This window comes from Muscardinus avellanarius, assembly GCF_963383645.1.
Source record: "Muscardinus avellanarius genome assembly, chromosome: 1".
NCBI lineage: Eukaryota > Metazoa > Chordata > Mammalia > Rodentia > Gliridae > Muscardinus > Muscardinus avellanarius.
Window position 1 is genome coordinate 231,962,694 of NC_137786.1, and position 68,336 is coordinate 232,031,029.

At 52.0% G+C, this 68,336-nt stretch overlaps 7 protein-coding genes across 9 annotated transcripts in view; 4 read left to right on the forward strand and 3 right to left on the reverse strand.

Annotated features, from left to right (window-relative positions):
• Positions 1–5,797: 5,797 nt before the first annotated feature.
• On the forward strand, positions 5,798–15,710 carry VPS51 (VPS51 subunit of GARP complex; the record flags this gene model as incomplete). The annotated part of the gene is made up of 10 exons (XM_080695760.1): positions 5,798–6,022; positions 6,452–6,581; positions 12,220–12,366; positions 12,452–12,671; positions 12,774–13,491; positions 13,799–14,014; positions 14,165–14,383; positions 14,681–14,802; positions 14,890–14,977; positions 15,450–15,710. The coding sequence occupies 10 exons, from the start codon at positions 5,798–5,800 to the stop codon at positions 15,708–15,710; spliced, it is 2,346 nt and encodes a 781-aa protein (XP_080551886.1).
• A 185-nt stretch (positions 15,711–15,895) lies between these two features.
• Positions 15,896–24,317, forward strand: TM7SF2 (transmembrane 7 superfamily member 2; the record flags this gene model as incomplete). 2 transcript variants are annotated; one of them, XM_080718679.1, is made up of 10 exons in its annotated part: positions 15,896–16,152; positions 16,495–16,691; positions 16,780–16,834; positions 17,158–17,352; positions 17,428–17,531; positions 23,049–23,168; positions 23,251–23,419; positions 23,621–23,701; positions 23,785–23,907; positions 24,157–24,317. In XM_080718679.1, the coding sequence occupies 10 exons, from the start codon at positions 16,104–16,106 to the stop codon at positions 24,315–24,317; spliced, it is 1,254 nt and encodes a 417-aa protein (XP_080574805.1). The 2 variants fall into 2 exon arrangements, with proteins under 2 accessions (XP_080574805.1, XP_080574804.1); XM_080718678.1 differs by lacking the exon at positions 23,621–23,701 and having other exon boundaries at positions 16,104–16,152.
• Positions 24,318–25,251: 934 nt separating this feature from the next.
• Positions 25,252–26,415, reverse strand: ZNHIT2 (zinc finger HIT-type containing 2; the record flags this gene model as incomplete). The annotated part of the gene is made up of 1 exon (XM_080716841.1): positions 25,252–26,415. The coding sequence occupies exon 1, from the start codon at positions 26,389–26,391 to the stop codon at positions 25,252–25,254; it is 1,140 nt and encodes a 379-aa protein (XP_080572967.1). The 5' UTR covers positions 26,392–26,415.
• A 6,853-nt stretch (positions 26,416–33,268) lies between these two features.
• Positions 33,269–36,217, reverse strand: FAU (FAU ubiquitin like and ribosomal protein S30 fusion). Its single transcript, XM_080719760.1, has 5 exons — positions 36,175–36,217; positions 35,855–35,937; positions 35,620–35,764; positions 33,619–33,674; positions 33,269–33,497 (listed from the first exon to the last, which is right to left on the reverse strand). Exons 2-5 carry the CDS (start codon positions 35,927–35,929, stop codon positions 33,372–33,374), a joined length of 402 nt encoding a protein of 133 aa, XP_080575886.1. The 5' UTR covers positions 35,930–35,937; positions 36,175–36,217; the 3' UTR covers positions 33,269–33,371.
• A 217-nt stretch (positions 36,218–36,434) lies between these two features.
• Positions 36,435–37,635, forward strand: MRPL49 (mitochondrial ribosomal protein L49; the record flags this gene model as incomplete). Its single annotated transcript, XM_080697533.1, has 4 exons — positions 36,435–36,512; positions 36,848–36,998; positions 37,249–37,373; positions 37,489–37,635. The coding sequence occupies 4 exons, from the start codon at positions 36,435–36,437 to the stop codon at positions 37,633–37,635; spliced, it is 501 nt and encodes a 166-aa protein (XP_080553659.1).
• A 2,162-nt stretch (positions 37,636–39,797) lies between these two features.
• Positions 39,798–46,891, reverse strand: SYVN1 (synoviolin 1; the record flags this gene model as incomplete). Of its 2 annotated transcripts, XM_080714490.1 has the most annotated exons (16): positions 39,798–39,904; positions 39,978–40,129; positions 41,058–41,244; positions 41,333–41,491; positions 41,573–41,701; positions 41,967–42,130; positions 42,206–42,322; positions 42,414–42,479; positions 42,555–42,654; positions 42,734–42,860; positions 44,675–44,778; positions 45,176–45,224; positions 45,321–45,473; positions 45,562–45,654; positions 45,864–46,012; positions 46,782–46,891. In XM_080714490.1, the coding sequence occupies 15 exons, from the start codon at positions 45,993–45,995 to the stop codon at positions 39,798–39,800; spliced, it is 1,839 nt and encodes a 612-aa protein (XP_080570616.1). The 2 variants fall into 2 exon arrangements, with proteins under 2 accessions (XP_080570616.1, XP_080570615.1); XM_080714489.1 differs by lacking the exon at positions 46,782–46,891 and having other exon boundaries at positions 41,333–41,488; positions 45,864–45,995.
• A 20,594-nt stretch (positions 46,892–67,485) lies between these two features.
• SPDYC (speedy/RINGO cell cycle regulator family member C) overlaps positions 67,486–68,336 on the forward strand; it is a gene marked incomplete at both ends in the record, with an annotated part of 2,282 nt that continues 1,431 nt past the window's right edge. Inside the window, one exon of the mRNA XM_080692674.1 lies at positions 67,486–67,630. Within this exon, the coding sequence (XP_080548800.1) occupies positions 67,486–67,630 (145 nt within the window). The remainder of the gene's footprint in view (positions 67,631–68,336) is intronic.

Consider the following 68,336-nt stretch of genomic DNA (forward strand, 5'->3'; position numbering starts at 1 on the left):
CTATATGCTTCCTTTAGTCGTTCTAGGAAGGCTGAGGGAGTTTCCTCATTGCCCTGTACTACCTGTTTCACCTGTGCCAAATTAGTGGGGCGTCTTGCCGCCTCCCGGAGACCCGTTAAGAGCAACTGGCGATAAAGACGTAGGTGCCCCCTACCTTCTTCCGTAGTGAAATTCCAATTCGGGCGGGTTAAAGGAAAAGCACCATCTATAACGTTAGGCAGTTGGGTAGGTTGCCCGTTTTCCCCTGGGACATGCTTCCGGGCCTCCAAGAATACCCTTTGTTTTTCTTCGGTGGTTAATAGGACCTGTAAAAGCTGTTGGCAATCATCCCAGGTTGGCTGGTGCGTGACTAAAACAGACTCAATAAGATTAGTTAAGGCTGACGGATCCTTAGAGTAAGGAGGGTTATGCTGTTTCCAGTTATATAAATCTGAGGCCGTAAAAGGCCAATACTGTAATCGGCCGTCCGGCCCCTCTCGTAGGGGGAACGCCTGAGATGTAGATTCCGCCGGGGGTTTGCGCTTCCCCCTTAAGCGCTCCGCCATGGGAGAGGGAGCAGGAGTAGCGGGAGTGCCGTCTCTGGGTGCAGGATCATTTTCTCTAGCTGCTTCATTTTGCTCCGGGGCTGGGGGAGCGGCATAGGGAGGAGGTTCCTCCGTTAAAAGATCTATTAAAGGTGCACTGGGATCTGGGGGATAAACTGGAGGAACAGGTTTAGGCTTTGGAGAGCGGGGAACTAAAGGATAAAGGGAGGAACGGGGGGAAGGTTCGAGGGAAGTGGGGGCTAGAGGGGAAGAAATTTTGAGGGGAAGAAAAGGCTGGACCCACACCGGGGGATCCAATACAAGGCTTTCCCAGGTGATAATATAAGGGACTTGATCCGGGTGTCCCTGTCTTCCCACCTGAAAAATAATTTTTTTAACATTAGTTATGATTTCTAGGTTGAATGTGCCCTCTGCTGGCCATCCCTTTCCGAAGGCAGGCCATTCAGATGAACAGAGGGCGTTCCATTTTTTCTTTTTTATTTCTACTGAGATTGACTCAGCTCGGCACCTTACGTCGGTCCAATGATCTAAGGAAAGACTTAAAGGGGTAATTAAGGTTTGGCCCATGGTTCTAAGAGACAATAAACACAAAATTTGACACACACACACACGCACACAGAACAATTCGTCACAAGACTAACAAACGTTGCGGCCGCAATATGACTTTCAGATGAGGAATAAGGGAGGATTCCAAGTTCCCCCTCTCCTCTACAGATGAGGAATAAGGGAGGAGTTCCCCCTCTCCTCTACAGATTGTTCCAACAATTTGGAACACAGATGTCCTCGGGACGTCTCCCGGGACGCGGGGTTGAGGGTTCTGAGTTCGTCAACTCCCCTCCTTCCCCTCAGATACAGATTGACCTGATCAAGTCTCAAAAACACAACTTAAAGACAACACAAAACATTCAACTTAAAACTTACCTCCCGGTGGTGAGTCGGTGGTCCCTGGGTAGGGGGTCGCCGATCCCGGACGAGCCCCCAAATGAAAGACCCCCGAGTGGTCTTTCCCTTAGGAATGGAGACCCCGGAACCCAGAGATCAGTCCGAGACCACAGGATGCAATAGCATGAGGATTTTATTAAACACAGGTACCTGTGGGCGGCAGAGTCTGCACAGAGACTTGCGCGCCCCTGGTCTTTTTCAGGGGGCTTTTATAGGGGCAGCGGAAGCGGGGTTACAGAAGCAGAAAAGCATTGTTAGCCTAGATACAGAGTTGCTATTGGTCCCGGTAACTAGGGAACAAGACGACCTCGATCATGAGGTTGTTTTGGCCTTTACTTAATAGAAAATTGTATAGGACGTACGGTATCGGTCTGTTCTGCCAGGAGACTGCTAGCGAGCAGTTATGCTCCCATTCTTCCTGTTTGGCAGGCTCACTGACTTTTGAAACCCTCCACACTCTATCTTCCGGGTTCAGATTTAGGTTAATCATGGCTTCGCTTTAGCTAAGCTGAGCTAGGGTCTTTCAATGTAAGCCATGGAGAAGCAATGTTCTTCATACAGGTAAGAGGCGAGAACTCCGTGGCTGTCAACAAGATTAGCCAGAAAAACCACCAGTGGTGGTGTGGCAGGACACCAGGCTCCTGGCTCGAAGGAGGAGAGAATGCGTCATCTACCCGGGCCACCCCACTGCCTCCTGCCTAGCGGTTTGCCCTGAGAGGCAGCTTCTAGAGCTAGATCTAGGCCAAGACCTGAAGTCTTCCACCTCCAAAAAGTGGAGTTAGAACCTACACTTACCAAGCATGCTCGCTGCCCCAAGCTACCATCAACAGTTTCTCAGCCCCCATCCCCACCATGCTGCTCTGTTCTCTTTTTTCCTGACCTGATATGAGACAGTCAAGGAGGGGCTCTTGCAAGAACCTATGCTATGCTGTTTGGACTTCCAACATCCAAAAGAAAACTCTTTTCTTCTATAAAGTAGCCTGCTTCAAGTACTTAATTAAAGTCACCAAAGCTGGGCGTGGTGGCGCACGCTTGTAATACCCGCGCTTGGGAGGCAGAGACAGAAGGATCGCGCAGGTTTGAAGCCAGCCATTACACCTAATGACCTATATAAAAAAATATAAAATAGGTCTGGGAGTGTAGCCCGGAGGTAGAAGGTTTTCCAGGAACCCCAGTACATCATCATCATCATCATCATCATAATGTTACCAAAATTTAATACTTAGCTGGGCATGCTGGCACATACTTGTAATCCCAGTACTTGGGAGATTGAGACAGGAGGATAGCAGGTTTGCAGCCAGCCTCAGCTACTTAATGAGACCCTCCGCAATTTAGTGAGACCCCGTTTCAATAAATAAAGAATAGCTGGGCGTGGTGGCACATGCTTTTATTCCCAGCATTTGGGAGGCTGAGATGGGAGGATTGCAGTTCACAGTCAGCGCCAGCTACTTAGGCCCTCTGCAACTAAGTGAGACCTGTTTAAAAATAAATAAGATATAAGCTGGGCGTGGTGGCACACACTTGTAGTCCCAGCATTCAGGAGGCTGAGACAGGAGGATCGTGGTTCAGGGACAGCCTGAGCTACTTAGTGAGGCCCTCTGCAACTCAGTAAGACCCTGTTTCAAAAAAAAGAATAAAAAATAGGGCAGGGGGTGTAGCTTGGAGGTCAAATGGCCCTGAGTTCCATCCCCAGACCTGAAAAAAAAAAAAAAAAAGAATAAGAAATAGGGCTGGGGGTGTAGTTCGGAGGTAGAATAATTAAAAGGGCTCAGGATATATGGATATATAGATCAGAGGTAGAACAGCCCTTGTTTCAATCTCCAGTAAAACACACACACACACACACACACACACACACACACACACACACACTAAAACAGCTCATAGGACATAAAAATAAGTCGCAGAGCCAGGCGTGGTGGTGCACGCTTGTAATCCCAGCATTCGGGAGGCTGAGACCAGAGGATCACGGTTCGCGGACAGCCTCAGCTACTTAGTGAGGCCCTCTGCAACTCAGTGAGACCCTGTTTCAAAATAAAGAAAAAATTGGGCAGGGAGTGTAGCTCAGAGGTCAAATGCCTCTGAGTTCAATCCCCAGACCCACAAAATAATAAGTGGCAGGCTATATTGGTCAGCAGGATCCCTGGCCAAAAAAAAAAAAAGTTAGATAAATAAGTTTTTCTTTTTTTTTTTTTTTTTTTTTTGCAGTACTGGCGATGGAATCCAGGGGCATTCTACCTCTGAGCTATACCCGCAGTCCTGTTTGGTTTTTCCTTTTTCTTTTTCTTGCTTTCTTTTTTCTTTCAGTACTGGGGATGGAACTCATGGGCATTCTACCTCTGAGCTACACCTCCAGCCTTTTTATTTTTTTTTTTTGGTGGTACTGGGGGTGGAACCCAGGGGCTTTTCTAACTCCCAGACCTATTTTTATACTTTATTTGGAAACAGGGTCTCACTAAGTTGCTGAGAGCCTCACTAAGTAGCTGAGGCTGGCTTTGAACCTGTGCAATCCTCCTGTCTCAGCCTCCCAAGTGCTGGGATTACAAGCGTGCGCCACCACCCCGGCCAATTCTTTATTCTGAAACAGGGTTTCACTAAGTTGCAGAGGGCCTCACTAAGTAACTGAGGATGTCAGCGAACCAAGATCCTCCTGTCTCGGCCTCCCGAATTCTGGGATTACAAGCGTGCACCACCACGCCTGGCTGTATGTATGTATGTATGTATGTATGTATAGTATGTATGTATGTATTGACTTATTTATTGCGGTACTGGAGATGGAACCCAGGTGCATTCTACCTATGAGCTACACCTCCAGCCCGTTTTTTATTCTTTATTTTGAAACAAGTTCTCATTAAATTGTGGAAGACCTCACTAAGTAGCTGAGGCTGTCTGCGAACCGCGGTCCTCCTGTCTCAGCCTCCCGAATGCTGGGATTACAAACATGCGCCACCTTGCCCGGCTCTCATCTCTTTTTGAGCATTTCAACTCTTTAAATGGCTGCACCTTTGTCCAAGGCAGAAACCTGGGATTTTTATCCTCCATTCCCACCCAAGCCTTTTTATTTTTTTTTTTGGTGGTACTGGGGGTGGAACCCAGGGGCTTTTCTAACTCCCAGACCTATTTTTATACTTTATTTGGAAACAGGGTCTCACTAAGTTGCTGAGAGCCTCACTAAGTAGCTGAGGCTGGCTTTGAACCTGTGCAATCCTCCTGTCTCAGCCTCCCAAGTGCTGGGATTACAAGCGTGCGCCACCACCCCGGCCAATTCTTTATTCTGAAACAGGGTTTCACTAAGTTGCAGAGGGCCTCACTAAGTAACTGAGGATGTCAGCGAACCAAGATCCTCCTGTCTCGGCCTCCCGAATTCTGGGATTACAAGCGTGCACCACCACGCCTGGCTGTATGTATGTATGTATGTATGTATGTATGTATAGTATGTATGTATGTATTGACTTATTTATTGCGGTACTGGAGATGGAACCCAGGTGCATTCTACCTATGAGCTACACCTCCAGCCCGTTTTTTATTCTTTATTTTGAAACAAGTTCTCATTAAATTGTGGAAGACCTCACTAAGTAGCTGAGGCTGTCTGCGAACCGCGGTCCTCCTGTCTCAGCCTCCCGAATGCTGGGATTACAAACATGCGCCACCTTGTCCGGCTCTCATCTCTTTTTGAGCATTTCAACTCTTTAAATGGCTGCACCTTTGTCCAAGGCAGAAACCTGGGATTTTTATCCTCCATTCCCACCCAACCCTCAGCCAGCAATTCCCACCAGTCGCTACAAGCGTGCGCCAGCACGCCCACCTCAAGGTACCTCTGAAGACAATTCTGATGCCTGTCAGAGGATGGGGGCTTGAGAAACGCTGCGCTGTACGATCTACCGCACAGGCATTTAATCTTCGCAGCCCCCTGTGAAGTTAGTCTCCCAGTTTTAGGGGAAACAATTTGAGAGTCCGTCCAGTTCATCTAGTTCCATACTTCCTGGAATTCTTGCCTGCGGGGATGCAGGACTGGGGCCCCTGGGGCGCCTTCTTGGGCTCAGCAACCTAAGGCAGAAGTCCTTCTAAGGCAAAGTCCTTCTAAGGCAAAGTCCTTCCATTCGCAAAGGCGGGGGGAACTCAGGGCTCTGCCGGAACCTTCTTCTCGCGGGCGCTCAGGGGGTGGCGGAACTGTTGTCTCGCAGGACTTAGAGCTGCAGGGGACGTTTCACCTGAAGGACTGCCTGGTTTCAACAACAACTTTATGGCTCCCGGAAGTGCTTCTTCTGGTCCCTTTTCCAGCCTCACGCCCGTGGGCTGCATTCGGAGCCATGGCGGCGGCAGCCGCCGGGCCTGGCCCGGGCTCTGGACCCGCGGAGTCCCCGGAAGGACCCGAGGCGGAGGCTCCGGAGCGTCGGCGGAAAGCGCACGGCATGCTGAAGCTTTACTATGGCCTGTCAGAGGGAGAGGCGACCGGGCGCCCAGCGGGGCCGGACCCGCTGGACCCCACTGATCTCAATGGGGCGCACTTCGACCCGGAAGTATATTTGGACAAGGTGTGTGTGGATGGGGGCTCCAGGTCCCCACAGGTGACCCCCCGATCATGCCTCAGACTTCATTGCGGGGGTGAGGGGAGCAGGGGTTCTTTAGCGGGGAACGGCCCTTGGCCAGCCAGTGGGAGCACGGCTGGAGTCTAAGGGAGCGAGGGCAGGCTGGGGTCTGAGGCCTCGCAGTGGACGTTCTTAGAGGCCTGAGGGTGGTGGGCGTGGCCCAGGCTTTGACAGGCACTGAGCTGGCTTTAGGCTGAGCCTAAAGGTTACAAATGCTGACAAACCCGAACAGGGCCTAACCGAGTAACCCCTGAGGCTCCCACTTGTAGGATCCATCGCTGAGATTTGTGGCAGCGGTGGGATCAGGGTTTTCTTGCACAGAAGACCTTGCACAAAGTGCCCCTGACCTGAGCACTAACCGCCCTCCTTCTCTAGCTGCGTAGAGAGTGTCCCCTGGCCCAGCTGATGGACAGTGAGACGGACATGGTGCGGCAGATCCGGGCTCTAGACAGCGACATGCAGACCCTGGTCTATGAAAACTACAACAAGTTCATCTCAGCCACAGGTGATCCCCACTGGGACACACCCCTCACAGTCCTCCATCTCCCACGCCTCGCCTGTGCTGGGAAAACCAGCAGGGATTCAGAGGGAGGAGACTCAGAGATTCAATTCCTGCCCTGCTGTTAATCCACTATCACCCCTTCTTCAAGCCTTTGTGGTCAGACCACTAGGGAGGTAATAGCTGCTCACAGAGGATTGATGTTGTTGGGATTGTTTTGTTTTGTTTTGTTTTGCGGTACTGTGGATGGAACCCAGGGGCATTCTACCGCCAAGCTACACCCCCAGCCCTATTTTTTATTCTTTATTCTGAAATAGGGTCTCACTGAGTTGCAAAGGGCATCACTAAGTAGCTGAGGCTGTCCCAGGAACCTTGATCCTCCTGTCTCAGCCTCCCAAATGCTGAGATTACAAGCGTGCGCCACCACGCCCAGCTCAAAGAATTGTTTTAAGGAACAAAGAGAAGAAGGGATGAAATGGAAAAACATTTTAGCACTAGAGGCTAAACCTAGAGGCAGTTTACCTCCAAGATATACTTTCAGCTGTGTGTGTGTGTGTGTGTGTTGCTGGGATTGAACCCAGGGGCATTCTACCTCTAAGCTACACCCCCAGCCCTATTTTATTTTTATTTTGAAATGGGATCTCTAAGCCGGGCGTGGTGATGCACACTTGTAATCCCCGCGCTTGGGAGGCGGAGACAGGAGGATTGCACAGGTTCAAAAGCCGGCGCTGGCTTAAGAGACCCTGTTTCCAAAAATAAAAATAGGTCTGGGAGTGTAGCCCGGAGGGAGAAGGGCTTCCAGGAACCCCAGTACCACCAAAAAAAAAAGAAGAAGAAGAAGAAGAAGAAATGGGATCTCACTAGGTTTAATAAGAGTCTCACTACTTGCTGAGCCTGTCCTCAAACCTATAATTCTCCTGTCTCAGCCTCCCAAGTATTGGGATTGCAGGCATGCACCACCATACCTGCTCGTTTTTTTGTTTTGAAACAGTCTAGCTAGGCTGCTGAGAATCTCACTAAATTGCTGAGGCTGGTGTTGGTGCTTGTGGGGTGGTATACTAGGGATGAACCCCGAGGCATTCTACCTCTGAGCTATAACCCCAGCCTTGTTTTATTTTTTGTTTTTGGTTTTTGCAGGTCTGGGGATAGAACCCAGGGGCATTCAACCTCCGAGCTACACCCCCCTGCCCTATTTTTTATTCTTTATTTTGAAACCAGGTCTCACTGAGTTGCAGAGGGCCTCACTAAGTAGCTGAGGCTGTCCGCAAACCGTGATTCTCTGGGTCTCAGCCTCCCGAATGCTGGGATTACAAGCGTGCGCCACCACGCCCGGCTATTTTTTTTTTTTTGTTTTGAAACAGGTTCTTATTAGGTTTCTGAAAGTCTTGCTAAGTTGCTGAATTGGACTCAAACCTGTGATCCTTTTGTCTCGGCCTCTCAAGTACTGAGATTATAGGCATGTGCCACCACATCCAGGTATAAAATGCAATTTTAAAATAAATTTCTCTGAAACATGTAAAAGAGATTCTGACACCAAGTAAACTTCAGTAAGGTTTAGTTTCTTTCTCTCTCTTTTTTTTTTTTTTTTTTTTTTTGCGGGTTTGGGGATGGAACCCAGAGGCATTTGACCTCTAAGCTACACCCCCTGCCCAATTTTTTATTCTTTATTTTGAAACAGGGTCTCACTGAATTGCGGAGGGCCTATATAGCTAACAATCCTCCAGTCTTAGCCTCCCGAATGCTGGGGTTACAAGAGTACGCCACCACGCCTGGCTATCTCATTAGTGCTAGTTCTTTTCTTTGACCCAGTCCACCTTGAGGGTGGACTTGTCTGTTCCTTCCTTCCTTTTTTCCCTAATAAAGCAAAGAGAAAAATTATGACATTCATTAAGGTACACAAGGATCATGTAAAGGCCTTTTTCTTTATTCTCTAGTACTAGACAGTGTTCAACCATCATCCACACTACCTTCTGTTTTCAGGAGATGTCTCAAAATTGTCTAATTATTTTGGACCCACAATGTACATAGTCCAGGAGACAGATCCTCAAGGTTTGACTGCAGTCCCTGGAATGTTTTCTGAGCATCTGTGGAGTTTCATCTTTACATCAGCTTCTTTCCCAGTAGCATAATGGTGGCTTTATTAATACATACTCACTTTCTTTTATCTACGTAGAAGCAGGTCAGTCATCTGGGCATGGTGTTCACACTTGTAATCCTAGTACTTGGGAGGCAGAGCCCAAAGGATCACAGGGTTGCAGACAGCCTCAGCTACTTAGTGAGGCTCTCCGCAACTTAGTAAGACAGTTTCTTTTCTTTTCTTTCTTTCTTTTTTTTTTTTTTTTTTTTTTTGGTGGTACTGGGGTTCCTGGAAACCCTTCTACCTCTGGGCTACACTCCCAGACCTATTTTATATTTTTTATTTGGAAACAGGATGTCTTAAGCCAGAGAGGTTGGCTTCAAACCAGCACGATCCTCCTGTCTCCGCCTCCCAAGTACAGGAATTACAAGCGTGCGCCACCACGCCCAGCAGTAAGACCCTGTTTCTAAATAAAGAATTAAAAAAAAGCCAGGCTTGGAAATCAGATGCTCCTGGTTCCATCCCCAGACCCACAAAAAAAATACAGAATAAAAACGAGGGCTAGGCGTGTGGCTTGGAGGTAGCATGTCCCCGGGTTCCATCCCCAGTACTGCAAAAACAAAAAAACAAAAGCAAAAAAAAGAGCTGAGGGTATAGCTTGGAGATAGGATGCCCCTGGGTCCCTCCCCAGTACTACAAAAAAAATTTTTTTTTTTTAAAGAAGCAGGTCAGTCAATGAATAGGTAGTACTCTGTCTGCTAATGCTAGCATCAAAAAGACAAGAAATAGTTGGGTGTGGTGATGAACGCTTATAATCCCAATATTTGGGAGGCTGAGACAGGAGGATCACAAGTTTGAAGCCAGCCTCTGCAACTTAACAAGGTCCTCCACAACTTACTGAGGCCCTGTTTTCAAATAAGGAATAAAATTGGGCTCGGGTATAACTTAGAGGTAGAATGCCCTTGTTTCAATTACCAGTTCTATATACACACATACACTGTACTCACAGAAATGGTATGGTGGCACATACCTATAATTCCAGTACTTGGGAGGCTGAGACAGGAAGATTGAAGATTGGAGGCCAGCCTGGACAATTTAGCAAGGTCCTGTTTCAAAACAAAAATAAAAGTCGGGTGTGGTGGTGCACACTTGTAATCCCAGCATTTGGGAGGCTGAAACAGGAGGATCACAGTTTGCGGACAGCCTTAGCTACTTAGTAAGGCCCTTTGCAACTCAGTGAGACCCTGTTTCAAAATAAACAATAAAAAGCCGGGCGTGGTGGCACACGCTTGGGAGGCTGAGACAGGAGGATTGCGCGGGTTTGAAGCTAGCCTCAGCTGGCTTAAGAGACCCTGTTTCCAAATAAAATATAAAATAGGTCTGGGAGTGTAGCCCGGAGGTAGAAGGCCCCTGTGTTCCACCCCCAGTACCACAAAAAAAAAAAAAAAAAAAGAATAAAAAAATAGGGGCTGGGGTGTAGCTCAGAGGTAGAATGCCCCTGGACTCCATCCCAAGTATTGCCAAAAAAAAAAAAAAAAAGATAGGGCTGTGAATGCAACTCGGAAGTAGAATGTCCCTGGGTTCCATCCCCGGGACCACAAAAAATAAATAAATTGTCTGAGGGTGTAGCTCAGAGGTAGAACACCCGTGGGTTCAGTCCTCAGTACCCTCCCCTTCTACACACACACACACACACACACACACACACACACACACACACACACACACACACACAGCCTATGCAAAGGTCTTGAGAAAGCCCCAGAGCGTTGGGGTTGGAGGACAGCAGGCATTGGGGCTAGCCAGAGGGAACCAGGGCCGAGCCATGCCTGGAGCGGGCAGACCTCAGAGAAGGGCTGCAGTAACAGAGCCGGCTGCAGTGGCCCTGCCTATAACCCAAGTACTTGAGAAGCTGAGACAGGAAGATCACGGGCTCGAGGACAGCCTCAGCAACTCAGCTAAACCCTATTTCAAAATAATAAGGGTTGAGCCAGGCATGGTGGCGCATGCTTGTAATCCCAGCATTTGGCATTTGGGAGGCTGAGACAGGAGGATCAAGCAGGTTCGAGGCCAGCCTCAGCTACTTAGGCCCTTTGCAACTCAGTGAGACCCGGTTTCAAAATAAAGAATAAAAAATAAGGCTGGGGTTGTAGCTCGTAGGTCAAGTGCCCCTGGGTTCCATCCCCAGACCTGCAAAAAAATAAAAGTAAAAATAAAAAAGATTGGGTTGCCGGGTGTGGTGGCACGCACTTGGGAGGCAGAGACAGGAGGATTGCGCAGGTTCAAAGCCAGCCTCGCTGGCTTAAGAGACCCTGTTTCCAAATAAAAAATATAAAATAGGTCTGGGAGTGTAGCCTGGAGGTAGAAGGGTTTCCAGGAACCCCAGTACCACCAAAAAAAAAAAAAAAAAAGGTTGGGTTGTAGCTTAGAGGTAGAATCCCTCTGGGTTCCATCCCCAGCACCAACTCCCCCATGTCTCATGTTCAAAGAATTGCCATTATTTGACCTATCTGGCAGTTTCTTTTTTCCTTTTCTTTTCCTCCTTTCTCCTTCCCTTCCTTCCCCCACCCTCTTCTCTTCCTACTTTTTTTGTTTGTTTGTTTCTTGTTTTTTGGCGGTACTGGGGTTCCTGGAATCCCTTCTACTTCTGGGCTACACTCCCAGACCTATTTTGTATTTTGGAAACAGGGTCTCTTAAGCCCAGGTGGCTGGCTTCGAACCTGCACGATCCTCCTGTCTCGCCTCCCAAGCGCAGGGATTACAAGGGTGCAGGCGCCCGGCTTAAGAAGAGGTCTTTCTAAGCCAGGCGTGATGGCACATGCTTGTAATCCCAGGCTGAGACAGGAGGATCGCAGTTCACGGACAGCCTCAGCTACTTAGTGAGGCCCTTTGCAACTTAGTGAGACCCTGTTTCAAAAATAAAGAATGGAAAATAGGGCAGGGGGTGTCGCTCGGAGGTAGACAGTCGCTGGGTTCCATCCCCAGTACAAAAAAAAAAAAAAAGATTGCTTTCTTATTTGACCTAACTTGGAGGTTGCCTAGTACTAAAAGCCTCTCACCAAGGGGCGCTGTGGAAACAACTATTGGCAATTAGTCTGATCACCTGAGTTGATGGGTAAAAAGTCGGGACAGCCAAAAAGCCTAAGAAAAAGTTGAGGAATTAGATGTTCACAGGGGCTTTGACAGTATGCTCCAGAAAGCAAGTAAAATACAGGAGAACATGTATTTGTGTCCCTGTGCTCGTCACAGAGGATGGATGCCCCAGAGGATGGATGCCCCGGGGAGCTGGCAGACAGGCTCCTGCCTTTGCAGAGTTTATATCCCAGGGGAGCAATTAAAGAACCGTAAAGCCACTTCGGGCGGTGCTGAGTGCCATGAGCTCTCCCTGGTGCGTGTAAATGCCCGCGGTACTAGTGACCCCTCCCATCGTGCTGCGATCAAGCCCGGGGCAACCTCCTCACGCGGATTCGGGGCTGTGTATGTGAGCGTTTGTTTCAAGTCTCAAGCCGAGGACTGCACCTGCTCCGCAACTCATCTTTTCCCTCTCCTGGGCCCTTGCCCTCCCAGACACCATCCGGAAGATGAAGAACGATTTCCGGAAGATGGAGGACGAGATGGACCGCCTGGCCACCAACATGGCGGTGATCACCGACTTCAGCGCGCGCATCAGCGCCACGCTGCAGGACCGCCATGAGCAGATCACCAAGCTGGCAGGTGGGCTCGGTCCAGAGCGGGCTCTGCGGTGGTCGGGCAGCGGGCTGCCTCCCTCCGGGTCTAACACGACCTCCCCGCCCCCCAGGGGTGCACACGCTGCTGCGGAAGCTGCAGTTCCTCTTCGAGCTGCCCTCGCGCCTCACCAAGTGCGTGGAGCTGGGCGCCTACGGGCAGGCGGTGCGCTACCAGGGCCGCGCGCGGGCCGTGCTGCAGCAGTACCAGCACCTGCCCTCCTTCCGCGCCATCCAGGACGACTGCCAGGTCATCACCGCGCGGTTGGCGCAGCAGCTGCGGCAGCGTTTCAGGTGTGTGCGCGGCCCTGGCTCCGGGGCCCCTGCATCCGTCACCCAGCCTCCCGGCTGCCAGGGGTCCCGGCCCTGCCCGTCACTGCCCCTTCCTCCGCACAGGGAGGGCGGCTCGGGTGCCCCGGAGCAGGCCGAGTGCGTGGAGCTGCTGCTGGCCCTGGGCGAGCCGGCGGAGGAGCTGTGCGAGGAGTTCCTGGCGCATGCCCGCGGGCGGCTAGAGGAGGAGCTGAGCAGTCTGGAGAGCGAGCTGGGGCCCTCCCCTCCCGCTCCGGACGTGCTGGAATTCACAGACCGCGGGGGCAGCGGCTTCGTGGGCGGCCTCTGCCAGGTGGCAGCAGCCTACCAGGAGCTGTTTGCTGCCCAGGGCCCTGCAGGTTCTGAGAAGCTGGCGGCCTTCGCCCGGGAGCTGGGCGGCCGCTACTTTGCGCTGGTGGAGCGGCGGCTGGCCCAGGAGCAGGGCGGTGGAGACAACTCGCTGCTGGTGCGGGCGCTGGATCGCTTCCACCGGCGCCTGAGGGCACCCGGGGCCCTGCTGGCCGCGGCGGGGCTCGCCGAGTCCGCCACGGAGATCGTGGAGCGAGTAGCCCGCGAGCGCCTGGGCCACCACCTGCAGAGCCTGCGGGCAGCCTTCCTGGGCTGCCTGACCGATGTGCGGCAGGCGCTGGCCGCCCCGCGCCTGGCTGGGAAGGAGGGCCCCAGCCTGGCCGAGCTGCTGGCCAATGTGGCCAGCTCCATCCTGAGTCACATCAAGGCCTCCCTGGCCGCTGTGCACCTCTTCACCGCCAAGGAGGTGTCCTTCTCCAACAAGCCCTACTTCCGGGTACGGGGGCTCATGGCTTGTCCTCATCCCGCAGGTTGGCCACCGAGGACCCTTTTACCCACAGTTGGGGATCTAGAGACCAGTGGACAGGGCTCACACCGTTTGTGCCCAGGCCTCCGGGGTCTGGTTTCGGGTTCTCCGGAGGGTGGAGGAGGCCGAGAGCATCTTGAGCCAGGCTCAGAGTAGGAGGGTGGCAGGGTCCCAGTGCTGCCACTGGCACCGAAGCTGTCCAGGGGCGGGGGGCAGAGGGCAAGGAGCAGAAGGCTAGAAGAGAGGCCGGCTGTATATGCGCCCCTCCTCTTCGCAGGGCGAGTTCTGCAGCCAGGGAGTCCGAGAGGGTCTCATCGTGGGCTTCATCCGCTCCATGTGCCAAACGGCACAGAGCTTTTGTGACAGCCCAGGGGAGAAGGGGGGGGCCACACCACCTGCCCTGCTCCTGCTGCTCTCCCGCCTCTGCCTGGATTATGAGACAGCCACCATCTCCTACATCCTCACCCTCACCGATGAGCAGTTTCTGGTGCAGGTGAACTGCTGGCTCACGGGACAGAGGGTGGTGGGGCGTGGGAGATGGGCGGCCCCCATCTTGCCTGGTCTGTGCCCAGCCTCTGGCTGGCAGTGGCCTTTGAACTGTCCCCAGTACCCACTGCCTCTGTCCTCTGCCTCCCTGGCTCAGGACCAGTCTCCAGTGACGCCTGTCAGCACACTGTGTGCAGAGGCCAGGGAGACGGCGCGGCGGCTGCTGACCCACTACGTGAAGGTGCAGGGCCTGGTCATATCGCAGATGCTGCGCAAGAGCGTGGAGACGCGGGACTGGCTCAGTACCCTGGAGCCTCGGAACGTGCGGGCCGTCATGAAGCGGGTGGTGGAGGACACTACAGCCATCGACGTACAGGTGCTCACCGGCCGCAGGGGAGCGCCCGAGGCCCAGGCCACAGGGCTGCGCAGCACCTGAGCCCAGGACCCCTCCCATCCCTGGGGCCACCTGGGAAGTTGGGGCAGGGCTGGTGCTGAATGGAGACTGGTTTGTACTGCCCCTGTGTCCTGCCTTTGCCCTACTCCACTGGAGGGGACCTAAACCCTGTGAGCCTTAAATTAGTAGGTAACAGGCTTCCGATGCAGGAACTCCAGGGCACCCGACAGCTGGAGGCCCCGTGCCCAGGCCTCCTTGCAGTACCGCATTCGCCACCAGGTGGGGCTCCTGTACGAGGAGGGTGTTCGCAAGGCCCAGAGCAGCGACTCGAGCAAGAGGACCTTCTCCGTGTACAGCAGCTCCCGGCAGCAGGGCCGCTATGCGCCCAGCTACACGCCCAGGTCTGGCTGGGGGGGCGGCGGGAGGGAAGTGAACTAAAGGGGACGGTGCGCGGGGCGGCCTGACCCTCGTCTGGTTCCCTGTGTTAGTGCCCCGATGGACACCAACCTCTTGAGCAACATCCAGAAGCTGTTCTCGGAACGCATCGATGTGTTCAGCCCTGTGGAGTTTAACAAGGTGGGAGTCCTGGAGAGACCCAGACTCCGAGGGTGCCGTGCGGGGGAGGGGTGTTCTGGAGCAGCTCCACACCAGCCCAGGGAACCCCGGGACCCTGTCTCTGTCAGCTGAGGGTGGCCTTGGCCCCCTGTCTGCCTCTAAGGTTGCTCCTAGGTAATTCACTGAGATGCCCTTGTCCCCAACGCACCCTGGGCCCTCCTGGGAGATTGCTAGTCAGACCTTGAGGTCTGCTCCCCCAGCCCGTCAGGATCTGGGTTCCCCCTCTCACTAGCGATGTCTCCACCTCTCCCACGTTAACGCTGGCCACCACCCCTGCCCTGTCCCCTCCCGTCCAGACAATGGTGCCAGCACGTATCTGCCTGTTTTACCGGGGCCCTGGGCTTTCCTTAGGTCTCCCTGGCTCTTGCTCAGGAGTTGGGTGCCCCCTCCAGCGCCTGCGGCCGCTGAGCTACACCCTATGCCCTGCCTGCAGGTGTCGGTGCTGACTGGCATCATTAAGATCAGCCTGAAGACGCTGCTGGAGTGTGTGCGGCTGCGCACCTTCGGGCGCTTTGGGCTGCAGCAGGTGCAGGTGGACTGCCACTTCCTGCAGCTCTACCTGTGGCGCTTTGTGGCCGACGAGGAGCTTGTACATTTGCTGCTGGACGAAGTGGTGGCCTCAGCTGCCCTGCGCTGTCCGGACCCAGTGCCCATGGAGCCCAGTGTGGTCGAGGTCATCTGCGAACGCGGCTAGGCGCTCCGGCTCTGCGCTGACCCGCCCAGCCCCGGCCCTGCGGTGGCGGCCCCTCCCCGCAGGTGGTGTCAGCACCGCCCAATAAACCTGAGTGGCCGCGCCTGCGTCTCGCTTGCGCTGGGCGGGGCTGCGGGGCGGAGCTTTAAGGTTGAGGCTTCGCCAGGGGACCGCCCCTCGGCGCCGATTGGCTGGTGTGCTGGGCCCAGAATGGGCAGGGAGCGCACCCATTTAAAGACCTCGGGACAAAAGCCGCCGCTGTCCCAGCTCGGATTGAGACAGGTGCAGCGGCTGCGCGGCGGATCCTTTGCACAACAGCCCATCTGCTGGGGGATGGTGGGGCTGAATTTCCGTGACTGACTTGTGAGCCCCTATATCCCCGGTGGAGAGGAGACCATGGCCCCTCAGGGCCCCCAGGCCCCACTGGAATTCGGGGGACCCCTGGGTAATGAGAAAGGGAACCTGGGCGCGGAGGCTCAGCAGGGGAGAGCTGGAGGGAGGGGTGGGCTAGGGGCAGGATCTGAGGGTGGCAGGCTTTGGGGGCATCTGGAGGCAGGAGGGCTGGGAATTAGCAGAGGGGGTGTCCGCAGAGAGCTGGGGCTGCAGAGCTGGGGGTTTATGAAGTGAAAGGCTGGGAGTTGGAGGAGCAGGAGGAGGGTCTCCTAGGGGCGAGGTGAAAATCAGGGATGGGGGGCTGAGGCGGCGAGGAGCTGAGACCGGGATGCGACCGGCCGCCTGGGGGTCTGGGAGGCGGAGAGCGGACACCGACGCCGTGGCCCGTCCCCAGGCGCCGCGGCGATGCTGCTGCTGCTGCCGGCCACCATGTTCCACCTGCTGCTGGCGGCCCGCTCCGAGCCCGCGCGCCTCCTGGGCCCGCCCCCGGATCTGCCCGGCCTGGCAGCGCTGTGGAGCCCGCGGGCCCTGCTGCTGCTGCTCACCTGGCTGGGCCTGCAGGCCGCGCTCTACCTGCTGCCCGCGCGCAAGGTGCGGCTCGACCCCAGCGCGGGGCCGGAGGGCGCTCCGCCGGGGGGAAGGCGCCCGCAGCCTCCACCGACACCCCTTGTGCCTGCAGGTGGCTGAGGGGCTGGAACTGAAGGACAAGAGTCGGCTGCGCTACCCCATTAACGGTGCCTGGGGGACAGCCCTTGTACTGGTGTTGAGGGCAGGGGTGGTGGTCCGGGTCTAGGCGGTTCATGGAGAGCGGTCCCCAGCCCCGAGCTCCTTTGTGTACCTCCTTTACTCCCCACAGAGAGGCCAGGAAACCACCACGCAGGCCCGCTCCCTTACCTCATTCTCTGCGGCACTCCACACCGGGGCAGCAGCCCCGAGGCCCTCTGAAGGCGAAGGGGCCTTGGGGAGGGTCTGTGGCCCCCTGAGCTAGGGAGCGTGCGTCGTGTTCGGGCTGGGTGGAGAGCACAGCCCAGGGCTCACCTTGTGCTGCTGTGGTCAGGCTTCCAGGCCCTGGTCCTGACAGCCCTGTTGGTGGGGCTGGGGGTGTCGGTGGGGCTGCCCCTGGGGGCACTCTCGGAAATGCTGCTGCCCCTGGCGTTTGCGGCCACCCTCAGCACCTTCTTCTTCAGCCTCCTCCTCTATATAAAGGCCCAGGTGGCCCCTGCCTCGGCCCTGGCACCTGGGGGAAACTCAGGTGAGTGGGGTCCCGGTGGGTCGGGATGAGGCTGTGGAGACGGCCGCCTGCACTCTGCCCTCTGTTATTCCCCAGGCAATCCCATATATGACTTTTTCCTGGGACGGGAGCTCAACCCTCGCATTGGTTCCTTTGACTTCAAGTATTTCTGCGAACTGCGGCCTGGCCTCATCGGCTGGGTATGCTGGGCTGGACTGGGCTGGCCTCCGGCCAGGGGAGGGCAGGCCACAACTGGGCCCAGAAGTCACTCCTGTCCCACAAATGTGTTGATGACCTCCGGGTTGGTCTAGTACCAGGAGACAAAGGGGCGGGGGGGCACAGGAGAGAGAGAAGAATCTCTGCCTCATAAAGCCTTCATTCTATTGGGAAGCCAGACCCCAAATCAGCAAAATAGATACGTGGGCTGTGGCGCAGCTAGTGACAGAGCACTGGCCTAGTAGCCCAGGCCCTGGCTCCATCCGCACCACGAAAACAAAGCAGTATGCGGCACACCCAGGACAGCCACTGCCATGGAGGAACGGCCAGGGAGACGGAGAGCCAGTGCAGGCTTTGTTTTGTAGTGCTAGGAATGGAACCCAGAGGGATTCTGCCTCTAAGCTACACCCCCAGCCCTGTTTTATGAATTCATCTTGAAACAGAGTCTCACTAAGTTGCCAAGGGCCTAAGTAGTTGAGTCTGGCAGGGCGCCCACAATCCTGTCTCAGCCTCCCAAGTACTGGGATTACACCACCAGGACAGGCTACAAGGTGTGTGTGTTGGTGGTACTGGGGGTGGAACCCAGGGGCTTTCTAGCTTCAGGCTATACTCCCAGACCTATTTTATATTTTATTGGCACCTACAATCAGCCTCCCAAGTACTAGGGTTACACCACCAGGACAGGCTACAAGCAGAGTGTGTGTGTGTATGTGTGAGTGAGAGAGAGAGAGAGGGAGGGAGTTTGTGTGCGTTTTTTGTTTTTTTTTTGGTTGGTACTGGGGGTGGAACCCAGGCTTTCTACCTCCGGGCTATTCTCCCAGACCTATTTTATATTTTATTTGGAAACAGGGTCTCACTTAGCCGAGAGCCTCACTAAGTAGCTGAGGCTGCCTTCAAACCTGTGCGATCCTGTCTCAGCCTCCCAAGCGCTGGGATTACAAGTGTGTGCCCCCATGCCCGGCATATATAAAATTTTTTTGAGGTACTGGGGATGAAACCCAGGGGCATTGTACCTCTGAGCTACATTCCCAGCCCTATTTTTTAGTCTTTATTTTGAAACAGGATCTCACTAAATTGCAGAGGGCCTAAGTAGCTGAGGCTGTCTACGAACTGTGATCCTCCAGTCTCAGCCTCCCAAATACTAGAATTACAAGTGTGTATCATGACGCCTGGCTTTTTTTTATTATTATTTATTATTTATTTTTGTGGTACTGGGGATGAAACCCAGGGACATTCTACCTCCAAGCTACACCTCCTGCCCTTTTTTAATTTAATTAATTTATTTTTGCAGGTCTAGGGATGGAACCCAGGGGCATTCTACCTCCGAGCTATACCCCCTGCCCTATTTTTTATTCTTTATTTTGAAACAGGGTCTCACTAAGTTGCAAAGGACCTCACTAAGTAGCTGAGGCTGTCCACGATCTGGGATCCTCCGGTTTCAGCCTCCCAGATGCTAGGATTACAAGGGTGCGCCACCATGCCTGGCTTCTTTTTTTTTTTTTAAACAGGGTCTCACCGAGTTGCAAAGGGTTTTGCTAAGTAGCTGATGCTGTCCACGAACTACGATCCTGTTTCAGCCTCCCAAATACTGGAATTACAAGTGCGTGCCATGCCCAACCTTACAAGCAGTTTTATTTTTTATTTTATTTATTTTTTGGTGGCACTGGGGTTCCTGGAAGCCCTTCTACCTCCGGGATATACCCACAGGCCTATTTTTTACTTTTTTTTTTTTATTTTTGGAAACAGGGTCTCTTAAGCCAGCGAGGCTGGCTTCGCACCAGTGCGATCCTCCTGTCTCCACCTCCCAAGCTCTGGGATTACAAGCGTGCGCCACCACGCCCGGCTTACGAGCAGTTTTAAATGTAGAAGTCGAGCAGAATCTATTTTGAGAGCCGTGATCAGGTGCTACTTGGCAGTCAAGGCAATACAGTAGAACTGATCGATGGATTTAGCAACGTCCTTTGATCTGAGGCAGCATTCCAGCTGTGCCTTTGGTAATGATCACCCGTGCCGGATAGTGGCCAAGACAACAGGAAGAACCTCAGGTCACCTTGGAATGACCTCACCCGGAGGCAGAAGTACTATATGCCTACTAAGGCTCTGGTTTTCTTTTTCTTTTTTTTGGGGTGTGTGTGTGTGTGTGTGTGTGTGTGTTACTGGGATGGAACCCAGGGCATTCTAGTTCCAGACTACATCCCCAGACCTGTCTACTTATTGTTTTATTTTTATTTGGAAACAGGGTCTCACTACAGGGTCTCAGTTGTTGAGAGCTGGAGTTGCTTACAGCCAAAGTTCCTGAGGCTGGCTTTGAACCTGCAAACCTCCTGTCTCAGCATCCCAAGTACTGGGATTACAACTGTTTACCACCACACCCAGCTTGTTTTATTTCTTTATTTTCTGTGGTACTTGGGATTAAACCCAGAGGCATTCTACCTCCAAGCTGTGCCCCACTTTTTAAATTATTTATTTTTGTGGTATGAAGATGGAACCCAGGGGCATTCTACCTCCAAGTTACACCCCCAACCTTATTTTTTAATTTAATTTAATTTTTTTTTTTTTTTTTTTTTGCGGGTCTGGAGATGGAACCCAGGGGCATTACACCCCCGAGCTACACCCCCTACCCTATTTTTTATTCTTTATTTTGAAACCGGGTCTCACTGAGTTGCAGAGGGCCTCACTAAGTAGCCTCCTGAATGCGGGGATCACAAGCGTGCGCCACCACGCCCGGCTTATTCTTTATTTTGAAACAGGGTCTCACTGAGTTGCAAAGGGCCTCACTAAGTAGCTGAGGCTGTCCTCAAATTGTGATCTTACTGTCTCAGCCTCCCAAATGCTGGGATTACAAGAGTGCACCACCACACCCAGCTCCTCTCTCTCTCTTTTCCCCCCCAGTACTGGTGATGGAATCCAAGGGCATTCTACCTCTGAGCTAAACACCCAGCCCTATCTTTTATTCTTTTTTATTTTTTTATGTTTTGCAGGTCTGGGGATGGAACCCAGGGACATTTGACCTATGAGCTACACCCCCAGCCCTATTTCGTATTCTTTATTTTGAAACCAGGTCTCACTGAGTTGCAGAGGGCCTCACTAAGTAGCTGAGGCTGTCTGCGAACCGCGATCCTCAGGTCTCAGCCTCCCAAGTGCAGGGATTACAAGCCTGCGCCACCGTGCTCTTTTTTTTTTTTTTTTTTTTTTTTTTTGTTTTGAAACAGCATCTTTCTAGGTTTCTGAGAGTCTTACTAAGTGGCTGAGGCTGATCTTGAACCTATCTCGGCCTCCCAAATACTGGGATTATAGGCATGCACCACCACACCTCTCCATTTTTATTATTTTGAGATAAGGTCTCATTATAATGTCCAAACTGGCCTATACTTACGACCCTCCTGCTGAGATCTACAAGTATGTGCTTGCACACCTACCCACCATAGAGCTGCGTCCTGACCTGCCCACAGGCCATCAGCCTCTGATACTATATCTTGTTTTTTGTTTTTTGGGTTTTTTTTTTTTTTTTTTTTTTGGTACTGGGGATGGAACCCAGAGGCATTATTCCTCCGAGTTATACCCCCCAGCCTTACTTTTCTTTTCTTTTCTTTTTTTTTTTTTTTTTTTTTTTTTGTGGTATTGAGGGTGGAACCCAGGGGCTTTCTACCTCCAGGCTATACTCCCAGACCTATTTTATATATTATTTGGAAACAGGGTCTCACTAAGTTGCTGAGAGCCTCACTAAGTAGTTGAGGCTGGCTTCGAACCTGTGAGATCTTCCTGTCTCAGCCTCCCAAGTACTGAGATTACTGAGCATATCCCACCACGCCTGGCTTTTATTCTTTTTTTTTTTTTTTTTTTTGGCAGGTCTGAGGATGGAACCCAGAGGCATTTGACCTCCAAGCTACACCCTCTGCCCAATTTTTTTTTTTTATTCATTATTTTAAAACAGGGTTTCACTGAGTTGCAGAAGGCCTCACTAAGTAGCTGAGGCTGTCCACGAACCATAATCCTCCAGTCTCAGCCTCCCAAATGCTGGGATTTTACAAGCATGCGCCACCACGCTCAGCACGGCTTTTATTCTTTATTTTGAAACAGGGTCTCACTGAGTTGGAAAGGGCCTAAGTAGCTGAAGCTGTCCACAAACCCGGATCCTGTCTCAGCCTCTCAAATGCTGGGATTACAAACATGTGCCACCACGCCCAGCTTGATTTTTTATTCTTTATTTTGAAACAGGGTCTCACTGAGTTACAGAGGGCCTCACTAAGCAGCTGAGGCTGTCCGAGAACCCGGATCCTCCTGTTTTAGCCTCTCAAATCTGGGATTACAAGAGCATGCCACCACACCCGGCTCTGACACTATTTCTTCATTTGTGAAATGGGGTTAAATTTAAGCTTTCTCTCAAGATTATTGTGAGGATTAGAAGGGGTAATCTTATGACAGCATCCAGCCTAGTGCTACTAAACAAGGGCGTTCTGTAGCGTTGACTCCCGGCCAGTCACTGTCACTACCACTGCACACCCCAGAATCCTAAAATAGCACCAGGAGGCAGGCCCAGATCTCCATTTGCCACATGGCTCCTAGAGAGAGTAAGCAACCTGCCCAAGTGGCAAGGTGAGCCAGGTGCAGTGGTGCACCCTTGTGATTCCAGTAGTTGGGAGGCTGAGACAGGAGGGTCTGGGTTCACAGCCAGCCTCAGCTACTTAGCGAGGCCCTGTGTGCTGAGCTGGGCACACTTATAATCCCAGCATTTGGGAGGCTGAGACAGGAGGATCCTGGTTCCTGGCCAGCCTGTGGTTGGTGGCCAGCCTCAGCTACTTAGTGAGGCCCTTTGCAACTCTGTTTCCAAATTAAAAAAAAAAAAAAATAGGGCAGGGGGTGTAGCTCTGAAGTAGAATGCCTCAGGGCTCCATCCCCATACCGCACAAAATAAATAGCCGGGCATGGTGGCGCACGCTTGTAATCCCCGCACTTGGGAGGCGTAGACAGGAGGATCACGCAGGTTCGAAGCCAGCCGCACTGCCTTAAGAGACTGTTTCCAAATTAAGAAATATAAAAAATAGGTCTGGGAGTGTAGCCTGGCGGTAGAAGGGCTTCCAGGAACCCAGTACCACCAATAAATAAATTAATAAATTAAAATTTAAAAAAGTTTTAACTCTGAGCCGGGGGTGGTGACCCACACCTGTAATCCAAGTAGTTGGAAAGCTGAGGCAGGAGGATTGTAGTTTCAAAACAGCCTTAGCAAGTAATGGGACGCTCATCAACCTAGTGAGATCCTGCTCAAAATAATAATAGGGCTGGGGTCGTAGCTTGGAGGTAGAATGACCCTAGGTTCAATACCACCCCCACACACATACAAAAATAAAGCTTTAACTCGAGCCAAAGTCCCTGGGTGAGGGCCTGGACAATAAGGGCTGAAGAGTGCCTGGAAGTCCCAGCAGAGGGAAGGGGAGGGGCTGGCACTGCTGGCCCTGGGTTATCAGCTGTGTGGAGACGATGCCCCTCTCCCCCACCCCCAGGTGCTCATCAACCTGGCCCTGCTGCTGCAGGAGACAGAGCTGCGGGGGAGTCCCTCGCTGGCCATGGGGCTGGTCAATGGCTTCCAGCTGCTGTATGTGGGTGATGCTCTCTGGCACGAGGTGAGGCTGGGCTGCAGGGAGGGCGAGGAGGGTGCCTGAGGACCTTGTCAGGACCAAGTGTGTCTGGGTCCTGTCCCTGCAGGAGGCTGTCCTTACCACCATGGACATCACGCACGATGGCTTTGGTTTTATGCTGGTCTTCGGGGACCTGGCCTGGGTACCCTTCACCTACAGCCTGCAGGCCCAGTTCCTGCTGCATCACCCGCAGCCCCTGGGGTGGCCCATGGCCTCAGTCATCTGCCTCATCAATGGTCAGTCAGGAAGGGCAGCAATAGATCCATCATCCCTCCCCTTCCCATTCATTCATGCTTTGTTCAACATCTAGGCGCTGACCTCAGGTGAGTCTCCCAAGCTGGGCCCTGGACCGCTGGGCTGTGGACAGGCTGGTGGATGGTCATGGTCAGAAGGCTGTTGCACTCAACCCTGACCATCTGCTCCTGCTCTCTCTCCAGCTGCTGGCTACTACATCTTCCGTGGGGCTAATTCCCAGAAAAACACTTTCCGAAAGAATCCTTCTGACCCCAGCGTGGCTGGTGAGCTGGGTTTCTTGAGGACCCTGGGTGAGGTGGGGCAGGAGGGCTTTCTGAGGCTGCCCACCCACTCCTTCTTTTCCCAGGCCTTGAGACCATCCCCACAGCCACAGGGCGGCGGCTGCTGGTATCTGGGTGGTGGGGTATGGTCCGCCATCCCAACTACCTTGGAGACCTCATCATGGCCCTGGCCTGGTCCTTGCCGTGTGGTGAGTGGCCTGGGTGGGTATGGCAGTGGCGGCATGGTACCCACAGGATGCTCAGCCTGGGTGTACCCCAGTGGAAGGAGTCAGCCCCTGGGATGGCCCAGGGTGTGGCTGGGGCAAACCCCAGCACCAGCGAAGTACTCAAAATACCAGGCCTTTCACTCTCAGGTCCCAACACCCTGAGAGCCCCGAGGTGTGGAGATCATTGTGAACGGGGGTGCCTCTGGGTGGTCACAGAGACTCTCCCTACAGGGGTGTCCCACCTGCTACCCTACTTCTACCTCCTCTACTTCACTGTGCTGCTGGTGCACCGGGAGGCCCGGGACGAGCGGCAGTGCCTACAGAAGTATGGGCGGGCCTGGCACGAGTACTGCCAGCGTGTGCCTTACCGCATCTTGCCCTACGTCTACTGAAGCAGCGCTACAGTTCACCAGGGCACCGCCGACCAGGAACCTGGGCACACCAGGGACTCGAGGGCCTGCATCCAGCGGGCCTCATGCTCCAGCAGGCAGGAATGGTCGGCCTCAGAGAAGAGGCAGTTTGGGGCAAGATGAAGCCAGAGCTCCCAAATGGAGAAACTTGCTCCCTTGCATAAATGTCTGGAACTCTTGATGTGTTTTTCTCCCATTCTGGGGCCAGTGCGTTCATGACCCAGAGCTGGGCCAACTCTGACAAGGGGGAAGCTGAGAGGTGGTTTGTGGGTGCAAGAGTTGGAGCTAGCTGGGAATGGTGGTGCAGGCTTGTAATCCCTGCGCTTGGGAGGCTGAGACAGGAGGATCTCAGTTCAAGGATAGCCTCAGCCACTTAGTGAGGCTCTTTGCAACTCAGTGAGGCCCTGTTTCAAAATAAAGAACCGGGCGTGGTGGCGCATGTTCGTAATCCCCGTGCTTGGGAAGCTGAGACAGGAGGATCGCGCAGGTTCAAAGCCAGCCTCAGCTACTTGGTGAAGCTCTCAGCAACTTAGTGAGACCCTATCTCCAAATAAAGTATAAAATAGGTCTGTCAGTAGAGCCCGAAGGTAGAAAGCCTCTGGGTTCCACCCCCAGTACCACCAAAAAACAAACAAACAAAAATAAAGAATAAAAAATAGGGCAGAGGGTGTAGCTCAGAGGTCGAATGCCCCTGGGTTCCATCCCCAGACCCCCCCCCCAAAAAAAATAGGGCTGGGGGTAAAGCTCAGATCAGAGGTAGAATACTCCTGGGTTCCATCCCCAGTACTGCAAAAAAAAAAAAAAAAAAAAAGAGTGGAGCTAGGTTAAGTCAACGGGTGTTACTCAGAAATGGGCATTGCCAACGGCTGGGCAGACCAGTCACAGCTTTATTAAGGTCAAGGGTACCCTCCGCAGTTCAGCCAGGAAGCTCCTCGATGAGAGTCTTCGGGGCAGGTGGCACAGGGCCTCCCCAAAGCCGCTCCAGCTCCCCGGTGAGGGCTGCCACCTCCTCGGCTGCCACAGTGTGGGCTCGGTAGGCCCTGGCGCAGTCTAGGGCCAGGGGTGTGAGGGCCGCCTCGTTTTCATTGGTCCAGGCCAGCAGGAACTGGCACTTCTTGCGGGCGCGGTAGAGGCGATCACGCTCTTCGCTAGCCACGGCCAGTTTACGGGCCCGGCCCAGGGTCTGTCCCAGGTGCCCCAGCGCTGCCAGCGTGTAGCCTTTCTGGCCGGTAGGACCCTCGCCCAGCAGGATGCGGGCTGCCTCTTGCATAGCGCCCCGGGTGCCCAGAGGCCCAGGTGGGTGCTCGCCCGCCTCTAGCACGTGGGCGGCGGCCTGCAGGGCTTCCTCCGCAGAGGCGAAGACTCGCTGGGCGCCCAGGGCTCCAGAGACGTCGAGCAGCGTGGCACAGAAGTCGGGGAGCAGCGCGTCGTCCCCGCCGTGGTACAGCGCGAGGGTGTGCGCGTAGGCGAACAGCACGTTGGGCAGCTGGAAGCGCACGAGCGGCGAGGCGGGCCCGCGGCTCAGGCTGGCCAGCGCGGGGATGCGGGCGGGCACTGCGGGCGCGCGGGCCCTCGGGCCGTCACGCCCGGGCTCCGGCTCCGCGGCGTCCCCGACGGGGCTGCCAGCCAGCTCCTCCACGAGCCGCGGCCCGGCCCCGCGGGCCCACCACCACGGCCGCCACGGGGGCAGCAGCCGGCCGGCCTCGCCGCGGCTCAGCAGCCGCTCGAAGGCCGCCTTCTCCGCCGGCGCCAGCCGTCCCCAGAGCCCTGCAAGGCCGCGGGGCCCCGGCGCGGGGCTGAGGCCTGCTTCCTCGGGCTCGTCCTCGGCCTCGCGTTGCTGGCGCAGCCGGCGCAGAGCGCTTGCCAGGCGGCTGGGCGAGGCGCTGCGGCCGCGAAGCTCTCGCAGCACCTGGTCACGGTAGAAGTCTTCGGCGCAGGTGCCGTGCGCCCGGTAGCAGCGCAGCGAACAGTAGGGCGCGTTGCAGCGAGGGCAGGTGTAGCGCGCCGGCTCCGCCGCCCCGGCCGGGCAGAAGCCGCAGGGCCCGGCCGGCTCCATAGCAACCCGTGCGGCCTCGTAGCCGCGAACTCCCGCGCCCGAGCGCAGCCACTTCCGGTGCTGCCTCGGCGACTTCCGCCTCTCTGCGGGCCCTACGGAGACTTCCGCAAAGATCGCGAGGTTTCTGGGCGATTTCCGCCCACGTGGAGCCGCCGAGCCCCGCCCCTCGTTTCCGCAGCGCTGTGCGCAGGCGCAGAAGCGCGCCGCCAGGCCGGGGCGCCGCCCGCCACAGTGACGGCGCCAGGTCGCCGAGGGGCGCGGGCGGCCCTTCGCCCCCTCTTGGTTTTGGCCAACTCGTGGCCCTAGATTGCATAAAATTAAAACCACCTTTCAAGATGAGTGGACTTTTGCTAAAAGCACCTATTTGGATCCGAGCGTGGTAATCCCAGGATTTGGGAAACTAAGACCGGAGGGTCACGGTTCACGGACAGCCTCAGCTACTTAGGCCCTTTGCAACTCAGTGAGACCCTGTTTTAAAATAAAGAATAAAAAAATAGGGCTGGGGGTGTAGCTCGGAGGTAAAGTGCCCCTGGGTTTCATTTCCAACACCACAAAGAAAAAAAGTAAAATCAGGATGAGGGTGTAGCTTGAAGGTAGAATGCCTCTGGGTTCAATCCCCAGTACCACCAAAAAAAAATTTAATTAAAAATAGGGCTGGGGGTATAGCCCAGACATAGAATGCCCCTGGGTTCAATCCCTAGTGCCCTATGAATGAATGAATGAATGAATGAATGAATGAATGAAAGATTAGGCCTGGTAGTATAGCTAGGAGGTAGAATAACCCCTAGAATCTATCCCCAGTGCCATGCTGGGCGTGGTGGCGCACACTTGCAATTCCAGCAATTGGGAGGCTGAGACAGAAGGATCGCACAGGTTCGAAGCCAGCCTCAGATACTTAGTGAGGCTCTCAGCAACTTAGACCCTGTTTCCAAATAAAGTATAGGTCTGGGAATATAGCCCGGAGGTAGAAGGCCCTTGGATTCCATCCCCATTACCACACACAAAGAAAAAAGAAATCCCCAGTGCCAACAAATAAAGAGGGCTGAGGATGTAGCTTGGTGGTAGGGTGTTTGCCTAGCACTTTGTGAAGCCCTGGGTTTAATGTCCAGTAATATATATAATTATAAATATACATATCCAGCCAGATATGTATAGTGGCGCATGCTTGTAATCCCCACGCTTGGGAGGATTGCGCATTCGAAGCCAGCCTCAATGGCTTTAGAGACCTTGTTTCCAAATAAAAATATAAAATAAAGCCAGGCGTGGTGGCACATGCTTGTAATCCCAGCATTCGGGAGGCTGAGACCGGAGGATCATGGTTCGCGGACAGCCTCAGCTACTCAGTGAGGCCCTCTGCAACTCAGTGAGACCTGGTTTCAAAATAAAGAATAAAAAGTAGGACAGGGGGTGTAGCTCAGAAATCGAATGCCCTTGGGTTCCATCCCCACACAAGCAAAAAAAAAAAAAAAAAAAAGAAAGAAAGAAATTATAATAGGTCTGTGAGTGTAGCCCAGAGGTAGAAGGGTTTCCAGGAACCCCAGTACCACCAGAAAATAAAATAAATAAACATATCCAACCAGGCGTGGTGGCACACGCTTGTAATCCTAGTACTTGGGAGGCTGAGACAGGAGGATCGCAGGTTCAAGACCAGCCTCAGCTACTTAGGCCCTTCCCAACTTAGTGAGACCATGTTTAAAAATAAAGAATAAAAATAACCGGGTTGGTGGCACATGCTTGTAATCCCCGCGCTTGGGAGGCGGAGACAGGAGGATCACACTGGTTCAAAGCCAGCCATGCTGGCTTAAGAGACTGTTTCCAAATAAAAATATAAAATAGGTCTGGGAGTGTATCCCGAAAGTAGAAGGGTTTCCAGGAACCCCATACCACACAAAAAATAAGAATAAAAAAATAGGGCTGGGGGTGTAGCTCCGGGGAAAAATGCCCCTGGGTTCAACCCTTAGTACCATAAAAAAATAAACAAACGTATCCAATTCCATTAAATGCAGACTCCATATTGAGGAGTGAAGACACAATTAGAATCAAAGAGATGAGGTCCCTCTGCTAAGGCGCTCAGTCGTGTAGAGTGAAGATGGTGAGCCACCAACAACCAAGCAAGATCAGTGAGAGAGACTGAGCCCAGGGGCATTCTACCTGCAAGCCTTATTATTTATTTATTTATTTATTTATTTATTTATTTATTTTTGTGGTACTGGGGATGGAACCCAGGGGCATTCTACCTCCAAGCTATACCCCCAGCCCTATTTTTTTATTCTTTATTTTGAAACAGGGTCTCACTGAGTTGCAAAGGGCCTCACTAAGTAGTAGCTGAGGCTGTCCACGAACCGCGATTATCCTGTCTCAGCCTCCCAAATGCTGGGATTACAAGCGTGTGCCACCACACCCTGCCTCATTTATTTTTTATTGTGCAATACTACGAATTGAACTCAGGGACATTCTACTTCCAAGCTATACTCCCTGCCCTTTTTTGTTTGTTTGTTTGTTTGTTTGTTTGTAACAGTTTTGCTAAGCCGAGCATGGTGGCACACGTTTGTAATCCCAGTACTTGAGAGGCGGAGACAGGAGGATTGCAGGTTCATGGCCAGCCTCAGCTACTTAGTGAGGACTTCTGCAACTTAGTGAGACCCTGTTTCAAAATAAAGAATAAGCTGGGTGTGGTGGTGTACACTTGTAATCCCCACGCTTGGGAGGTGGAGACAGGAGACTCGCATGGGTTCGAAGCCAGCTTCAGCTGGCTTAAGAGACCCTGTTTCAAAATAAAAATGTAAAATAGGTCTGGGAGTGTAGCCCGGAGGTAGAAGGGCCCTGGGTTCCATCCCCAGTATCACCAATAAATAAGTAAATAAAGAATAAAAACAGGGCTGACTCAGAGGTAGAATGCCCCTAGGTTCAATCCTCAGTAATACAAAGAAAAGAAAAAAAAAAAAAAAAAAGGAAGGAAAGAAAGGAAGATAGGAAGGAAGGAAGAAAGGAGGGTTTTGCTGGACTGATGAGTTTTACTACTTGAGCACTTACCCAGACTACTCCAGGGCCTGGATTTGATCCCCTGCACAGAACAAACAGCCCACAAGAAATTAGGTAACAAGTCAGATCCCATCTCTTGCTGAGATGTTTTATAATCCTCTATTACAGGTCACCTGTCGCCTCAACCACTGCTACAGTTGTTTGTTTTGGGGTGCTGGGGGTTGAATCCAGGGGAATTCTTTCTCTGAGCTACACTCCCAGCCCTGTTTTCTTTTGAAACAGGGCCTCACTGAGTAGCAGAGGCTGGCGGTGAATCTGAGGTCCTCCCATCTCAGAATCCCAAGAACTGGGATTACAGGTGTGTTGTCCCACTGTTCAATGAGCTGAGGTGAGACTTTCTTTATTTTGGTGGTACTGGGGTTCCTGGAAGCCCATCTACCTCTGGGCTACACTCCCAGACCTATTTTATACTTTTTTATTTTTGGAAGCAGGGTCTCTTAAGCCAGCGCTGCTGGCTTCGAACCTGCGTCATCCTCCTGTCTCCGCTTCCCAAGCGCAGGGATTACAAGAATGCGCCACCACGCGGGGCATGAGGTAAGACTTTTAAGAGGTTGTTAGGTCAAGGGCTCTGCCTTAATGGCTTAAATTTTTCATTGATTAATGGGTTTTCTGGAGATTGGGTGTCATAGAACTGAGTCAAAATAACTCCTTTTTTGTTTTGTTTTGTTTTTGCGGGTCTGGGGATGGAACCCAGAGGCAGTCTACCTCCAAGCTACACCTCCAGCCCTATTTTTTATGATTTACTTTTATTTTTTTCCAGTACTGGGGATGGAAATTGGGTACATTCTACCTCCAAGCTACACTCTATTTCTTCTTTTTTTCGGTACTGGGGATAGAACCCAGGGGCATTCTATCTCTGAACAACACCCCAGACCTTTTTTTTTTTTTGGAGTGGGGTACTGGGGGTGGAACCCAGGGGCTTTCTACCTCCGGGCTATTCTCCCAGACCTATTTTATATTTTATTTGGAAATGGTCTCACTAAGTTGCTGGGAGCCTCACTAAGTAGCTGAGGCTGGCTTCAAACCTGTGCAATCCTCCTGTCTCAGACTCCCAAGCACAGGGATTACAAGTATGGGCCACCACTTTACCACTCTTGGCCTCCTGGCCCTATTTTTTTTTTTTTTTTTTTTTGTGGGTCTGGGGATGTAATACAGGGGCATTTGACCTCCAAGCTATACCGCTATACCCCCTGCCCTATTTTGAAACTAGGTCTGAGTTGCAGAGGGCCTCACTAAGTAGCTGAGGCTGTCCGCAAACTGCAATCCTCCTGTCTCAGCCTCCCGGATGCTGGGATTACAAGCATGCACCACCACGCCCAGCTTCCTATTTTTTATTCTTTATTTTGAAAGTGGGTCTCAGTAAGTTGCCGAGGGCATCACTAAGTAGATGCCTCACTAAGTAGATGTGGCTGGCTTTGAACTGCGATTCTCCTGTCTCAGCCTCTCGAATGCTGGGATTACAAGCATGTGCCACCATGCCCAGTTTTATTCTTTGAAACAGGGTCTCACTGAGTTGCAGAGGGCCTAAGTAGCTGAGGTTGTCGAGAACTGTGATCCTCCAATCTCAGCCTCCCATATGCTAGGATTACATGTGTGCACCACCATGCCAGTCTTTTTTTTTATTTGGTGGTACTGGGGAAGGAACCCAGGGATTCTACCTCTGAGCATCACCCTCCCAGCCCTACTTTTTATTTATTTTGAAACAGGGTCTCACTGAGTTGCAAAGGGCCTCACTAAGTAGCCGAGGCTGTCCTTGAACTGTGATCCTCCTGTCTCAGCCTCCCAAATGCTGGGATGACAAGTGTGCGCCACCACGCTTGGCTCACCATGCCAGTCTTAACCTTTTTTTGGTTTTGGTGGTACTGGGAATGAAACCTGACTTTTTTTCTACCTTTGGGCTTTTTTTTTTTTTTTTTTGGTGTTACTGGAGGTGGAACCCAGGGGCTTTCTACCTTCCTTATATTTTATTTGTAAACAGGTCTCACTAAGTTGCTGAGAGCCTCACTCAGTAGCTGAGGCTGGCTTCGAACCTGTGTGATCCTCCTGTCTCAGCCTCCCAAGCATGGGCCACCACACCCGGCTGGGCTACTTTTTTTGTGTGTGGGTCTGGGGTGGAATCCAGAGGCATTTGACCTCTGAGCCACACCCCCTGCCCTATTTTTTATTATTTTGAAACAGGGTCTAAATTGCTGAGGGCCTAAGTAGCTGAAGCTGTCCACAAACCGTGATCCTCTGGTCTCAGCCTCCTGAATGCTGGGATTACAAACATGGACCAGCTTTTTTAAATTATATTAGAAACTGGGTCTAAGTTGCTGAGAGCCTAAGTAGCTGAGGCTGGCTTCAAATCTGTGCGATTATCCTGTCTCAGCCTCCCAAGAACTGGGATTACAAGTGTGCACTAACATACCTGGTTTAGCCTGTTTTATTTTGGTGGTACTGGGGTTGGAACCCAGAGGCTTTCTACCTCCAAGCTATACTCCCAGACCTATTTTATATTTTATTTGGTAACAAGGTCTAAGTTGCTGAGAGGCTAAGTAGCTGAAGCTGGCTTCAAACCTGTGAGTCTCATGTCTCAGCCTCCCAAGAACCGGGATTACATGTGTGGGCCACCACATCCAGCTTAGCCTGGTTTTTTTTTTTTTTTTGGGGTGGTACTGGGGGTAGAACCCAGAGGGTTTCTACCTCCAGGATATACTCCTAGATCTATTTTTTTTTAATATATATTTTATCCTTTTTATGTCATTTATCCCTTCCCTCAGAACTGGGCATCGAACCCAGTAGGAATCTATCTCCAAGATTAATGCTGAACTTTTTTTTTTTTTTTTTTTTGCAGCACTGGGCTCAGAACCCAGGGCATTGTACTTCCAAGCTACACCCACAGCCCTAATTTTTAGTCTCTTTTGTTTCATTTAGAGTTGTGAAGGGTCTTGCAAACGGTGATCCTCCAGAACAATGGGATCACGAGGGCATGTAACCACGCCTGGCTCACCCTCAGCTTTTTTTTGCTGGGTCTGGGGAGAACCCAGGGGCATCTGACCTCGGAGCTACACCCCCTGCCCTATTTTTTTTCCCTTTGAGACAGCGTCTCAGTTGCAGGGCCTAAGTAGCTGAGGCTTTCCGTGAACCCTGTGCACCACCACACCCAGCTAAATTTGCTCTGAAACAGGATATGGTTAAGTTTATGAGTCTACTTGCTGAGGCTGTTCTTGAACCTGCTGTCCTTTCTCAGCCTCCTAAGTACTGGAACTACAGTCAGGCCCACCTTCTGACTTACATTCTTTAAGTCTTAACAGGAAAAATAAGGTCATGGCCAAGATTAAATTAGCTCAAAAGCAACCAGCAGCTGGGCGTGGTGGCACACAATTGTGATCCTAGTACTTGGGAGGCTGAGACAGGAGGAACCAGCCTCAGCTACTTAGTGAGACCTGTTTCAAGATAAAGAACAAAAATAGGACTGGGGGTGTGGAGGTAGAATGCTCCTGGGTTCCATCCCCAATACCCCCCCCACACACACAAAAACAGCAAGTGGAAGTTTGAGCTCAGAGTCCAAGGTCATTTACCCTGCGGTATGTTGGTATGTTGTGTTTCAAAACCCAGCAGGTCCAAAAACATAGTTCGTTCAATCAGTAGGTTTCAGATGTGCTGCAAGCCTCAGTTGCTAGAAGAGAACTTAAATCAGCTCTAAAGAACTCAAAAGTTTTTAATCAACCACTTAATCCCAGACACTATTAGCAAGGCCAGCCAAACAGCACAAGGCACAAACACACCACCAATGTCATCAAGCAATGCTGATGCCCAGTGCCAGGCACATACTGCCTTTGCCTAGGAGACACACCACAGCCCCCAAAGCCACACCCCTCCCCAAGGCCCTGCAAACAAACGGAAACAATGGGCTGCCCAGGTAAAGTGGCTTTATTAGGAAAGCCAAGACAGGGGGCTTAGGAGTTGGCATTGGGGCCCTTCTTCTTGCCGAAGGTGGGCACCACATTGACAAAGCGCCGGTTGTACTGCATCCGCCGCTTGGCCCGGCCCGTCTTCTTCTTCTTCTTCTCCTGTTTGGCGACCTGGGAAAAGGGAAGGCTGATCAGACCTGGTTGACCTCCTCCATCCCTGGCACCCTTCCCTCTGGCTCCTCTCCAAGAAAGGAGAAGGCCGGCAGGAGCCAAGAGTCTGGACATAGCTCACCTTGGGAGTTTGTCCTCTCACTTTTCCAGCACGGGCCAGAGAACCATGGACTTTACCTGTGGTAAGAAAGATCAGTAGCAAGTTCAGAGTCAGGAAGGCACCACCTAGCACAATTCCTCCTCCCTCTACTCAAACTGTTTTGTGGCACTGCGGATTGACCCAGGGGCATTCCACCTCTGAGCTACAGCCTCAGCCCTATTTTATTTTGAAACAAGTCTCATTAAGTTGAAGCTAGGCTTGAACCTGCAATCATCCTGCCTTGGCCTCCAATGTACTGGGATTACAGGCACTGAAAGGCTAGGCTCAATCTTTTTTTTTTTTTTAAAGTGTTGATGACTGAACTTGGGCGAGCTACCTCCAAGATCCTCTGCCCCCGCACCCTGTTTTTGTGGTACTGGGGGTGGAACCCAGAGGCTTTTCTACCTCCGGGCTATTCTCCCAGACCTATTTTATACTTTATTTGGAAACAGGGTCTAAGTTGCTGAGAGCCTAACTAAGTAGCTGAGGCTGGCTTCGAACCTGAGCGATCCTCCTGTCTCAGCCTCCCAAGCGCGGGGATTACAGGTGTGCACCACCACACCTGGCCTGTCTCTTTAATTTTAAAACAGGGCCCCTTTAGCCGGGTGTGGTGGCGCACGCTGGTAATCCCCGTGCCTGGGAGGCTGAGACAGGAGGATCGCGCAGGTTCGAAGCCAGCCTCAGCTACTTAGTGAGGCTCTCAGCAACTCAGTGAGACCCTGTTTCCAAATAAAAACTATAAAATAGCTCTGGGAGTATAGCCTGGAGGTAGGAAGCCTCTGGGTTCCACCCCCAGTACCACCAACAAAACAGGGTCTCTTTAAATTGCTGAGGCTGTCCTCAAACTTGAGATGCTCCTGTTTCAGCCTCCCAAGTACTGGGATTACAAGCAATCACCATAACTGGCTGGGGCTCAAACAGAAATAAAACCAAGTTGCAGAGATTTGACTTCTAACCAAGTTTTACACAGGATTTTTGCAGCTCCTGACTTTTAGTAAGAACTGAGGAGTACCCTGGTGTTCTGCTATAACCTCCCCACTCAAGTGAGGAAGCTGAGAACCGGACAAATCAAAATCAGTATGGTAAAATAATACGTCTGGGTATGTGTGTGTACACACAAGAGTTCAGCCTGAGAAGGTAAACAGGAGGAGCACAGATTCCTGGCCAGCCATAGCAACTTAAGTGAGGGCTCTGAAACTCAGTGAGACCCTGTTTCAAAAATAAGTAAGCCAAGCTGGGCGTGGTGGCGCACACTTGTAATCCCCGCACTTGGGAGACTGAGACAGGAGGATCGCACAGGTTCGAGGCCAGCCTCAGCTACTTAGTGAGGCTCTCAGCAACTTAGTGAGACCTGTTTACAAATAAAATATAAAAATAGGCCTGGGACTATAGCCCGGAGGTAGAAAGCCCCTGGGTTCCACCCCAGTACCACCAAAAAAAAAAAAAAAAGAAAAAAAAAAAAAGTAAGCCAGGTGTGGTGTATGCCTGTAATCCTAGTACTTGAGAGGCTGAAGACAGGAAGATCTAAGGTTCAAGAACATCCTCAACAAGTAGTGAGACTCATTAGCCTAGCAAGATGCTGTTCCAAAATAACAAAAAAATAGGAACCAGGTGTGACGGTGCATGCTTGTAATCCCAGCATTTGGGATGTTGAGGCAGGACGAATACCGTTTACAGACTAGTGAGGACTTTTGCAACTCAGACTGTTTCAAAATTAGGATTTAAAAAATTGGGCTGGGGGTGCAGCTCGGAGGTAGAATGCCCTGGTGCCCTGGGTTACAACCCAGTACCGAAAAAAAAAAGTAAATAAAATGAAATAAGATAGGGGCGGGAGTGTAGCCAAAGGTAGACTGCCCCAGGGCTCCATCCCAGGTACCACCAAAATAAACATATAGCCACATAAATGACACTGAGCTACCAGGCCTATGTACTTCTCACCCACTAGCTTACAGAAATTAAAAAAAAAAAAAAGACCCCACTTACCTCCAAGCATTCGGCCAGCTACTTCCAAGGTGGTCAGGGCCTCCACCCCACACTGGCTTAGAGTAGCCTCATCCTCCAGCGGCGTGCCTGCTAGGAGCAGGACCTGATCTTCCGGGGCGATGCCCTCCAACGAGGATACACGAGCCTACAGAGGAAAAATAAGGTTCGCAGGCGTTTCGGGGGACACGAAGGCGCAGAGCACGAGGACGGATGGGGCGCGGGAAGCACCACGCACCTTAATCTGGGCGACCGTCTCCTGGCCGGTCACCTCGAGGGTGTGCAGCTCTTGGGCGCGCACAAACAGCTGCATGTCGGCGACTGAGAAGAGAAAGGCTCGTAAGACAAGGGGACCAAGGGAGGCTCGGCGGCCCAGCTCCGAGCGCCCCGGCCGCGGAGTCGCGGCGTCTCACGTGGGGAGGGCCCGGGCTGCTGGGAAGTTCGGAGTCACCGGCCCGGCCGCCGCCGAGCAGCCCCGGCCCTCGATCTCCCCGGGCCTTCGGACCCTCCAACAGCCTGTCCCGGATCCTCCAGACCCAGTCCTCGCTCAAGTCTTACCTGAACCGCAGCCCTAGCTGCCGCTACCGCGAAGATGGAGTCGAGAAAGAGGAAGAAGCGGGGGCGCGCACGTCCTCGCGGCCGGCTGCGTAACGCGTCACTACTGAGCGACCGCCGCAGCCTCGGCTATTTATACCGCCGCCCGCCGCCCTGGCTCCGCCTCCTTGAGCTCCGCGCAGGCGCCCTCTGCCTGGGGCTTGCGGGGCGGGGCCAGGCCGGCTGCGCGCGCAGGAAGCTGAGCGGGGGCGGGGGCAGGCAAGATGGCGGCGGCCGTAGTCCGCGCCGCGCTGCGGAGTTGGAGGACTGGGCTTCAGACCGGGTCTGGGCTGCGGCACTTGGTGAGAGCGCCGAGCGTGGAGCTGAGGGCTGAGAGCTGGGTGTGAGCCGCACTGTCGTTCATCGTAACGCTCATTGAAGCCCCTGTGTCTACATGGGGCCTTAGTTTTCCCGTCGGATCCGTGGCCCTTGGCTTGGGGGTAGCCACAAAGTTGAAAGGGAAGATGGCAGATCCGAGAGTGCGCTTGAGGCATGTGGGGGTGGGGATGTGGGTGCAAGAGAGCCCGCGTTAGCCCACACCGAGAGGAGCCGCACATCGACACGTGCTTTAAATGTTGACCTACTAGATGATTCTGTGTTGGGTGAGCCAATGGAGAATTTGTCTGTTTTGCCTCAGAGCCAGACCCCGGGCCCTTCGGATTACCCCAGCTTTGTGGAGTCTGTGGATGAGTATCGGTTTGTGGAGCGGCTATTGCCTCCCGCCAGCGTCCCGAAGCCCCCAAAGCATGAACATTATCCCACCCCTAGTGGCTGGCAGCCCCCCAGAGGTGAGGCGGGTGCCACGGATGGCCAGAAGGCTGCGGAGGGGTACCCCTCTACCGAGTCGGGGCTCCGGATTCCCCAGTGGGCTTGGGACTCAGGATACCAGGGTGAACGGTTGAGTCCTGACTCTTGGGTACAGAGGCAGATTTTGTGAGGGGAAAGGAGTTGGGCTGAGGTGAGATGCGGCCTCGGAGGGAACGCCTGGAGCCCCTCACAGCCCAGGAAGAGTCAGCTTATCACTGTCTCCCACGACAGATGTTCCACCCAAGCTGCCCTACTTTGTGCGTCGATCCCGAATGCACAACATCCCTGTCTACAAGGATATCACACATGGCAACCGCCAGATGACTGTGATCCGGAAAGTGGAGGGGGACATCTGGGTAAGTGGGGAGGGAGTGGTATCTAGGTCTGGTCCTGGTTCTTCTGGACCTGGAGAGAGGAGTCCTCTAGAGAGGAAGTACAATTAACCAGGCTTAATTTGTCATCCTTCCCCAGGCTCTGCAGAAGGATGTGGAAGATTTCCTGAGCCCACTACTGGGGAAGACACCTGTCACTCAGGTTAATGAGGTGACAGGTACTCTACGGATCAAAGGCTACTTTGATGAGCAGCTCAAAGCCTGGCTCCTTGAGAAGGGCTTCTGAGGCCCGCTGAGCAACCTGTGTGGTAGTGTTCCCCCCAAACTGGAGTCTAGGAAACTTGGGGGGAAGGAAGAATATGTTGGAGCTCCTGGGACAGGATACAGGGGTAAGGGACTGGGCAGGGCAGAGTATGAGGGCTAAAGGCCTTGTGGGTCAGACCTTGCTTGCATAAAGGGGTCCCCTGAGGGAGAACTACCCAGCATGGGAGGCCCACCAGAAATAGCCAAGCTAATAGAAAGCATTAGCTGCTGTCTCTTCCCTCACTGTGGCCTGTTTCTTGAAGCTCCTTGGGTTCAACAAATGCAATTCTAGAGGTTAGCCACGCCTGGTGGCACATCCCTGTAATCCCTGGTACTTGGGAGGCTAAACAGGAGGATTGCAGGTTCAAAGCCAGCCTCAGCAACTCAGTGAGGTTTTTAGCATCTTAGACCCATTTTCAAAATAAATATAAAATAGGGATGGGGCACCCCAGTGATAAGAACGCCTCTGGACTTAGCCCCCAGTTAAAAAAAAATTCTAGGGTTGTCTGGTGGAAGTAAAAGCCGAACCCCCACTGGGCACATCCTCCCTTGGCCCTCTTGAGCTCACTGCCGGGAGCGCTGTCAAGCCCTAGTCTTGGCCAGACCTGGCTGGTGGAAGCTGAAGGAAGCCGGTGGATCTGTGCAGGAGCCCTGCTGGTCTTCAGTTTCTAGTGCCCCAGCCTGCAGGGGACTGGGAGGCTCAGCTCTGCTCCCTGCTCCTTGGGTTTTGCAGCTCCAGGATGTTAAGTGACTAGCTGGCTGGCCTGGCCACAAGGGGGCGCCTGGGAGCTCCTCAGTCTAGCTCTGGAGTTGACCTTGCATGGCCCCTCCCCCAGCCTGCCAGCCTCATTCACCCTGGCCCATCCTTAGATCCCAAGGTCCAAAGGCTGAGCCCCCGCCCGCCCTCAGACTGGCTCCCCTCATCTCTAGCCCGATAGGGGCCAACCTCCCTGGGGCTGAGTTTTCCTTATGTGAAACGGGCATGCTTTCCTAGCTGTTTATTGTAATCAGCATTGTTCTCTCCAGTCTCCAGTATGAGCAAGGTGAAGGAGCCCAGTTCTGGTCCTGACAACAAGTCTCACCAATTGTTAATGCAAGTTTTTATTTGGCCGTATATACAATTTAAGCTATTAAAATTTGTACAATATTTACAAATTAAATAATCATCAAACTGTCTCCAGCAACTCTTGTAACACAAAACCAAGGGGAAGAAAGACGGGTGGGCAGGCTTCAGCTCCTGCGGGCCTGGCCCGGCCCAGAGCCTGTTCTAAACTGGAAGGAACAGGCACTCGGGGCTTCTCCTTCCCAGGGTCACACTCAAATCCAAAGGACAAGATTTAAGCCAAAGCCACTACAAAAGGAAGCACTTCCGTCCTTGGGGACTTAGGGAAGCTGTGCACACCGAGACGTGGGCTCCCTTGTTCTGGGCGCAGGGTTAGGAGCAGCCTGCTGGCCCTCAGCCCAGGTGCAGCAGGGCAGTGGCTGCTGGGTGAGCGGTCTTGCCAGAGAAGCTGCAGGGAAAGGGCCTGGGGGAGGGGGGGCAGGGTCCCTCGTGCTGCCCGCCTGCCCTCCACCCCAGGCACTCCTTTCCCTGAGTTACATGGTTGCCAGTAAGACGTGGAAATGCCACAGGGTGTAGGGGCACAGCCACCACCACAAAGGGGTTTCTGGGGAGATCAAAGTAAGGGGAAGAAATGGTACCAGTCTTGGTGGGAGGGCCAAGAACTTCCCGGCCTCCCTTTAGCCCCTCAGGTCCACCCTTGGGAACAGGAGCTAATACTGTTCGGCACTGCAGTGTGACCCCCGCACACACAAGTAGAGCTTGGAGGGGCTGCCCCTTCTCCCAGAAACGGGTAGGGAAGAGGGGTTTTCAGGGGCTGAGCCTTCTGCCTTCACAGCCCCAGCTAGGCCCCAGAACACAGCTGGAGAGGTGGAGAGAGGCTGAAGATGACAGCGTCCCGGGCTGCCTGGGCCTGGGGTCCTCCACTAGGAACACAGCCTCTTTCCACCTGGCCAGGGATGCAGTCTCCTCTCATCAGCTGGGGCTAGTACTCCCTGGTGCAGAGGGAGCTGGCACTTGGTGGTGGGACGCGCTCCAGCGAGGGCTGCTCCGGAGAGCAGGGGCAGGGCCAGGACTGGGCAGTGTCAGTGGGCGACCGGGGACTCCAACTTCTGCAGGCGGCGCCGACGGAGCTCCGCAGCATCCGGCTCTCCATCCTCGGGCAGCTCCTCAGCACCCACAGACTCAGGAGCTGAGGACAGAGAGGTCAGGGGCGGACTCCAACGAGGCTCCCCAAGCAGCTCCCGCAGTCGGGCCCCACTCACCCGGAGGCTTTTCCGTTTCAGGGGCTGGTGGAGAGGCCCCTGGGGACGGGGTGGTGGCCTCAGAGCTGGGGATGCTGGTGGAGGAAGCGGCAGCCACCGCTGTCGAGGCAGTCTCTTCAGTGGGGTTGACTGAAGCGGCAGGCCTGGGGGGCCTGGGGAGAGAAGAGACAGGGACAGGCTGGCCTTAGCATCCTGGGTTGGGCGGATGCTCCTGCCTGCCTCTGCTGAGCCTTGTGGGACAGAGTGGCCAGTATGCCCCGCGGCCCCAGTGACCGGTAGACAATGGCGAACATAAGTGGGCTCAAGAGCCAAGTGACCCCCATGGACTACACCCTGCAGGCAGGACCCACTCACTGGTACCCTCCAGTCCCCAGCCCGGGTGTCAGGGCTCACAGGACACCCTGAACAAATCAACGTGCTCAGCCAGGGACTGCAGCTTCCTCCCAGCATATGCTTCCTTGCTGGCTGCCAGGCACTTTGTGCGTGTCACCTATGAGTAGGAGCAAGAACTATTCTGGCGTGAAGGTCACAAAGCAAGTCAAGATGGAACCACCACTTGCACTTGGGTCAAGCCAGCTCCAGTGACTCTTATCTGCTCCCTCAATTCAGGGGCCAATCTCAGTGTCAGGAGGGTGTTAGCTACAACAGTGAAAACTAGGAATAATTTCAGTTTTAAAAAAAAAAGCACGCCGAACATGGTGGCATATGCTTGTAATCCCAGCATTTGAAAGGCTGAGACAGGAGGATCGTGGTTCTCAAACAGCCTCAGCTATTTATTTAGCGAGGCCCTTTGCAACTCAGCGAGACCCTGTTTCAAAATAAAGAATAAAAAATAAGGCTGGGAGTGTAGCTCGGAGGTAGAATGCCCCTGGGGTTCAATCCCCAGTACCAAAAAAACCACAACAAAAACCACCCACAGGGAGTAAGACTGAAGGCCAGCTCCGTAGTAAGCGGCACCCTAGCACCCAGCTCCAGATGTGCTTCCTGGAGTGGGAGGGAAAGGCAGGTAACCAACACCTCCAAGGCCCTGAAGACAGGCAGTCTGAGAAAGCAGGTGTATGGAAGGCAGGGGAGTCCTACCCCAGGGAGGCCAGCACAGTGAGGTACTGGTTGATCTGCAGCATGGCGGCGTCCAGCAGCGTGTGGATGTTACGCAGGCTCTGCAGCCGGGCCTCCAGGTGCTGACGCTCATGGCCCTCCAGAGCCCGGAGCTCCTCTGGGGTCAGCCCGGCAAAGCCAGCCGGGGGCACGGGCATGGGGGGGAAGGCTGGCGGGAGGCGGAGGCTCAGTCTGGCTGTCTGGGCTTACCCCCGCCCCGCCTCCATTCCAGAACTTCCTAGAGTGGCCCAACTTACCAAAGGGCGGAGGCAGGGGCATGCCCATCCACGGAGGGGGGAAGGGGAAGCCTGGCGCAGGGCCGGCCTCGGGGGCGGGGGCAGAGCCAGCGGCGGGGGCAGAGGCACTGGCGCCAGCAGCTGTGGTGGTGGCCGCTCCGCTGGGCCGAGAAGGGGCTGCTGAAGAGCAAGCAGGTCAGGGTGGCGCGGGGCTCGGGGTCCACTCCGCCGCCTCCCAGCTGTGTGGCCCCCGAGGCTCACCTGTGCTGGTGGATGGAGGGGCCGCAGCCTCTCCAGAGCTTGGGGGAGGTGGGACAGGCGGGAAGGGGCCCATGGGGGGCCACAGCGGGAACATGCCTGGAGGGAAAGGTGGCAGGAGGCCCTGGGGGACTGCAGAGAGGACGAGTGGTGAGAGGAGGCCCACCTGCCGCACCCCGCTCCCAGACAGGCTGCTGGGCTGCTGGGAACTGTGCTCCCAGGAGCCAGCTCAGCCCTGGCCACAGAAATGGCAGCCTCCGGTCCCCATCCTTCCAGACCTCCCAGGCCTGGGGGATGAGCCTCTGGAGGGCACAGACTCGGCCAGCATCTCACCCGGCCCCAGCATCTCACGCGGCCCAGGCAATGACCCGATGCGGGGTCAAATGAAGACACTCACAGTTAGGGGGCTGGGGCAGGAGTGGCGGGGGGTGGGGGGCAGGGGGTGGCCCCTGATCCGCGGGCTCAGGAGGCGGCGGTGACTGGGATGGCAGGGAGGCCCGCAAGACATCCATTCGGCAGGTGGGGCACGTCTGCTGTCGCTGGAACCAGGAGCGCAGGCAGCTGGGGGTCGAGACCAGGCCTGGTCAGCAGGGCTCCAGGGCCGAGCTCGGGTACACCAGCGCCGGGCCCACTCACCTGGTATGGAAAATGTGGTTGCAGGGCAGCCTCTTGGCCCCAGTCACCATCTCTTCTCGGCAGATGATACAGACGTTGTCCATTGCCTGAAGCTCCTCGGGGGTGGCATCTGGATACCTGGTTTAGGACGGCGCATGCGTCAGAACCAGAGCTGGAAGCAGGGGGATGTGGCCAGAGCTGGGCGAGCAGCCGAGGCATGCCCACTTACAGTGTGTTCATGTTGCGGATGGCTCGGCGAGACATGATGGCATCTGTCACAGCTTTCTTGAACTGCCTGAAAGGACAGTCGGTGAAGGTGGAGAGGGCGGGAGGGATGGCAGCCGGAGAAGGAATGGGCGGGCTGGCTTACCTCATGGCCAGGTACATGGGCCGGATGGCAAAAAGCGGGAAGGTGTGGACTTTGATCATGATGGTCATGAAGGCCATGTACAGCAGAACCTTGATGAAGCCTGGGGAGGGCACACAGCTGTCGCTGCCTTGCCGGCGGAGCGGGGAGCGGGTCAGTGGGGAGAGGCCCGCCCCTCTCACCTGTAAACAGCTCCGTGTAGAGCATGTACACTGCCTTGTTGTCCCAGGGGTTCTCACTCTGCAGGTCCACGGAGTGGAGCACGTACTTGATGAAGATGGTAAGCACCATGGTCATCAGGATGGCGTACTGCGGAGGGCAGAGGGAACGTGAAGGTCAGCTCCGCCAGGCCCAGGCCGCAGCACGGCGGGGCGCAGTGGCGCAGGCGCAGGCACAGGCTCTGAGCTGTGACTTCAGGCAGCCCACTGAGCCTCAGTCTGCTCATCTGTAGAAGACAGAATTGACTGTTCATAGCCGGGCGTGGTGGCACACGCTTGTAATCCCAGCATTCGGGAGGCTGAGGCAGGAGGATCGTGGTTCACAGACAGCCTCAGCTACTTAGTGAGGCCCTCCGTAACTCAGTGAGACCCTGTTTCAAAATAAAGAATAAAAGCTGGCCATGGTGGCGCACGCTTGTAATCCCAGCGCTTGGGAGGCTGAGACAGGAGGATTGCACAGGTTCGAAGCCAGCCTCAGCTACTTAGTGAGGCTCTCAGCAACTTAGTGAGACCCTGTTTCCAAGTAAAATATTAAAAATAGATCTGGGAGTGTAGCCTGGGTATAGAAAGCCTCTGGGTCCATCTCTATCTAGTACTACAAAAAGAAAGAGAGGGAGGGAGGGAAGGAAGCAAAAGAAAAAAAGAAAGAAAAAATAGGGCCGGGGATCTCACTCAGAGGTAGAATGGCCCTGGGTTCCATCCCTAGTACCACAAGTAAAAAAAAAAAAGTGCCGGGCGTGGTGGCGCACGCTTGTAATCCCAGCATTCGAGAGGCTGAGACCTGAGGATCACGGTTTGCGGACAGCCTCAGCTACTTAGTGAGGCCCTCTGCAACTCAGTGAAACCCTGTTTCAAAATAAAGAATAAAAACTTGGGCAGGGTGTGTACCTCAGAGGTCAAATGTCTCTGGGTTTCATCCCCAGACCTGAAAAAAAAAACAAAATTAACTGTATCTAGCAATTCTATTCTGCTAGCCAGGCATGGTGGTGCACACTTGTAATCCCAGTACTTGGGAGGCTGACACAGGAAGATCGTAGGCTTGAGGACAGTCTCAGTAGTGAGACTCTCATCCACCTGGCAAGACACTGCTTCCAAATAAACAGAGATGTGGCTCAGAGGTAGAATGCCCCTGGGTTCAATCCCCAGTGCCACACACAAACACAAAAGAAAAAAAAAGCAATACTGTCCTGCTGATTAAGAGACACACACAGGTCAGCTGAGCATGGTGGTGCTAACCTGTAATCCCAGTACTTGGGAGGTTGAGATAGGCGGGCTGCAGGTTCGAGACCAGCCCCAGCAACTTAGTAAGACCTTGTTTCAAAATAAAAAGGGCTGGGGGTGTTAGCTCAGAGGTACAACACTTCTCAGTTCAATCCCCAGTACAAAGAGAGAGAGAGAGAGAGAGAGAGAGAGAGAGAGAGAGAGAGAGGAGAGAGAGAGAGAGAGAGAGAGAGAGAGAGAGGGAGAGGAGAGAGAGAGAGAGAGAGAGAGAGAGAGAGGGAGAGAGCGTGCGCGAGGGAGAGGCAGGAGCTCAGGCTATGCCTGCATGCAGTTAGCACTCAGCAACTGAGCTGTTGGCACTGAACACCCGTCCTCTGCCCCGCCTCTCCAGCAGTCCACCTGCCTAGTTCTCTCCTGTCCATCCCTGAGGCACCAGCTTTGACGCCAGCCTCCAGGAGCCCACCTGGCCCCAGGTCAGGGATCCTCTGCACCTGCCTGTCTTGCTGGCCTCTTGCTACCACCTAGGACTGTGTGTGCGAGGGCTGCCATGTCTGGCCAGTCGCTGCTCGCTGGTGGCCAGCACAGGGTGGTCCCTTGGCAGGTGCTTAGCTACGTGCCTGCTGGTTACTCATGGCACACGCAGTACCACCTCAGGTTGGCCCCCACCTCCCAAGCCAGGTTTACCTCAAAGCCAAACACCAGCTGCACAGAGGCCCCGCGGGTCAGGATACTGTGATAGGCGTGGCTGACGAAGAGGAAGTCCAGGATACCCAGCAGAAACATGAGGGCTGCAGGGACCCCAAAGGGGGAGGTCAGCGCAGGGCCTGACAGCCACTTGCTGCTCCGGGACAGCCCCGCTCTCCAGCCCGCCACCGCCAGGGCCCCCGAGGCCTAGTCATGGGGCACACTCCACTGGACTCGGCCCTCTGGGAATGCCAGTTTTGCGGGGGGCAGGGTGTTGGGGCAGCCCAAGCTCCAGGTGAGGAGGCAGACAGCTAGGGCCTGGGCAGTTGAGACGCCCCGGAGTGGAACAGGGCAGAGACGATGCAAATCAACTTCCTAAATTCTCCTTCCTGTACAGCTGTGGGCCGGCGGGTGCCTGTGCCCTGGGGTCCAGGCCTACGGCTGGTGCCTCTCCTCCCTCCAGCTCCCTCTCCCCCCCTGCCCTCCACGAGTCTCACGCACAGACGATGCGGCAGTGAAAAAGCCAGGAAATATTGGGGCTGCGTTCCATCTGTGGCAGAGAAGAGGGGGCCCCATCAGGAAGGCCAGGCCACCCCACAGCCCCAGCCCAGCCCCACAAGCCTGCCCACACTCACTCCCGACTCACAAAGTCTACTCGGTCCTCGGCCAGCCAGTGGAAACACTTGAGGAAGAGGAGGAGAGTGAAGAGCGCCACGAAGCGGGGGCTGAAGTCGTCCCGAAACACCGTGAAGGCCAGGCAGGTCTCGGTGACAGCGTACCAGGATCGCTCCAGGAGGTGCTGGGGGTTGGGTGGCGACTGGTGTGGGACCCAGGCACTCCGCTTGCCCGGCGCCCGCCCCTCACTCTCTGGGCCGCCAGCACCTTACCTCCATCTCTGCCGCCCTCAGCTGCCCAAAGAACACCTTGCCCATCACCTTGCCCAAGAGGAAGACAAGGACGAAGGCCTGGATGTACAGGACCTGGGAGTGGGGAAAGGCTACGGTTCGAGGTCCTGCTCTGCTTTCTTCTGTCTGGAGCTCAGCCCTCAGGGACCTCCCCAAGTCCTTAAGGCACTTTATTCAAAGTCAGGCAATCAGTGGCTACTTCTCCCCTACCAACCCCTGGCCTCTGCCCCAGCCCGACTCCTCCCCTTCCTTCGGGTTCCTCCCTCCCCAGGCCCTGAACTCACTGCCATGCTGGGGCTGGACTTGGTCAAGTACACCACAGTGGGGTAGAACTGGTGTTTGAGGTAGTAGGCATGAGCCACCACGGCTCCCGTCAGCGCCAGGCTGGCCGCCATCATCACTGCGGTGCGGAACATTGCCCTGGCCCGGAGACCTGTGTGGGGAAAGAAAGAAAGTAACATACATCTTGAGGTCCAAACGTCTCAAGTCTAGCACAGAGCCTGTCAGAGCGTCGACAGGAGGGGGGGGGGGCGCTCACTTCGCTCAGGCCCAGGCCCTAAGTTTTACAAATTAGGAGCTGCTACTCAAAGGGGTTAAGCCGTCACTGTGATGCAAGGCCTGGGACCTGGGTCAGTCTTGTCCCAAATCTAGGGCTTTCCGCGCTGCCTGCCAAGCCGCCTCCTCTAGGGAGGCGTAGTTGGAGGAGGGGAGACTGCCACCGCTGACCCCCGAGTGGCGGTTCTGGGCTCTGAGGCAAAGGGAAGAATTGGCTCCAGAAGCGGGAAGGCTCGGCCTGAGCTGGGAGAAGCCGAGGCAAAGAGGGACGGCCCGGGGAGGCGGCGGCGCCGGTGACAGCTGTGCAGGGTGGTCGGCGTGGACGCGCGCAGGCAGGCAGGCGGGGTACGTCAGCCTGGAACCCTGGCGCCCCCAGCCCCGGGGCAGTGCCATCTCGGGGCGCTGGAGAAACGGCCGGCCGGCAGGGTGCAGTGGCGGGACTGAGCGAGAGGGAGCCGGGCCGCCGGGCGGCCGCGCGCCCCGGAAAGCCAGGAGCTGCGAGCGTCGCAGGCGGGGCCCGGCCTCGGTGGCGGCGCGGCCCCGAGGTCTCGGGCCGGCGGCCGGCGGGGGCCCAGGGCCCGGCGGCCTCGAGGGGAAGGTCCTGCCCCGACCCGGCCGCAGCCCGGGCCCGGCCGCGCCCCACTCACCAGGAGCCCAGCGCCGCGAGCCCGCCCGATGCCCGCGACTGCGGCAGCCGCTCCGGTTAACAACACGCCCCACCCCCTGCGAGCCGGAACTCCGCGCCCGACACCTCACTTCCGGCGGCGCGGGCCGTACCCAGCGCCCCGCCCGCGCGCCCCGCCGCCGGGGCGCCTGCCCCCCGGGAGGGCTGCGCGGGGCCGACGGCGGCCGGGAGGAGGAGGAGCACGGCGGGGGAGCGGGGTCCCCGCGACTGGCCCCGGCGGCGCGGCCCCGGCGCCAGCGGACTCGACCCGGGCGCTCCGGCGGGCCCCGCGGCTGGGGCGGGGCGTCCTGCGGGCCGTGCCACCTGGAGGGGGGGGCGTGCCGGGGCCAGGCGCTGCGGCAGGCCCGCGGGAGAGGAAACCCCTGCGTACTTAATTCCAGGCATCGTCACGACGCTTTGACATCACAAAGGGTCTGTGGAAAGCCAAGGGAAGCCGAGAAGAGAAGCTCGCCCCGTGCTCCATCACCCCTCCGAGTTGTGTGGGAGTGAGTTGGGTCCCGTGGCTGTCACTGATTGGCTGGCAGAAAGTTACGCGGACCAATAAGAAAAAGAAAGGAAATGTGCTGGCCTATACAAAGAGAAGAGCTGGTGAGTGGTTGCTAGGGGCGGTAGGCAGCGTTGCCTAGGACTAGGTCCTACCCGAACTGGCGGAGAGCGAGCCCAGCGCGGTTTGGGGCCGGCGACCCCTGGCCCGCCTCGGGTTAAGATGGCAGCTCCGGGAAAGGGAGGGGCGTTCAGGCGCGTGCCGGGAACCGAGCGTCCCGTCCTGCTGATCGGAGGACGGGAATGTCGTGTGCAGAAGGACTGACTTCCCGGCGCTCTCTGTTTATGCTTCGGCTGTCCGTATCTTTTACACGGCGGTGGCTGGACTGGACCGCCCGCTATTTCAGTCGGCGTCTGGGTCGCAGCCAACTCATTTCCTCGGACGGACTGGAGCAGAAGCATCCACATAGTGTCCTGCGTTCTCTTTCGTCATCTCATGTAACCCTCAGTCGCCAAAGTTCATCAGCTAGGTGGTGCTATCCCCGTGTTAAACGTGGGACGGTTGGGGTTCAGAGGCTTCACCAGACCTGCCCTTGCAGTCTTGCTTGCGGTCTGGCTGCCCAGAAGTCCCCGCGCTGGTAGACCCAGTCATCCTTCCCGCCACCTGTTAACCCTGCAGGTTCAGCTCGGACCTGAGTTCGGTCCACAGGAGACCATTTACAACTTTGTACCTATTACACCCAGTTTTCAGTCCTCTCAACCTCTCCCCCGCCCTCCTTTTATTTTTTATTTTTATTTTTAGTATTGGGGATTGAACCTCAGGGACATTCTACCTCCCAGCTACCTCCCCAGCCCCACCTCTTTTTTATTTTATTTTATTTTATTTTATTTTTATTTTGCAGTATTGGGGGTGGAACTCAGGGACATTCTACCTCTGAGCTCCACCCCCAGCCCTATTTTTTATTCTTTATTTTGAAACAAGGTCTCACTACGTTGCAGAGGGCCTCACTAAGCAGCTGAGGCTGTCTGCGAACCGCAGTCCTCCTGTCTGTTTCACAAGTACTGGGATTACAAGGGTGCCCACCATGCCCAGCCTCCCCCCACCCCACCTTCCTTTAAACAGGGTCTGGCTAAGTTGCTGGGGCTGATCCCCCTGTCTCAGCCTCCCAAACACTGGGAATACAGGCGTGTGCCACCATCCCGGGCTTTCCTATCTTAAAGGTTTCCTAAGCTTCTGCCACCCATGTGCCCCTACTTTTTTCTCTCAGGCTATGCATTTTCCCCCATCCTACTCTTTAAATATTGTGTCCATGTTGGTACCATCTCTTTACTTTTCCTGTATAATTTCTTGTCCTATGGATTTAACCCCCTCCCAGATGTTGATAAATCCCATAGCTCGCAGGAACATTCTACTTCTGAGCTACTCCCGCCAGCTTGCTTGCTTATTTATTTATTTATGTATTTATTTCATTTTGAACCGGTCTCACTAAGTTGATGAGAGCCTCGGTTGATCCTCCTGTCTCAGCCTATCAAGTGTTGGATTACAGGCATGCCCCACCACCCCTGGCTTGGCTCCTGATTTTGGAGGTTGGGAAGCCCAGGATCGTGGGTGGCGCAGTCATCTGTGTGGCATTTGTGAGGGCTTTCTTACTGTCATCATAATATGGTAGCAGTCATGCACAGTATTGCACACCTCTAATCCTCGGAAGGCTGAGACAGGAGGATGGAAGGTTCAAGGCCAGCCCCAGCAACTTAGTGAGACCCTGTTTCAACACTGAGAAGTAAAAAGGGTGTAGCTCAGAGGTAGAAGTGGCCCTAGGTTCAATTCCCAGTACCACAAAAACAAACAAAAAAGGACTACCAATGTTAAAGAAGGTCATTTTATAAAGAATCAGTTAATAAAATGTAACAATTCCAAATATGCACCTGATAACAGAGCTTCAAAGAACAAGGATCAAAAACTGAGTGAACTTTAAGAGAAAGTAAATTAAATTAACAATAGTATTTTTTATTTTTATTTATTTATTTTTTTTTTTTTTTTTGTGGTACTGGGCTCCTGGAAGCCCTTCTACCTCCGGGCTACACTCCCATACCTATTTTTTTTTTTTTTTTTTTTGAAACAGTGTCTCTTAAGCCAGCACGGCTGGCTTCAAACCAGCGCTATCCTCCCATCTCCAGCTCCCAAGCACGGGGATTTCAAGCGTGTGCCACCATGCCCGGCAACAATAGTCAATAATTTTAATAATCTTCTCCCAATGATAGAATAAACAATATCAGCAAAAATATGGTAGACCTGAGGAACACTGTTAACCATCCTGACCCAACCGCCATTTATAGAATACTTTGTCCAATATATGCAGAATTCAGGGATCTTTCTTTCTTTTATTTTCTCTTTTTCTTTTCTTTTTTTTCTTTTTCTTTCTTTCTTTCTTTTTTTTTTTTTCCCCAGTACTGGTGATAGAACCCAGGGGCATTCTACCTCCGAGCTATACCCCCAGCTCTATTTTTATTCTTTTTTTTTTTTTTTTTTTTTTTTTTGCGGGTATGGGGGTGGAACCCAGGGGCATTCGACCTCCAAGCCTAGCCCAATTTTATTCTTTTATTTGAAACAGAGTCTTACTAAGTTGCAGACGGCCTCACTAAGTAGCTGAGGGTGGATGTAAACCTGCGATCCTCCTGCCTCAGCCTCCCCAAAACTGGGATTACAAGTGTGAGCCAGCACAGCTGGCATGATTTGAAGTCTTTAAAATTTATAGAGTCATTTTATATTCCAGAATATGGTCTGTCTTGATAAATAGTCGTTGCGTACTTAATAAAAACACCAATTCTAAATCAGGTGTGGTGGCTCACACTTGTAATCCCAGTACTTAAGAGGCTGAGACAAAAGGATTAGGGTTCACTACAGCCTCAGCTACTTGGTAAGGCCCTCTGCAACTTAGTGAGATCTCTTTCAAAGTAAAGAATAAAAAATTGGGCTGCGGATGTAGCTCAGAGGTAGAACGCCCCTGGGTTCAATCGGCAGCAACAAAAAATAAATAAAAAATGAAATAGGGCTGAGGGTGTAGCCGAGCTACCTCCTCAGCCATGAAAGAGTACATGCATTAAAAAAAAAATTCTGCTGGGTTAAAAAAAAAAGCACTGCCAGGCGTGGTGGCGCACGCTTGTAATCCCTGCGCTTGGGAGGCAGAGACAGGAGGATCACACAGGTTCAAAGCCAGCCGCGCACGCAGGAGACCCTGTTTCCAAAATGAAAATGTAAAAAATAGGTCTGGGAGTGTAGCCCGGAGGTAGAATGGCTTCCAGGAACCCCAGTACCACCAAAAAAAAAAAAAAAAAAAAAAGCACTGAATTTAGGTATGGCCCAACAATTTAGCAATTAAAAAAAACAAAAACAAAAAACAGGGCTGGGAGTGCAGCTCAGAGGTAGAATGCCCCAGGGTTCAAATTCCAGTACCACTAAATAAATAAATAATCGGCTAAGTGTTGTGCTGTATGCCTGCAATCCCAGTACTCAGTAAGCTGAGTCAGGAGGATCACAGGTTCAAGGCCAGCCTCAGCAATAGAAGTGAGACGCTCAGAAACCTAGAGAGGACCTGTTTCAGAATAAAAAGTAAAATAGGGCTGAGGGTGTAGCCCAGAGGTAGAGTGCCCTGGGTTCAATCCCAGTACTTCTCTTTCCCCCACCCCCCAAATCTCACTCCTCATACAACTGTGTGAAGCCCTTAGAACCATGCTGGGTCATGAATTTCTCTTTGGTCAAATAAACTCAGTACTAAGTTAAATTTGTCCAGATTTTTTCTTTTAATACTTTTTTTTTTTAATGGTACTGGGGATGGAACCCAGGGGCATTCTACCTCCAAGCTACACCTCCAGCCATATTTTTTTATTCTTTATTTTGAAACAGGATCTCACTGTATTGCAGAGGGCCTCACTAAGTAGTAGCTGAGGCTGCCTTCAAACTGCCATCCTCCTGTCTCAGCCTCCCAAATGCTGGGATTACAAGTGTGCACCACCACGCCCGGCTATTTTTTATTCATTATTTTGAAACAAGGTCTCACTGAATTGCAAAGAGCCTCACTAAGTAGCTGCGGTTGTTGAATGCTGGGATTACAAACGTGTGCCACTACACCCGGCTTAACGCCTCACTAAGTAGCTGAGGCTGTCCACAAACCGATCCTCCAGTCTCAGCCTCCCAAATGCTGGGGTTACAAGCGTGCGCCACGGTTTAACGCTCTTGATGCCACCTATGGCTTCTCATTCTCCCTCCCTCCAGTGAGCGGGACTGTCCTGCTCTGGTAGAATGCACCAGACACTCCCAGGCTGGGGAGGTGTTAGAAACAGATTTTAGAGCTGGATGTGGTAGCACAAGCTTGTAATCCCAGCATTTCTGGAGGCTAAAACAGGAGGATTGAACAGGTTTGAAGCCAGCTAAACTACTGAGTGAGGCTCTCAGCAACTTAGTGAGACCCTGTTTCCAAACAAAGTATAAAACAGGTCTGGGAGTATAACCCAGAGGTAGAAAAGCCCCTGGGTTCCACCCCCAATACCACCAAAAAAAGAAACAGATTTTAGGGGAGTATTAAATTCTTATGGCTTCCGGGAAAATGGCGACGGAGAAAAGCGGGGCTGCCCCGCTAACAACCAATCTCTATTACCACAAAATCAGCGCCTTTCATAGCCAGAAAACACCATCAGCAGAGAAACAAAAAATGTAATTACAAGGGACAGAGAAAAAGAGGGCTGGAAAAACGAGACACCAGAAAGAAACCAGACCGCAGTGCTGCGGCCGGAGCCGCGGTGCGGAGCAGCGCAGGCTTCATCTTCCCTTGCAGCACCAGGCCACAGAGAGGAGGGGGACTCAGATCGGAGCTCAGAGCCACAGAGGAGATACGCCGGCCTCATACGCAGCAGCAGCAGCGCCTTACTGCTGGCGGCAGCGGCAAGTTCACCAGCTGGCTCCAGACCAATGCACTCAACAGCCCACCAGGCTCCAGAGAGGAGTGGCGGACAGCGAGCGGAGGTGAGCCCCTGCAGAACAGCTGGGAAGAATTTGGCAGATTTTTCGGCACAGGGAGCATCTAAAGCTCCTAGGGGCTGGGCTCAGCACACCCTGCAGGGACTCAGAGCGGAGCTCAAAACCAGAGAAGAAATACGCCAGCCTCACGGCCAAGGGCGTGACAGTGGCACCATATTGCCACCGGCTGCAGCAGCAGCAAATTCACCGAGTCCACTACAGCTCCATCAGCACACTCAACAACAGTGATTCAAATTGCGGCCCTAGAGGAGAAATCCCAGTACGGCACTCCCAGGGACTTGACCCAGTGGGGGAGTGGCTGTGGCAGAGATATCACACCATAGGAGAACGCCCAACCTGGCACCCCCCATGGTCTAAAGCAGCCTCGATTGACTCCCTGGGTCTGAGACTCTGCGATACAACCCAGTAAAGGAGTAGTGGGGACTGAGATACCAAAGACTCGAGATCCAGAGCACCTTTAGTGAAGTCGTAGTGACCCAAGGGAAGAACCCAGAGAAGGCACAAACTTGCTAAATCATGGGAAAGAGGAATAACAATGGAGCGATGAATGCCCACAACCCCACAACATCAGAACCTGATAAAACAGAAATTCAGAGATTTCCAGACGATCAAATCAGGAAAATAACTGTAGAAATAATAGAGGTGTTTCGAAAAGAATTTAGAGAGAGCCAAAAAGAGATAAAGGATGCAATTAATGAAGTAAAGACCTCAATTCAAAGTACAAACAACTGATTAGACCACATGGAGAACAGAATCTCGCTCTTAGAAGATGATCACTCCAAAAATGAACGCATAGTTTCTAATTTAGAAAAAAAAATCAGGCAGCAGGAATCTGACATTGAAGAAATATGGGCCCATTTTAAGAGAGCTAACCTAAGAATAATTGGAATAGAGGAGGGAAAAGAAGGTGAAACCAAAGGGATCAACAATCTCTTCAAGGAAGTAATAGCAGAAAATTTTCCAAACAAAGAGCAAGAGGTTGATACACAGATCCAGGAAACTTATAGAACTCCCTTTAGACAGGATCAGAGAAGAGGATCCCCACGCCACATAATTGTCAAAATGACCAATGTGGAAGCCAACCAGAGAATCTTAAAGGCAACTAAAACAAAGGGCCAAGTGACATTCAGAGGCAAACCAATTAGAATCACTCCAGACTTCCCAAACCAAGTCATGAGAGCCAGAAGGGCTTGGAGTAACATATTCCAAACTCTGAAAGAAAACAACTTCCAGCCAAAAATTTCCTACCCAGCAACACTTTCTATCAAATTAGATGGGGAAATAAGAAGCTTGCATGACAAACAGAAACTGAAGGAATTTATGTCTTCAAAACCAGCGCTAGAGAAAATACTCAAAGAGATTAACTACAAAGAAGAAATAGGTAATACACATCAGAACCAGACAAACAAGATTTTCTATCCAACAGACAACTAAGACTGGTTATCTGTGGAGATTCATTATTTATGTTAGTCTTTTACCTATCTCTAAATTGTATTGTTTGCTTTTATTGTTGCTAATTTTTAGGATTTCTATTTGGAATATTAATATACCTTCATATATAGCATTTGGAAATATTTTATTCCATTCTATCAGTAACTTTTAACTCTGTTTACATTGTCTTTGGATATACAATTTGTTTTATTTTTTAGGTAGTTTGTTTACCCTTCTGTTGCCTGTGCCGTTGAAATCATATCCAAGAAATCACTGCCAATTTTAATGTTATAAGGTTTTATTTTTTTTTGTTTTGTTTTTTGTTTTTGTGGTACTGAGGGTGGAACCCAGAGGCTTTCTACCTCCGGGCTATACTCCCAGACCTATTTTTGGAAACAGGGTCTCACTAAGTTACTGAGAGCCTCACTAAGTAGCTGAGGCTGGCTTCGAACCTGTGTGATCCTCCTGTCTCAGCCTCCCAAGTGCCCGGCTTGTTATAAGTTTTTATGACCCAGATTTTCTTCTAAAAGTTTATAGTCTTAAGATTTATATTTAGGTCTTTTATCTATTTTGACTTAATATTTGTATATGGTGTTAGGTCAGTGTCCAATTTTATTCTTTTCATGTAATTATTATTTTTCAACAATATTTAGTTAAAAGATTATTATTTCCTCCACCAAATGCTCGTGGAAACCTTGTCAAAAATAACTTGACAATATATGGAAGAATTTATCTCTAGGCTTTTATTTAACTCCAGTGGTTTATATATCTGCCTTTATAACAGTACTGCACTGTTTCAATTATTGTAGCTTTATATGGTTTGATATCAGAAAATATACATCTTCTAGCTTTGTTCTTTTTCGAAATCGTTTTGGGTATCTAGAGTCCATATTCCATATTAGGATAGATTTTTTCTGAAAAATAAATAAATAAATGTATGATAGTTTCACCTAAAAAAATATTCTCTGGTAAGAAAGAAAGCAAAAAGAAATATTGAAATGTTATCTTTAAGTCATCAAAAGCTTGGTATCAGACAAATGAAACTGTTATGTGAGATTATCATCGTTAATATTGGATAAATTGCTATAATACTAAGTGTCAACCACTAAGCCAAGCATGGGAAGGAGAGATGGGGAGGGAATGGGGTGGGGATTCGGTAGGGGCTAACTGGGCGATGTGTGCATGTATGTCTACAAAAGTTTTTTTTTTTTATCCCATTATGATGTATGAATACAGTGCACCAATAAAAAAAAAATACTTAGATGTGAGGCGTGATGGCACACGCTTGCAATCCTAGCATTTGGTAGGCTGAGACAGGAAGGATTGCAGGTTCATGACCAGCCTCAGCTACTTAGTGACGACCTCCACAACTTTGTGAGACCATTTCAAAATAAAGAATAAAAAATAGCGCTGGGGTGTAGCTCGGAAGCAGAATGCCACTGAGATCAATTCCCATTACTGCCACATAATAAATAAATAAATAAATAAATAAATAAATAAATAAATACTTATGAACTCAAAAGGATCTCAGCGCCGGACATGGTGGCCCACGTTTTTGTAATCCAAGCATTTGGGAGGCTGATACAGAAGGATTGTGATTCCCGGACAGCCTCAGCTAATACTTAGGCCCTTTGCAACTCAGTGGGACCCTATTTCAAAATAAAGAATAAAAAATAGGAAGCCGGGCGTGGTGGCGCACGCTTGTAATCCCCACGCTTGGGGGGCTGAGACAGGAGGATTGTGCAGGTTTGAAGCCAGCCTCAGCTACTTAGGCTCTCAGCTAAACTTAGTGAGACCCTGTTTCCAAATAAAATATAAAATAGGTCTGGGAGTATAGCCCGGAGGTAGAAAGCCTCTGGGTTCTACCCCAAGTACCACACACAAAAAAAATAAAATAAAAAAAATAAAAAATAGGGCTGGGGGTGTAATTTGGAGGTAGAATGCCTCTGGGTTTCATTCCTAGACCCGCAAAAATAAATAAAAATAAAAAAGTTTCTCAGAAGCCGGGCGTGGTGGTGTACGCTTGTAATCCCTGCACTTGGGAGGCGGAGACAGGAGGATCACGCTGGTTCGGAGCCAGCCTTGCTGGCTTAAGAGACCCTGTTTCCATATAAAAAGTAAAAAAAAAATAGGTCTGGGAGTGTAGCCCGGAGGTAGAAGGGCTTCCAGGAACCCCAGTACCACCAAAAAAAAAAAAAAAAGTTTCTCAGTAAGGTACTTCTGTGGAGAAGGGTGCACGTATACCATAAATCAGGGCAAGCAGGCCGTGACAGTCTGGGCTCCTTTTTATCCTCCTGACGTGTAAGCTGCTGTTCCATTGGTTGGGCTGGGACCTTACAATCTAATCAGGTTGGACTGGGCAATTTTTTTCATTAGAAAAAGGAGAAATAGAAACAGACACATGTACCAGAAAGTTATAAAATGAATTCCTAGGTTACTGTTACAAAATGAATACCGGTCAGTTTTTATATGACCTTATAATTTCGATAGAAAAGATTTTTTTTTTTTTTTTTTGTGATCCTGGGGATGGAACCCAGGGGCATTCTACCTCCAAGCTACACCCCCCAGCCCTATTTTTTATTCTTTTTTTTTGTGTGTGTGTGGTGCTAGGGGTGGAACCCAGAGGCTTTCTACCTCCGGGCTATACTCCCAGACCTTTTTTATATTTTATTTGGAAACGGTCTCACTAAGTTCCTGAGAGCCTCACTAAGTAGCTGAGGCTGGCTTCGAACCCGTGTGATTCTCCTGTCTCAGCCTCCCAAGCGCGGGGATTACAAGCATGCGCCACCACGCCCGGCTTTTATTCTTTACTTTGAAACAGGGTCTTGCTGAGTTGCAGAGGGCCTCACTAAGTAGCTGAGGCTGTCCTCAAACCACGATCCTCCTGTCTCAGCCTCCCAAATGCTGGGATTAGGAGTGTGGGCCACCACGCCCGACTCCCCTTTTCTTTCTTACAGCAGCACCCCTCCAGCTTCCCTAAATGACCCCCAGAAGTGCATGAATGATGGGGCTTTGGGCTTCGTGTATCTTCTGTTCTCATGCCTTTGATCAACAGTTACTGAGGGCCTGTCAGGTGGAGGACCTAAGCCAGGTGCTGGGGACATTGTGGGGAACATACTGCACCCCAGCCCGTGGAGCTCCCGAGAGCCTTAACCACTGGCAGAGCACCTGGCCACTACTGAATGAACAAGTAAACGAAGGAATGCATGCATCCAGGTCCGAATTCCTATTCTATAAAAATTCATGGCAACATATTTTTGACTAATGTTCAATATGTTTTTGTGTAGACAGGCATGGTGGCACACACTTGTAATTCCAGTACTTGGGAGCCTGAGACAGGAGGATCACAGGTTCGCGGCCAGCCTCAGCAACTTAGTGAGGCCCTCCACAACTTAGTGAGACCCTGTTTCAAGATAAAGAATAACCCTTGCTGGGTATTGTAATCCCAGCACTCAGGAGGCCAAGACAGGAAGATCACAGTTCGTGGGCAGTCTCAACTACTACTTAATAAGGTCCTTTGCAACTCAGTGAGACCTTGTTTTAAAATAAAGAATGAAAAATAGGCTGGGTGTGTAACTCAGAGGTAGAATGCTGCTAGGTTCCATCCCCAGTACCACAAGAAAAAAGGAAAAAAAAAAAAGAATAAAATAGGGCTGGACATGTGGGGTATGGCTCGGAAGCAGAATGCCCCGGGTTCATTCCCCTGTACCACAAATATATATATATATATATATATATATATATATATATATATATACACATACATACATACATACATACATACATACATGTGTGTGTGTGTTTTATTTAATTAAATATATAATATATATATATGTATATATATATATATATATTTTTTTTTTTTTTTTTTTTTGGTACTGGGGATGGAACATGGGCCTTCTATGTTTGGGCCACACACCTACCTCTATTTCATTTTTTATTTGGAAACAGGATCTTACTAAGTTACTGAGAACCTCACTAAATTACTGAGGCTGACTTCAAACCTGCAATCCTCCTGTCTCAGCCTTGGGATTACAAGCGTGTACCACCATGCCTGGCTTAACATATTTTTACTGCGTATTAACTTAGGTTTAACGCAGGGTGTTTGGAAGACTCTCAGCATAACGCTTGGTCTCTCCCTGCTCAGATTCAGTACCAAGTACCAAAGAGACCTAAATGTTCCCCTTGTTACCAAGAAAGTTGCTGGGGAAATACCACTTCCCGTCTGTCCTCCCCTCCCTGCTGGACAAACTGACCCACTCCGCTTCTGAAGATCCTGCCCGCTTTGGGCCCTTTGCTGAGCATACTAAATTTCTTCTACCAGCTTCTCCAACAAAAGTCTCTCCTGTCTTCCTCAGGAGCAGCAAGTAAGAGCGAGCAGGCCGGGGCCACGAGTGTTAATGGCCCCAGAAAAGGCTGCCCTGGTGCAGACAAGAGGAATCTGAAAACCCTGACTTCCATCAGTCAAACATTCAACCAACCAGAGAACTAGTCAGTTTCATAGTCTAATGTGATCCAAGCGGCACCCAATTGTGCACCCCGGGTACATTTGTGGATTGGAGATGGCCAGAGTCCACTGTGACTTCCCCCAGAGAGGAAGGCTCCTCCGCCCCTTGATTCCGGGCCTGGCTGGGAATGCAGATTGTGTTGGAAACGGCACTGCGGATCCTGGGTTTGCCTTTGACAACAACTGGCTGCTTCCATTTCCTTTTCTTGCAATCCCGCCATCATGCTGAGGGAGCCAGGCACAGAGGAACCAGAGCTCCAGGCAACACGGGCGCCAATTGCCAGCCCTGGGTTAGCACCATCTTGGAAGCAGGTCCTCCCACCTCAAGCGACCTGCTCTGAAGGATGTCACCTGGAGGAGAGGAAAGTCGTGCCCACATGGCCTTGCCTGAGTTGCAAAATGGTACGGAAAGAAATGACCGTAAGCTTGTAAACTAGGTATGGTGGCATAGCCCTGATAATCTCAGTGATTGGGAGGCCTAGACTAGACGATTGCAGGCTCAAGGCCAGCAATTTAGCAAGGCTATCAGAATCTTAGTGAGAGTCTGTTTGTGTGTGTGTGTGTGTGTGTGTGTGTGTGTGTGTATGTATGTGTGCGTGCGCGCGTGCTTGGGATTAACCCAGGGCCATTCTACCTCTGAGCCATCCATACCCGTGGTCTTTTTTTTTTTTTTTTTGCAGTACTAGGTGATAAGTTGGGTCCTGCACTCATGTGACTTTGTGTCACATGACCTCTGCATGGGCAAGGGGGGGCCAACCCCCCCCCTGTGAGAATTGGGTGTTCCCGCGAGTAAACCCCCCATCTCGTGAGATGCATGAGCCTGCCTTCTCTAGCTTCAGACAGGCGTGTGGGCCCCATGGTGCCTCGCCCTGATCCCCGGGAGAGCCGTGCAATTAAAACTTTACATGCCACATGTACCGGACCTCTCTCGTGTTCTTCCCACATATTTTTTATTTTACTCGCATACTTTTTTATTTTACTTAACACTAGGGATGGAACCCAGGGGTATTCTACCTCCAAGCTACACCCCCAGCCCTATTTTTAATTCTTTATTTTGATTTTTTTTGTTCTTTTGTTGTACTGGGAATGGAACCCAGAGGCTTTCTACCTCCGGGCTATACTCCCAGACCTATTTTATGCTTTACTTGGAAACAGGGTCTCACTAAGTTGCTGAGAGCCTCACTCAGTAGCTAAGGCTGGCTTCGAACCTATGCAATCTTCCTGTCTCAGCCTCCCAAGCGGGGATTACAAGCGTGCGCCACCACGCCCAGTTTATTTTGAAACAGGGTCTCACTGAGTTGCAAAGGCCCTCACTAAGTAGCTGAGGCTGTCTGTGAACCACAATTCTCCTTTTTCAGCCTCCCAAATGCTGGGATTACAAGCGTACACCACCACACCTGCCTTTGTAATGTTTTGGGGGATCTGGGGATGGAACCCAGGGACATTCTACCTCCAAGCTACATCCCCTGCCCTATTTTTATTCTTTCTTTTTATTTTTTATTATTATTTTTTTTTCTTTTTTGGTGGTCCTGGGGATGGAACCCAGGGGCCTTCTACCTCCCTGCTACACTCCCAGACCTATTTTATAATTTACTTGGAAACAGGGTCTCTTAAATCAGCTGAGGCTGGCTTTGAATCTGTGTGATCATCCTGTCTCAGCCTCCCAAGCGCCGGGATTGCAAGTGTGCGCCACCACGCCCGGCTTATTCTTTATTTTGAAACAGGGTCTCACTGAGTTGCAGAGGGCTTCATTAAGTAGCTGAGGCTGTTTACAAACCATGATCCTCAGGTCTCAGCCTCCCAAATGCTGGGATTACAAATATGCGTCACCACGCCCGGCTTGTTATTTATTTATTTATTTATTTATTTATTTATTTATTTATTTATTGGTACTGGGGTTCCTGGAAGCCCTTCTACCTTAAGGCTACACTCCCAGACACACACACACACACACACACACACACACACACACACACACACATATATATATATATTTTTTTTTTTTTTGAAACAGGGTCTTTTAAGCCAGCACAGCTGGCTTCGAACCTGCGCGATCCTCCTGTCTCCACCTCCCAAGCGCGGGGATTACAAGCGTGCGCCACCACGCCCGGCTCAGTTGCTTTTCTTAATGTGCAAAATCTTAGGGAGAAACGGGTAACAGGAGGAACTCTAGATGAAGAAGGGACCCTGTAGAGGAGCAATGAAGGTGACATATCTGAGGGGATAAGAGGGAGGATAAGGGAAACTCTTTAAAGCACATGATGTACTTAGACATATCAAAGTCAATCAGGAAGCCAAGCATGGGTAGGAGGGAGGGAGAGGGAAGGGATTAGAGATTGGGTAGGGGCAGATTGGGTGATGTGTGCATGTATATCTCCACAAGTTTTTTTTTTTTATCCCACTGAGATGTTTGACTACAATGCATCAATAAAAATTTATAAAAAAAGGAAAGAAAGAAAGAATAAAGCTGGGTGTGGTGGCAGACACTTATAATCCCAGCACTTGGGAGGTTGAGACAGAAGAATCATACAGGTTCGAAGTCAGCCTCAGCTACTGAGTGAGGCTCTCGGCAACTTAGTGAGACTCTGTTACCAAATAAAGTATAAAATGGGTCTGGGAGTATAGCCCAGAGGTTGAAAAGCTCCTGGGTTCACCCTCAGTACCACACACACACAAAAAAAGAAAAAAGAATAAAAAGTAGGACTGGGGGTATAGCTCAGAGGTAGAATGCCTCTGTGTTCAATCCTCAATACAGAAAGAAAGGAAGAAAGAAAGAAAGAAAGAAAGAAAGAAAGAAAGAAAGAAAGAAAGGGCGGGCTGGGAGCCGGTGTGCTGGTATACACTTGTAATTCCAGAATTTGGGAGGCTGAGACAGGATGATCACAGGTTCATGGCCAGCCTCAGCTACTTAGAAGGCCTTTGCAACTCGGTGAGACCTTGTTTCAAAATAAAGAATAAAAAATAGGGCAGGGGGTGTAGCTCAGAGGTAGAATGCCCCCAGGTTCTATAACCAGGACTGCAAAAATGTATACATATAAATAAATAAATTAGATAAAATATAATAGGTCTTAGGGTGTAGCTTGGAGGTAGAATGTCCCTGGGTTCAATTCCCCATACCACAAAACCAAGAAAAGTCAGATTGCAGGCCTGGGCCACAACGCCCAGTTTCTTCTCCTCTATGAACACATTAGCACATTAGTCTTACTGGATTAGGGTCCACCCTAACCAAGATAGATATGATTTTTTTTTTTTTTTGCAGTACTAGGGATGGAACCCAGAGGCATTCTACCTCTGAGCTACCCATCTGGTGCTATTTATTTTATTTTATTTATTTTGTTTTTATTTTTTGTGGTACTGGGGATGGAACCCAGGGGCATTCTACTTCCAAGCTACACCCCCAGCCCTATATTTTATTCTTTATTTTGAGACAAGGTCTCAAAATAGAGGGCCTCACTAAGTAGTTGAGGCTGCCCATGAACTGTGATCCTCCTGTCTCAGCCTCCCAAATGCTGAGATTACAAGCATGCGCCACAATACGGGACTATTTTATTTTTTGCAGTACTGGGAATGGAACCCAGGGGCATTCTACCTCTGAGTGACACCCCCAGCCCTATTTTTTATTTTGAAACAGGATTTCACTAAGTTGTGGAGAGTAAGTAGCTGAAGCTGGCCGTGAACCCATGATCCTTCTGTCTTAGCCTCCCAAATACTGAGATTAAACATGTGCACCACCACACCCAGCTGATAGGAGGATAGGATGATAGGATCTTTTTGTGTGTGTGTGTGGCTCTGGGGATGGAACCCAGGGACATTCCACCCCCTGCCCTATTTTTTATTCTTTAATTTGAAACTGGGTTTTACTAAGTTGCGGAGGGCCTCACTAAGTAGCTGAGGCTGTCCACGAACTGCGATCCTCAGGTTTCAGCCTCCCGAATGCTGGGATTAAAAGCGTGCGCCACCATGCCCGGCTAGGATCTTTTTATTTTTTATTTTTTTTGGTGGTACTGGAGTGGAACCCAGAGGCTTTCTACCTCCGGGCTATACTCCAAGACCTATATTTTATACTTTATTTGGAAACAGGGTCTCACTAAGTAGCTGAGGCTGGTTTCGAACCTGTGTGATCCTCCTGTCTCAGCCTCCCAAGCGCGGGGATTACAAGCATGCGCCACCACACCCGGCTTATTTTCTATTTTCTATTTTATTGATTGTACTGGGGCTGAAACTCAGAGGCTTTCTACCTCCGGGCTATACTCCCAGACCTATTTTTATATTTTATTTGGAAACGGTCTCACTAAATTGCTGAGAGCCTCACTCAGTAGCTGAGGCTGGCTTCGAACCTGCTCGATCCTCCTGTCTCAGCCTCCCAGATGCAGGGATTACAAACATGTGCCACCACGCCTGGCTTCTGTTTTCTATTTTATTTGGAAACAGGGTCTCACTATGTTCCTGAGAGCCTCACTAAGTAGCTGAGGCTGGCTTCAAAACTCCATGATCCTCCTGTCTCAGCCTCCTAAGTGCGGGAATTATAAGCGTGCACCACCGCACTTGGCCCTGTAACCTTTTTTTTAATAAAAAGTTTTATTTTGAAATAGAGTCTTGCTAAGTTGCTGAGGCTGGCCCCAAGCTGTGATTCTCCCGCCTCAGCCTCCCACGGAGCTGAGATTACAGGGGGCACCAGCATGCATACCACAGTAGCATGCTTAGCCCTTAGTACACACCCAAAGGCCTCTCCAGCATCATCATGAGCCCGAGCCAGGCTCTGCCCTCTCAGTGCCCACGCCACTGGCCCCAATGCAACATAGTGTACGAGAGGATATTATAATCACTTCTGCGCCTGTGGCCTCCGCCAGTACAGGGCTCAGAACATCACAATAGCCAGGCGTGGTGGCGCACGCCTGTAATCCCAGCATTCAGGAGGCTGAGACAGGAGGATCAAGGTTCGGGGACAGCCTCAGCTACTTAGTGAGGCCCTCTGCAACTCAGTGAGACCCGGTTTCAAAATAAAGAATAAAAAATAGGGCTGGGAGTGTAGCTTTGAGGTCGAATGCCCCTGGGTTCCATCCCCAGACCCGAAAAAAAAAAAAAAAAAAAGAAAAGAAAAAGAAAATCACAATACCCACACTTATGCGCTGTAAACAGAATGGTGGCACAGGCCAGGTGCGCTGAGCTCTGAGTACATGCCAGGCACGGGTTTAACCCTCGTGACAATCCTACCAGCCAGGGACGATGATCATACCCACTTTGTAGGTGGGGAAATTGGGGCACAGAGAGAGGAAGTGACTTGTCCACAGTTGCACCGCTAACACGAAAAAACAGAGCCGGGCTCGGTGGCGCACGCTTGTCATCCCGGTATACTTGGGAGGCTGAGACAGGAGGATTGCAGGTTCACTGCCAGCCTCAGCTACTTAGTGAGGCTCTCGGCAACTTAGTGAGACTCTGTTTCAAGATAGAGTTAAAAACAGGGCTGGGGGTGTAGCTCGGAGGTAGAATGCGCCTGGGTTCCATCCCCAGTACCAGAAAAACCAAACCAATAAATAAATGAATGAATTAAATGAAGCCAAGCGGGTTGGCCCCAGGGCCCTGCCCTCGCCCCTGAATTTGCAACATGTACATCTCCTGTACCTGCCATTTCCTTGGTGAGAGAACAGATGCCCAGAAGGACTGCGGAGAGAGGCCGACCGGGGCTGCTGTCTACTTCCCCGACACGGTGCGGCCTCCGATGACAGCCGGGGTCCCGTCTCCCCAACTCCAGCACTCTCTGGGGCTGAGTTCTTCCCAACAGCGATCCTCCTGTCTCAGCCTCCCAAATGCTGGGATTACAAACTTGCACCACTACACCCGGTCTTTGTTTGTTTTATTTATTTTTCAGTACTGGGGATGAAACCCGGGGGCATTCTACCTCCAAGCAACACCCTCAGCCCTATTTTTTATTCATTATTTTGAAACAGGGTCTCACTGAGTTGCAAGGGTCTCACTAAGTAGTAGCTGAGGCTGTCCGCGAACCACGATCCTCTTGTTTCAGCCTCCCAAATGCTGGGATTACAAGCATGTGCCACCATGCCCATCTTCTTTATTTTTATCTGTTTATTTTTTTCCGGTACATGGGATGGAACCCAGGGGTATTCTACCTCCAACCTACAGCCCCAGCCCTATTTTTTATTCTTTATTTTGTTTTTTTGGGGGGGTCTTTCTTTTTTTTTTTTTTTAACAGTACTGGGATGGAACCCAGGGGCATTCTACCTCCGAGCTACACCTCCAGCCCTATTTTTCACTCTTTCTTTCTTTCTTTCTTTCTTTCTTTCTTTCTTTCTTTCTTTCTTTCTTTCTTTCTTTTGTGGTACTAAGGATGGAACCCAGGGGCATTCTACTTCTGAGCTACACCCCCAGCCCTATTTTTTATTCTTTATTTTGAAACAGGGTCTCACTGAGTTGCCTCACTAAGAGGGCCTCACTAAGTAGCTGAGGCTGTCCTCAAATCCCAGGTCCTCCTGTCTCAGCCTCCCAAATGCTGAGATTACAAGGGTGCGCCACCACGCCCGGCTTTTATCGTTTATTTTGAAACAGGGTCTCACTGAGTTGCCTAAGGTCTCACTAAGTAGCCGAGGCTGATCTCAAACCAGCCACTATGCCTCATTAATGGTGGGCAACGTGAACACACTGCTGGTCTGAGGTTCGCTCAGTTTTACTTAATCTCTTTTTAGTCAGGCTTTGGACAAGACAGCTGGACCCTTAGTTTAGGCCCTGTGGGGCCTGGGCCTAGTAGCCAGGTGGAAACTTGGCTCTCGACTTCTTGCCTGTGTGTCTGGCAGTAACTTAACTTCTCTGGAAACAACTCAAACTCTGGGTTTTAGTGGTTGTTTTTTCCCTTGGTAAAATGAAGCTAACTGGGTGCTGGGGTACATGCCTATTATCCCAGTACTTGGGAGGCTGAGATAGGAGGATAGCAGGTTCAAGGCCAGCTTCAGGCAAGTTAGTGAGACCCTGTTTCAAAATAAAAAATAAGCCGGGCATGGTTGCCCACGCTTGTAATCCCAGCATTCAGGAGGCTGAGACTGGAGGATCGCGGTTCGCGGACAGCCTCAGCTACTTCGTGAGGCCCTCTGCAACTTAGTGAGACTCTGTTTCAAAATAAGGATAAAAAATACAGCAGAGGGTGTAGCTCGGAGGTCAAATGCCCCTGGAATCCATCCCCAGACCCGTAAAAAATAAAATAAAATAAAATAAAGAATTAAAATAGGGCTGGAGGTGTAACTGAGAGATAGAATGCCCCTCGGTTCAATCCTCAGTACTGCCAAAAATAAAAATAAAAATAAAAAATAAAAAGAAAGAAAATGCTGGTAACGATGCTTCCTTTTGGAGTTGCCCTGAGGAACAGATGGGCTAATTGGATTCTAGCTTCTTGAGTAAGCACAAGAGGGTTAGACTATGAGGGTGCTGATAATATTATATGCAGCAAATGGTGGAGGGAAATCATAAAAGTGTACACTCATGAAATCAGGATGACTGGGGAGAGATCTGGTGGTCCGGGAAGGCGCGGAGGGCTCAGGCTCAGGGAGCAGAGGAGGTGGCTGGAGGGACACCATCAAAGCCAGAGGCGCCCTAGAGTCCCAAGAACACCAAGACCCAAGAACACTGAAGACTCAGAGAGAACTGAGAGGCTTAGCCAGGCGTGGTGGCGCATGCTTGTAATCCTAGTACTTGGGAGGCCGAGACAAGAGGATCGCAGGTTCCTGGCCAGCCTCAGCTACTTAGTAAGGCCTCTGCAACTTAGTGAGACCCTGTTTCAAAATAAAGAATAAGCCAGGTGTGGTGGCGTAGGCTTGTAATCCCAGCATTTGAGAGGCTGAGAGAGGACTATCGCAGTTCCAGGACGGCTTCAGCTACTACTTAGTGAGGCCCTTTGCAACAGTAAGACCCTGTTTCAAAATTAAGAATAAAAAATAGGGCCGAGGGTGTCGCTCGGAGGTAGAATGTCTCTGGATTCTATCCCCAGTACCGACAAAAGTAAGAATTAAAAATAAGAAATAGGGCTAGGAGTATATCTCGGAGGTAGAATGCCCCTGGATTCAATCTCCAGTCCCGCAAAAAAAAAAATAAATAAATAAATAAATAAATAAAATAAAATAAAATAAAAATAAAATAAAAAAAAAATAAAATAAAAAATCATAGCCTAGAAATCTGAGGGACCAGCCCCCACTGCTCGCTCCCTAGGAGACACCCCTTGAATTAAAATTAATGCCCCCCCATCAACATCCCCAGGTCACATTTTCGGTTTCAGCAACTTGGCCCTGCACTTGAAGTGAGGGGAAGCCCCCTGGAGCCTGGCCCGCCCCTCACGTAGGTGAGGAGAAGCTTTAACGAGGCCTCAGCTGGAGGCAGCCTCGGTGATGGGTTCACTAGCAGTGGTGGGAATGGAGGGCCTAGCCCCGCCCCCTGCCCAGGAGGGCTCTGATTGGTGGAGGGGCGGAGTGGGAGCCACTCTCGGGCTATATAAACGCGCGGGTCGGGGGCCGAGAGTTCTGCTGTGGGTATCACCTAAGCGCAGGTAAGAGGCTGGGCTGCTTGTGAGAGCCGGGCTGGAGGCTCCCAGGTCGGCCGCGGGGTGGCGGTCGGCACCTCCATTGAGCCCCTTCGCTGGCCTCTCTCCCGCAGGATGAGGGAGGGTTAGGAAAGCAACTTGGCTCTAAATCCAACTATTCGACGTCTTTCTCCTTGAGGCTCAGTTTCTCCGTGGTACGGGTGGCTGGTCCTGTCTGGCTTTCGTGCTGGGCGGGTGTTGAGGGTTGGGGCGGGGGGCAGAGGAACAGTTAAACTCTTGGGCTTTGGAAGTCTATGGGTGCCACCTTCGCTGGCTGCCAGCCCTCGGTGTTTCCTTCGCAGAATGGGTCCTCGGTTCTACCTGCCCACGGGGTAATCAGGTTAAGCTCTTAAAGCATCGCGCACAGCCCCAGGCACTTAGGAAGCCTGCAGTCCGGCTGTTGTTACTCTGTGGCCTGCCGGGGTGGCTGGAGGAGGGTGGGGTGCCCGCAGCCCATCTTTGCTGGCCTCCCCCTTGCGGCTGCACCCTGCCCTCCACCTTCCTGGTGGGCTGTGGGGCCAGGCCCCCTCTTGACTTATGGGAGGCCTGCGTGGGGCAGTAGCCAAGTCCAGAAGCTGCTGTCTCTACAGGTCTCCTCGCCCCCTCCCCTCCCCTCCTCCACCCCCTGGGAGATGAGTGACGCTGGAGACTCTGCCACCATCCCTGTGGTGACCACGCAGGTGAAGTTGGGGGGCTGCGGCCGTCAAGGTGGGGGCAATGGGCTTCTCCGTCCCCACCAGGAGGACCAGGAGCTCCAGGCCTTTTTCAACCTTCTGGGTGAGTTCTCTGTGGGCGGGGGCTGGCATGGAGGTGCTGTGGGGCCCAGATATGGATTATTATTATTATTTTTATTGTGGTACTGGGGATGGAACCCAGGGACATTTTACCTCTGAGCTACACCCCCAGCCCTGTTTTTTGTCTTTTTTAATTAATCAATTTATTTATTTATTGTTTTTTGTGTGTGGTACTGGGGGTGGAACCCAGAGGCTTTTCTACCTCCAGGCTATACTCCCAGATCTATTTTATACTGTATTTGGAAACAGGGTCTCACTAAGTTGCAGAAGGCCTCACTAATTAGTTAAGGCTGTCTGTGAACTGCGATCCTCCAGTCTCAGCCTCCTGAATGCTGGGATTACAAACGTGCACCACCACGCCCAGCATATTCTTTCTTTTGAAACAGGGTCTGAGTTGCAAAGGGCTTCCTTCACTAAGTAGCTGAGGCTGGCCATGATTGGCCATCCTCCTCTCAGCCTTCCAAATGCTGGGATTACAAGTACTGGAGAGGCTGTCTTTGAACCTGTGATCCTCCTAGTACTTGAGAGGCTGAGACAGGAGGATCGCAGGTTCAAGGACAGCCTCAGCAGGTAGTCAGCCTCAACCAAGCAAGACCCTGTTTCAAAATAAAAATAAAATTGGAGCCGGGCATGGTGGCGCATGCTCGTCATCCTAGCATTTGGGAGGCTGTGATAGGAGGATCTTGGTT

Coding starts and splice junctions, on each gene's coding strand:
- FAU (XM_080719760.1), bottom strand. CDS start 35,929: ATGCAGCTGTTTGTGCGCGCCCAAGAGCTGCACACCCTCGAGGTGACC. Junction 35,765..35,854: donor AGACGGTCGCCCAGATTAAG/GTGCGTGGTGCT, acceptor TTTCCTCTGTAG/GCTCGTGTATCCTCGTTGGA. Junction 33,498..33,618: donor TGAGAGGACAAACTCCCAAG/GTGAGCTATGTC, acceptor CCCTTTTCCCAG/GTCGCCAAACAGGAGAAGAA.